Source organism: Neopelma chrysocephalum, unplaced genomic scaffold, assembly GCF_003984885.1.
Source record: "Neopelma chrysocephalum unplaced genomic scaffold, ASM398488v2 Primary Assembly neopelma1_60, whole genome shotgun sequence".
NCBI lineage: Eukaryota > Metazoa > Chordata > Aves > Passeriformes > Pipridae > Neopelma > Neopelma chrysocephalum.
The window spans coordinates 1,496,652-1,568,740 of NW_020897715.1; the positions used below are offsets into that span (position 1 = coordinate 1,496,652).

At 36.0% G+C, this 72,089-nt stretch overlaps 1 protein-coding gene across 1 annotated transcript; it reads right to left on the bottom strand.

Annotated features, from left to right (window-relative positions):
* Window positions 1-2,932: 2,932 nt before the first annotated feature.
* On the bottom strand, window positions 2,933-56,493 carry TMPRSS15 (transmembrane serine protease 15). The gene is made up of 29 exons (XM_027681485.1): window positions 56,349-56,493; window positions 54,093-54,223; window positions 53,732-53,799; window positions 52,878-52,922; window positions 50,532-50,674; window positions 50,173-50,178; window positions 48,750-48,791; window positions 46,369-46,410; window positions 45,974-46,009; window positions 43,919-44,038; window positions 36,778-36,886; window positions 34,144-34,253; window positions 33,154-33,291; window positions 31,932-32,081; window positions 29,585-29,687; window positions 28,959-29,109; window positions 27,718-27,859; window positions 23,787-23,876; window positions 22,402-22,527; window positions 21,795-21,926; window positions 19,320-19,430; window positions 16,292-16,424; window positions 11,939-12,034; window positions 8,898-8,947; window positions 8,307-8,481; window positions 6,198-6,379; window positions 5,872-5,967; window positions 4,809-4,948; window positions 2,933-3,123 (listed from the first exon to the last, which is right to left on the bottom strand). The coding sequence occupies exons 1-29, from the start codon at window positions 56,491-56,493 to the stop codon at window positions 2,968-2,970; spliced, it is 3,168 nt and encodes a 1,055-aa protein (XP_027537286.1). The 3' UTR covers window positions 2,933-2,967.
* Window positions 56,494-72,089: the final 15,596 nt, after the last annotated feature.

The following is a 72,089-nucleotide window of genomic DNA, read 5'->3' on the forward strand; positions in this document are numbered from 1 at the left end:
TGTTGGGGAGAGACCGACGGAAGCAAAACTCTTGGGTTGTCTGCACTGTGCTGGCTGATGTTAAACACACGAGTTCAGAGACAAATGTGCATCGATGTTTCCGAGTAAAGAAAAAAATATTTGAGAGTTCAATGGCACTAATACTAACTGTGCAGTTAGTTGCTGAAGCACTTTTGGAGACATCTTGAAGTTGCTGTTATGCTATGTTTTTACTTCCTCTTCAAAGAAGCCTTCTTCTGTAGTTCATGTTAGGTATTGTTATTCCTACTGAAAATATTCTGTAATTTTTCCAATCAGTCACAACTTCTTTCTCTGTTCAATCCTCAACTTCAATTTCCTTTGTAGTGAGAAAATACTTTGATCCTGTGTGATTGGAAAGACTGGAATTGATTTTTCTCCTAACTTAATTATTTCTCAATTCAGCTGAGGGCAAGAGAGACCTCTTTCTTGGCAACAGTTGCGGTAAAAGGAACTTAGTTATTTTTATGGTATTGAATGATTAACTGCCTTTAACTCAATGTAAGGATTAACTATTTCTTCATGTTTCTTGCATCTAAAGGATATGTTAAGGTGTAGCAATTGATATTATGGGTAACACAGCTGAAGTGATTTCCATGCAGCAATTAGGATAATGCAAATACCTTCAGATGTGTTTCTTATGGAGTGAAAGCAATTTCTGGGCAGTCATCAGCATGGACCACTCAAACTCTGTGTGAAGGGAGGAAAGTGGCATGCAATGTTTTTATTATAGTGTAGTCAGCTTTTATGTATGAGTAAGAAACATTGGTTATTGGGACAAAATAATTCTGTGTCATATCACCATATCCATCCTCTGTTTCAAAGCATCTTGGAACTGTGACTCAGTTGCAAACAATCCATGCTACTCAAGTGTTTCAACATAGTATTGACAGATTTTTCCACAGACAGCTGAAGCCATGGATGCTGACTGAAAGCTAGAATGGGATTGACTAAGTTTTATAGAGATATAAATTAGTTGAAATAAAATGGCTTTTAAAAATTATAATAATTTATGTAACATCTATGTTTCTATGACAGAATTTATAATAGGAAATTTTATAATGTGATGGGGTGGTTTATCAATATATACCTCAAAATATATCTATGCTTTGCATTTTTTGAAGAAAAAAAATACACAAAAATAAAAGTATATTCCTTTATTTCTGGGAAGCACATTTTTCTAGTGACTGGATCTGTTTTGAGCTGGCTTTTGTGTTTTGTTAACAGACTGAAACAAAATCTACTGTAGTGGTGTATGGTAAATAATGCAAAAATCATGTCACGTTTTAATTAAGCATTTTATTGTAATTGCCTCATCCAAGTCAACTTCTACTGATAGCAGAATGCACTTTATTTTCAGTGGTTGTTTTCAAGTGAAGGAGAGTAACAGCAGAAGTGGTCCACTGTGAAAGATAGAATTTGCAACTTTAACATTTTAATCTTAAAAACTGTGTGTTTTGTATGAGGGAATGTGTCTAATACATCTTCATAACTTCTCTCTGGCTTAATTACATTTGTGTGTGTTCCTTGTGGTCACAGGTGTCTTGATAACGATACATATTTTGTTCTGGACATAGTTCTCTAATGCTTATGAAAAGCAGTTTGGGACTTGATGTTTTTTTTAATCAGTGACCATCAGCCTGTGTTTGCAAATGAGCCTTGTATTTTTAGCACTTCATATCTGCATTTAGCATTGTAAGCACCAAATCTGTGAGCTTCTTACAAAAACCATACATCAGTATGTATATGTGAAGATACACATACGCAGTAAATGAGAGAGGAGTTTGTACTTTTGGTACTGTGGAATTAAAAACACATTAAATTTCTACGCTAGGCTGAAAACAAAGAAAGAGGTCCATCATTTTACACTAATATTAAGGAACCATAGAATTCAGGGCATTGCAAAATATTTTAATAGAAACCTATTCATAAAAGAGCTCAAGAAGATACACCCTTCCTTTTTTTTTGTTCTTCATATTCTTTCCCTTTAGAATAGTGTAATGGGATATCCTGATAGTTTTTATACCAAGCACAAAATCTGTATTAAAAAGTCATCAATACAGAAAAAAACATGTAATGTAGAAACCCTATTACTTTTTATTCACCAGGAAGTGTAGGTACTCATTATTGTAAGATGTTTTTAAAAAAACATGACTTTTTATGAGAGGAAGTTGCAGTATTGTGAGTCTGTGCTCGGGTGTGTACAAGCCCATATTGATAATTGCTTGAATTATTGCCAAAATACTTGCCTAGAAAGAAAACTAAAAAACTATATTCAATCTTTATTTAACTCTATTAATTCCAAATGAATTACACAAGAGAGAACTTTCAGCTAACATTCAGTTTATTCATTAGAAAGCAGCATGATACATGATCAGCCTTTATGCACAGTCCATAAACCTTCTTCCTGAGCTTTTTGTAATAGACAAAGCAGAGGGACTCCCATGAGCCCAGTTTAAACAAACCTTCATTTTAATATTCAGACAGATCACTGGGAAAGAGTTGACTGTGCATTAAATCAAATTGCACATTGAAAAACACAGTATAAAAACATAAAACCATTTCTTTTTACCTGATATTAATAATTTTTATTCTTTTTCACTAAAGCATTTGCAGTTTGGAAACTTTTTATATTTTTTTTTACTGCTCATGGTTTGTAAAACCCTCCACTGTGCATTTACTGCACTGGTGTTCAAAGAAACTTTTCCCACACCTTCATATAAAAAAAAAAAGTAAAATGATAAAACTATTTATTAACAAACCCCCAACATCTATTTTGAAATATTGCTCTCAACTGGAAATGGAGTTCTCAGTTACTAATATTTTCCTCCTCAAAATTTAAATATTTATTCAGTTTTTCTGTGAGACTGACATGCCAGTCTGGTTTACGTTATGCAATGGCTTACCTTCAACATTTAAATTATATCTCTATAATTAAAAAATACCCAGCTAATAGATGATATTTTTGATCCAGTCCACAAACTTGGTGACTCGAACATACACTCCTGGTCGTTCAGGAAGTGCACACTTGTAGCCGAATGATGTTACACCAACCAAAAACCACCTGTCCCCATCTTCAAATGTCAGAGGACCACCTGAATCCCCCTGCAATAAGAAATTCAAAAGTTGAAAGGGAACTGTTCATCTCTGAAGAAGAACCTGCTTATGATGTTTTGTTTTGATGCTTTAATAATAGATGTTGTATCTCTATATGACTTGGGCACCAAGAAGTGAGATCAATATGAATGTTTCCATGTGAAAAAAATTCTTGAAATGATCCATTTCCTTTTTTTCTTCGTTTTTTTAAAGAAGTGATCCTCAACTCTTACCAGTCTTTCGGTACAGGACTGGGTTTCAAGTGATTTTCTTTTTGCTTATGACATTTACCTTCAGCCCTTCATCTTTCACAAAGTCTGGGTAAATGTGTAGAATTTTTTTGTTGTTGAATATATTCAACCAAAACACAGTTCTATTTTCAGTCACCCCAGAATTTCTTCAGTTTCAAATTTAGAGAAGAAGGCGACAAGATTTCCAAAAGAGAAGGTGTTCTTTTCTCACACCTCCTTCTCAATAGTTAAGCAGATGTAGCATTGCAATAGAGATGCAATTTAATTCATCCCACAGCCTGACTGGGGGATGAGTCAGACATGAGTGCCTTGATTTGATGATAAAGAAAACAATGACTATTTTTCATTGTCTGTCCAGTTAGTTGAACCAGTATTAATTGGTTCTTCTCCTGGCCCCGTGAATAGATCTTTACTGGTGAGTTCTGCAAGGAGTTGGCCATTAAAATACTTCTGCCCATAACTCTAAGGCATCCCAGAATGTTCAAAGGCTGTGACAGCAGCCTAAAGGGGGAAGTGCTCACAGGACTCACTTGTTCATCTTTGCTTATGGCTGAATGGTCATGATCACAGCACTGGTCACTTGTCCTCTGTATCAGCCTGTGATGCTGAACTTTTTTTCTTTTTTTTTTTTTTCCCCCCCCCCCCCCCCCCCCGGTATGAGATACAGAAAGCAAAAAGGAAAGAGAAAGGCCACAGAAGGGAGGGGCATTATGCTCGCACACACTCCTCCTTCTGGACTAAGCTAACCAAAGTCACTGCACCTGGTGAAGGCTTAGAATGGGAGAGCAAGGCAGGAGCAATTATGTGAGCGTGCTCCTCATCAGGCTTGAGGAGAACCGGCCAGTCTCCAGGCCATAAACTCCATATTACTGGAAAAAAAATTATGTGACAGCCGGTTCTGAGTACATTCTTAAAGAGAAGCAGTGTGTTTATAAGTAGAGCTGGAATGGATAAAAACTAACCCTCCTAGGAAGCTACATATGAGATCAATGCAGAAAGGCAGCCTCTCTGAAATGCTGTGGCATCCACTGACAAAAGGCCTTCAAAGTCTACGGTTTCTGGGGAAAAGCAGCGTTGTTTTCTCCTTTTCCCTTCATGAAGCATTCCTGAGACTTCAATCTATTTGGTGTTTATTTCTCTGTTCCCTGCTTTCCCCTAAACCTGTCCCTCTCTCCTTCGTAGAATTACTCAGCAGTAATTATTCAAAGCTAAGTGCAGTCTTATTTAACTCCCTCCGTGTTTATGCCAAGATGACGTAAAAAAGATTTTTAGTTTTTCAACTTGTATCTTGACAAAGTATTAAATGGGCAGAATGCTGTGAGTAGAAATTACATTCATGGACAGTGATTGTCCTAGTTTTATTGACTGGACGATCAGGGAGCATTTTATTCAGTAACTAGATTTGGTATATGCTAGCAGTGGAAGTGAGTTGCTTGTATTTACCTGACAGGAATCTATTCCTCCCATGTCATATCCCGCACAGAGCATATTCTCAGTAATAGTGTATTCTGGCATCCGTTGTTGGCATTTCTCATTCGAAATGAGGGGGACCTCTGCTTCTCGCAATATGTCCGAAGTGGGACCTGGTGAAAATACAAATTACCTTTACCTGCAGCAATAAATATGTACATCCTGCTTGGAACACTGATGGTTTTGTTGTTTTTCCAGCATGCTGGGCACGCTCCCGAGCAGCAGGAATCCCTAGTTCACTGCTGTACCATTCAGGCTTATGCCCCTGTAACACAGGCACTGATTAAAAGGTGCTCGTTGACTGAGTCCTGTCTTTCATTTGTGTAATGGGACTGAATTTGGTTATAATTAAATCAAGATTACTAAAATCAATGAGTATGAACTCACTGCGGGGAGATCTAAGGGATAACTAAGGGCTTGGGAGCTTGGATTGTGGAGTGCTTCCTCACTATTCATTGTGCAACTTTGATTGAATATTTACAGTTTCTATAAAAGATTATTTTACTAATTCCTACCCAAAATTTTAAATGAAATTTTATTCTGAAATGTAGAAGGCAATGCATTCAAGCAACTGCAGAAGTGAACATGGCATGTTTATTATTTCAGAGAGACTCCAAATCTGGAGCATTTGACATACAAACAGCACATACATTTCACACTGCAGTCAGTTTGCTTGACTTCTGGGGAAAATAATTTTCACATTGTCAGAAAGACTAACCTTCCCCCTCCCCCACCCCAAATCTGGAAACAAGATGTACATATTTCATGTTGAGAAAATAGTCATCATAACTTCTAAGGGGATGTAATAAGGTTACTTCATAGTTTAATGATCTTAGATATGTATGTTTTTTCCAATAAATATGTTAACACTCTGTCACTGTGCTTTAGAGAAGGAATGGTGGAGTGGGATAGTTCCCAAATTTTCTTATGGAGCAGTAACTCTAAACTATTTGACCTTAGCAACTCCTGTGGAGTGAGAAACAAGTTTTCCCTCACAGCTGCATGCCTGTCATAATTTTCCAAGCAGATGACCCACCTTCATTCTCAATGTTACCCCAGCCAGCAATGGAGCAGTTAATTCCTGGTAAAAACTGTTGGTTTTCTTCTGGTAAGCAGATAGGTTGTATGTAATCTGTGGATGAGAAACAAGCAATGAATTTCAACCTCTTCCCCGTGTTCAGGTTTTTGTGAGGTCTCATAGGAAGATGTGCATTAATTCAAAGCCACTTTTTGGGCAAGATATCCAGGAAGCACTGGGCTGACTCCAAGATGTAAAAAATGTACAGCCACCCGACCACCCTCATGCTTAGCACAGTTTTGCATAACAGAGTAAATCTGCTTTATGAGAGAATAACAGCTCACCTGTATATTGCACTTTGTGCTGTAGGTGCATAAGAGCAATATCACTGTCTTTTGTTTGCTTCATGTAATGAGGATTCATAATTATTCGATCAATGTTTCGAACTGCTGTTGAAGGCTGAGTCAGATCTGACTGAGCATAGAGGCCAAGGACTGCTTGCCATCGAGACGGTTTTAATTGCCTCCTAGAAGTTGCAAGGAGTACTCACAATTACGAATGATTAATGAAAATTTTGAAAAAATATGTGTTAGATAAAAGGCTGATCTGTAACCTCATGGTAATTCGTAGCATTTGCACATTTTGTCAAAATAAATAGATGTGCTCACAATTTCGTGATGGTAATACTATCTTAAACATCCACACTGCAGATATATGTTGTTGATTTTTTTATGGTAAGCTTATAATGCATTATTTATAATGAATTAATCAGACAGTGGTGCAGGGGAGGAAAATACATTAACTAAATTACTATGGTTTCTTAAACACTATGAAGGATACCGCTGACTGCCCACCAGGCAATTAATATTGGTCCCAGTTAGAAAATTGGAATGGAATATCTAAAGAATAATAGGTCTAAGATGTCATTGGAAATGCTGCAGCTCAAAGACTCAGAAAATTGTTCTCTTTTTTTTTTTTAAAATCTAAATCGAAAAAGATGTGCCAAGACAAAATAATAATCTGCATTTTTTTCCCCTGAGCTACACATGTTATTTTGAGGCCGTATTTGTCAGAGAACTTAATTATTTGCTATTTTGTAATCAACCAGTTTATAGTTTCAAAAATATGTTTTCAACCTGGTTGTTGTACTGAGTTGGTTTCTGCTGATCTTTTGCTTTGACATCAAGGGCTTATTTTGTTCTAAAGTAGGAGTGCTTAAGTAAATGTTCAGAATTAAGGTGTGAAATGGCAAGCTCTGCTTTAGGAAAATTCTAGCAAAGTCAAGATGATAAAATTAAATTTAAGTGAAAATAAAAGGGTGATTCAAGTGAAAAGGAAGTATTAAGGCAGTTGTGGGTTTATTGCGTGGAAACTAAGAGGATTTGATCCTTCTCATTTCAGTGTCTTTGTGTGGGATGCAGCTCCTGCTGTGCAATGAGGCAACATTAATATTTTGGCAAGTCTCCACAGCCTTACTATTTAGCTATCTATAATGAAAACTCTACTGTAATTTTCAATATTAATATTTCTTCTTTTTTTACCATTCCAGTTCCTACACTTGTTTTTATTATAGATGTTATGAAAGCAAACCCTAGAAAATGTTTAAATATACATCACTTATTTGAATGGTACAAATAACACTATCTAGAGGATATCCAATATTGCCTAATCAATGCACATAAATCAAGATTCATTCTAGTGGTGCACAGTAAATCTTGATCAATGTATGATAGTATACACTAGGAGCAGGCAACGTTGAGTTTACCTTTATGGGGTATGATGTCATCCTTTATACCACTGGCAGAGATTCAACTAATTTATGGAGGCCCACATTAATTACGGATTAAGTACCAATGCTCAGAATTGATACCATATATTTAAAGTGAAATTCTTTATTGTGCAGAAAATGCTGCTTAGTTTCCATGATTCTCTGCATTAAAGTAAGGACTGAGGATTTACCAGAAAGTAAAGGAGCTTTTAGCTGAGCCCACAAGTGATTCAAAGCACAGTCATTAAACAGTGAGCTTGTTGTTAATTTTTTATATCAATGTCACAATTTATTCATAGTCTGATACCTCCTTAGTGAACTTGCACATGAAACAAGTGTTCCACTATCTTTAAAATAAAAATGATGTGGCATGGATGTCATATGGCCACTTCAGCTGGTTGGAAAGATGCCCTGGAGTCAGCAGAGAGAAAGAAGCACTTGTGAATTTATTCTAAAGTAAATTTTTTTTAAAGTAAATTTTCTAATTTATTCTAAAGTCAACATCTGGGAGCACTCTAAAAAGTGCTGCTTCCCAGGGATTTCAGTAGGATCTTTTGAAAGTGTGGTTTGCTCTGTACAGGACTGATAAATCTCTCAGGTCATACTTCAACAGAGCTTTAGTGGTGACTACCCACTGTTTGGGGGAGTGTCAGAATGTGTTAGCTCTGAGTGCCATGAACTTTACCCATATACACAATGTGCTGCTGTCACCAGCCACTCGTCACTGACAAGGGAAGCTCCACAAACAGGTCGTAAATTATAATGGAGTGAAACTATCCAAGGCCAAGCCTCTCTTCTGGCATCACTTCCACCTACAATCCTTGTGGCGTTGTTCTGAGTTACCAGGTGTTTTCCACAAGCTAAAATAAAGAAAAGCAAACAAACAAAAAAGATTAAGGGGATATAGTAAATTTTATTAGACTAGTCAGTATTCTTGGAAAAAATAGGCTTTGTAGAATCTGAACTGCTATTCAAAAATAGCAGAAAAAAGTTTGGTGTTTTATAGCTGAATTCAAGATGCAACTTTATAGCTTGGATTTAGATATGTTCTTTCCTCAGACCTTCTGGATTTTTTATTTATGTTTTCAGTATAGATCCATCTCTAGTGAATACTTAACACTGAAAACAAGTGAAGACTGTAAATTTTCCTGTGTTTTTATCATTATGACTATAGCTTTTATAGTCCAATCCCTAACCTTTCCATTCAAGCTATAAACATTAGGCTTTACGGTCTGAACAATTTGATCTCCCTGTGAAATATTCCTGGAGTACTTACATTGAATGTTACATTGCAGATGAACCACCAGGTTGTTCAAACAGTGTTCTCTAGAAGGAAAGTGCAATTAAATCACAAGTATCTGCACACTAGATAGCTCTAGATGACTGTCAAATATATAAACATACACACATATATAAATGTATATAATCATACAGATATGTACATTAGTCTATCAGTTTATCAGTATCCAGCTGTTAAATAAGATAATTTATCCCACATGTTTAAATTATTTTTAGTTATAAATACAAAACATTATGCAATATATAAGATTAAATTTACATATTCCCCTCCAATGAACACTTAATTGGTTTATGTTATGGAAATAAATGTAGACATCCTTGTGTTTTAGGGAAATTAGTCATCTGTCTGTGACAGACTCCCAATAAAATTGTAATTGCCTATGGCATTTTTTTCTACCTTTTGAGATGTTTTCAATACCTTACCACTAGAGATCAGTGTGACCAAAGAATTTAAGAGGATAGTTTGATACCACTGTATCATTTTACTAAGATAATAATGCACTGTAAAATACATAGCTGCATCTGCAAGGTTAGAAATTATTTAGCAGAGATATAAAGCCAGAGGCTGAGGAGCACAAGATCACAGATCAAAACTACTCACCCAGAGGTTTTAAGATTGTATTCATAGCTTGTAATGAATCTGAAACACTTGAGACAGTGTGTGTGCTAGCAATTTCTATCTGATACACACAGAAATACATCAGAGAGAGAGGAAAAAAAAAGTCTGCCAATGGTTTGTTTACAGTGTGCATTTCCACATAATTTTTAAATAGGAAAAGGGAAGGTTACTTTAAACATGATATGGTATGATGTATCCTTCACTATGTTTGCTCTAAAATCTGATGTCTCTTGAGGGGGAAATATTGCCTGACATGACATTTTCCCAATGGCATAGTGGTTCAAGGAGGAAAGCGGGAACTGTAACCACCCAGCTCCTGCTTAGTTAAACCTTCACTACAGAGGGGTAAGAACAAGATATCCCTTCACCTCTGAACAGTCTCCCGTCACCATCTTTTAAAGTTGTGACTTAAAAACTGGAAACCAAATTCTGTAATTTGTGTTCAAATCTATATTGACTTCATAAGGGCGTCCCTTTCTAGCGAGGCGAACATCAGGGAGAACAACCAGAAATGCACAAACCCACTGGAAACCAAGACCATCTTCTGCATAAATATAGCAACTAGATACTCTTGACCAAGCTCCCTCCATAGGCTTTAAAAGGGTGATCAGTGGGGCTGTATATTAGCTCCTTTATTTATCTGATCCTATGCTTTCTTATAGGTAGATGAATAAACTAACCAAATGAGTGCCCAACATGTCAGATTTGTCCCTATAATTTTATATAAAAGCAGGGAGTCACACGTACCGAGGGTCTTTGTCCCCTCACCAGTACCAACTTGTTGTTTTAGCAGAAATTACTTCATGGACCTCTGCTTTTTCTTTTTCCTGAAGCTTTCTCCCAGCAGGAAAAGCACTTCCCTGCCTGCACTTCAGCCCAACGGTCCTCAGCTGCCTCTTGGTCAGCACAGGGAGGCCAAAAGGCAGCAGAGGCATTGGCTGTGCTGAATATCCAACCTGTGTGCCTCCCTGAGTGTCAGCTACCAAACAGCACGCCAGGCAGACATCTGGAGCGGTTGGGATATCTGTGAGCATGATCCTCACTCAGAACTGGCAAAAGCAATTATCTCTGTGGAATCTGCTCACATATATCTACCAGGCAGGGTTCTGCGCTGTTACAAAGCTATCCTGCCAAAAATCACATTACCTAAGGGCATCAGAGAACACTTTTGCTGTCTCTGTCACTGCAGCTTTCAAGCCCTATTATATGTGCCCTCCTTTGTTTCAGTGGTGGATGCACTCGAGTAAAGGCCAAAGGCAATGTGAGAAACACATTTTGTAATTAGATTACCAGTTAATGAATTCAGTTGCTTGAATTATCAAGTCTATGTGATCTTTCTATCATTCATGTTATGTACAAAAATAGTGTGTCAATCTGTAATGGTGTCACCCTGTAAAATGATTCCTATCAGCTGCCCATGTGAAACACGGTAGGAGACACCTATTTCTGCAGCAGAAATACAACTAAGATAAATGAATTTATTCCATTTCCTCCTGCATTAATCACTTTTTAGTGTTTAATTGATATTAACAGAAGAAATCTTTAAATCATTACTGCTCTTCAAGATGTCTTGTGGCAATTCTGGTTTAGACATCCATGCAAGAAAAAAAGAAAAATAGCTTGCAATGACATTCCATTAGTTTAAGATACTTTCATCACCAGTGAGAATAATAAATAAATGTTTGGGAGTATAATTAGGACATAAAATGTATGTTTTATTTTTTTCCCCCGGAGATAAAATAGAGCATAGAAAAATAATATTTCTCTCCTGCTTTATTACTATGTGGTGTGTTTATAAAGGAAAACTGAAAGAACATGGACTCTTGCTGTCCTCAACACGATTTCAGCATTTGAGCAATTAGACGGTAATTTTCTGCCTCAATGCTTTTGGTAACATTCCAGAAAAATGTGCATATTAAACCCTCTTATAAGCAGAAAAACAGCAATTGAAGTCATTATATATTTTTTTTTTTAAATTGATGATGGATTATAACTATGGGCGAATGCCACTCCATCTAAATTCTACTATATTATATATTCATAATTTAGAGATTTCTAGATAAGAAATGTTTTACTAAAATAGCAGTATTTACTGTTCCCACAGTAAATGGATAAAGACTTCACTTAAGATTTTACTGAATGCTACCTAAAAATGTAGCAAGCATCTTTTTCCCTTTTAATTTACAATAGATAGAGGAGAATAGAAGGGGAAGAGTTGCCCAATGTTACCCAGAACCCATCAGTAAACAGAGAATAAACCTAGATATGTTTATAGTCCAGACCATATACAGAATCTTGTTACCTCTCAGGGAAATTTGAACTAGAAATTAGTGTATAAATGATCACCAACATACTTTCAAGTTATCACTTGTATGAGGAAGAAACCTCACTCTACCCACCTTTTTGTAAATATTAGGCTGTGGTTCACTCCTTCGGTGATGTTGACAAATGGGCCGTTTCCAGTGAATAATACAGTTGATGACATATTTGCATTCCTGGGAGGAAGAGATATGTATATTTTTAGATATTTACCCTGTTCCACTAGTAGAGTAACATTTGGGAAATGATTATACTGGTGGAATAAACAGCATGAGTTTGTTTTTTTTTTCCCCTGAAATAATGACTATTTAGCAGGAGATTCTTGAGGCTTGAAACTCATATGGATTAAAATGTGACTCACTTCCACTCTTACATCTTACTCCAAGATTTCTAATGCTACAGTAATATTGAAAGAGACAGAAATTAATTGTTTTAACAGCAGTAAATATATTTTTTTTCTTTTCTGTGCCACAATGAAGGGTTTGCAATACCAATTCTTAAATACATAGAGCTAAAACTTAGTATGCAGAACAGAGCAATAATAGCAGAGCCTTGGAGTATCACAGTCTTGCTTTTTGGGGGGAGTGTAATTACACTGATACAATACTCTCTAGAAAAGAACTGAAACTGTGTTTTATATCATGAAGAATGTAATGCAATAAATGTTACCTTCCTTAAAACTTAAGTTTCACCTTGCAGATCTGTTGATATCAAAATAACTGTGGAATACGTCAAGGGTGTTGTGTTTGCTATTGATCACGATAGTTCCTCTGAAGTGGGGTGTAGTCATAGAATCATAGAATAATTTGGGTTGGAAGGGACCTTTGAAGGTCATCTTATTGGTTTAAAGGTCACCAATTAGTCTGTTCCTCAGCCTACTTATTTTTTTGCAGCAATGGCTTTTTGAACACCAAGAATTCTGTGTAAAGATAAATTGTTTTGATGTTTCTAAACCATATCCAGATTTACTTTATAGCTCATTCTGCGTCATATAACTTGTGATACTTCATATGACCAGCTTGGAACATATACCTATGAGTCATATTTGTTTCCCTCGAGGAAATATGGGGAAAAAAGATAGCTGTGGCTAAACTACATAACTTTTGGGGGGATGACAGCCTAGTCCCATCTGACCTTTTAGCCATACATATCTCAGGATCAAGAGGAGAACCACTTGTGCAGGTTTGACACACAAGGAGCAAAGTGTGTATGAAAGAAGTATCTCTCCTCTTCAAATGCTGGGAAGCATGAAGTCTAGAATCTGCCTGCAATTCTGCTGTGTATGGAGACCAAGACTAGGTACAGGGGAAGGGAGGTGTTCAACAGCCCTGCTGTGCCACTAGGAGAGCTGTGACCCACCTGCTGGAAAAGTCACTACTGCCACATTTCTCAGCCTGGAAGTGACAAAATCCACTTAATTTTGTCTCTCTCTCTCTAAATGTGTGAAGAATGTCTGTACACTCTAGCCTAGTGTACAGAATTTTTCTAGTGTAAACATTAGTACACTAATATGTACTTCAGAGATTACCCCAGAAGAGTGACTTGACCTTTTAGACGGTCTGGGAGAATAGTAAAGTGCCAACCCAGGTAAGCCTAAAAAAAACACCTGTGTTTACATGGGGACTCATATGAAAAGCTGCTATTTTCTAACTGCTTGCATTCACACAATATTTAACATGAAAATTTGAAAACTATAAATAAAACTAACCTCTCTATACTTTCTGCATCTGAAATGAAGGTTCCTAAGCAATGGGTTTAAGCCAAGCTTCCTAATGCCTGATCCTAAATGAAGCTGTGGACCTACAAATCCCAAAAAATCATTGACATTCCTCCTATACCTTTAAGGTCAAAGAACACATTATTAGTTGTTGACAACTGACATGAAATTAAGTGTATCACCAAATTATCAGGACTGCCCTAATTCTGGTCATCAATGCTGCAAACACAGTCTAAGCACACCTGAGAAGTACATTCTCTCTTAACACTGAGCACATGACCCTTTGGTGGATGACATTTGGACATGGTGAGGATGAAAACCTCATCGACCTGGAAATCTCAGACAAGACATTGTATTCCAGTGAAATAAATTTCTGCTCAAGACTTTTGTGAGAATTTTACAATTAAGTAAAGACCCAGCTGGCTCTGGTCCCAGAGAAACAAGCATATTTCACACCAGGCCAGTGGAATGGTGAAAAGTTCAATGTATGATTTTCTTCATTCCAGGAAATAAGATGCTGATAATACTCAGAATTTAACTGTGCTGTCAGATGCATACAGCTACAAGCACAAGCTGAGCAAAGGATCATTTTCAGATGTCCCAAGAGCATCAATTTGTTCACCTTCTACCCCAGACTTACTAAGAATATTTGTAAATGATTTGCCTAAGCTGTATTTTGTAGATGAACATACAGACTTGCCTCCAGATTTGCTTCCTCTTTGGCACATATTACAAGTGCAACAGTCACATATTTGAAAAATGGAGGCAAAAGGATTCACAAGTGTGGTTTATTAGAATCTGTGTGGAACATGGCACTTTCTAGCCCAGATACATGAATAATCAGTATATGCTATCATTTCAGTCCTTTTAATAAATTAAACAGCAAATGAGATTAGCAAATTATCAATTAACAGTAAAGGAGAATTGTCCTAGATGAACCTTACCCTTCTTTCTCTAATAAAGCATGATTCTAGGTTGTAATTCAGCACAGCAGCATGAGCTATAGCCTACTCAGGACCTGTTATTACAAACATTCATTTAGCAACAAATACGGTGAGATTTATTAACAAATATGCTGCTACAGTGGGATTCAGGGAAGGCAGAAATAGTGTGTTTTATATATATATATACATATATATATATGTATTATATCTATCTATCTCAATATGTATACATATATATACACACATACCCCACATATATATATATATATATATATATACACACGTGAGAATTTTATTCTATTCTGTAGCATCAGTAAAAGCAGTAGCCCCCAGGTTACAAAAACTGTGATACAATTTATATTTAGGAATACTTTTTCTTGACAATGGGAATATTCAATAAACAGAAATGGAATTTAAAAAAATGGGTAGGAAACTTAAAAGGAAATTTTTTAGCAAGTGCTTCTGACTAGTTTATAGAGAACCTGAAACATACTGCCACAAAATGTTATGGGGGCAAAAACATAAGTAATTTTTAAAAGGTAATAGAAAGCGTCATGGAAGACAAAGTTCATTGAAGCCTATCAAATATAAAAATGTAATTTAAATCAATAGACCACAAAATTATTCCTTTCCAGAAGTTGCAGAGGGAAAAGAGGCAAGGGAGGGGGAGAAAGAATCAGAGAAGGAAGGCTACTGGCCACTCTAAAGAGGGTGGTATGTGCCTAGAAGTATATTTAAACATGGTTTGTTTGTTCTTATATCCATACTTAAGAGGTAACTACATACCTAAATTATGATCAGGATTTGTGCGTGTAACTATCAGATATTTATGTAAATGTAGTACCTACTCAAAGGGAAAAAAGTAAAGAATCCAACAAACATTCATCCAGTGATTAAAAGTATTTTTGAGATAACACTTGGATATTTTTCTAAGTCCTTCTAACTCTGTGATTTCTAAAATTAATTTATCAGAAGGGCATTTGGAGGCATCTTTTTGTGGTCAGAGACTAAAATAATGAATTGTAAGCTTAGAATTTAATTTAGTTATTACTGGGATGAGTGACATTCCCTAAAAACTTCAGCACTGCACGAAAGCTAGTTATTATTCAGTGGATGGCAGTGAAGTTTCTTGCAATGTAAGTAGAGCCAGAGTTTAGGCCATGAATTTTACCATAGATTCAAAAATGCAACACCCCTGTGCTCAACCCTCCCCGCCTTTTCCCCAAAAATTCTTCTGAAGAGTGGCTGAAGTCAAATCTATTTTTCAGTCATATACTTCCCTCCTCCCTCCCTGCTCTAAATACACCTCAAGAGAAATGCAGTTTACACTCCCAACAGCTCAGATCTAATGATAGGTATGAAATGTGTTGGGAACCCAGTAGCAGAATATCCAAGGGATTATCCAAATGAACAGCAGCAGGATAAAACCAAGGCTGCTGTTTGCTCCATCTTTACTCTTCAGTCATCCTTATAAAAGTGAAGACACAAATGATAACATAAAGTGATAAAAGACTAATACTTCCACATCATTCTCCTAATGTTCTCCAACATGTGTCCTCATGCCCAATCTACCATATTCAGTCACCAATCCTGTGGGGAATGCCATCAAAACAGAGTTTACCCCACTTACAAATACATTGGCGCACCAAGCCCCTTCACTTGACAGAAGTGCCATTTTTTTGGGTAGTAAAGACACAGTAAAATGAGGGGGAAGACGCCAATATGCACTCAACAAATCCGCAAACAAGTGACAATGAATATTTCTCACTCACCCGAACCCCAACAGCTGGCAAACGCTGTCTGAAATCTCTTCATTCCAATCATCTGCACATGCCAGGTGCCACGTCTTCCCAATCCTGGCCTGTACCAGTCCTTCGGTGATTAGGGAACCATTAAGTAATCTCACTGTAGAAAAACATGGACAGAAGCATGTTAGATAGGTGGTAAACCATGTTCCTCCCCCCTCCAAGCAGACAGAAGTATAATATAAACAGATTTATTACCGCCAACAAAGAACACAACAAAAGTTAAAATGCATTACTGAGGTAATAAACCCAGTATCTCCACGATGTTGTGTTCCCACAGGAAGGAAATGTTATTGTTATCTCCTTTTATATTTCTGCCACAGAAGAATCCTCAGTATTGTGCAAATGTCTCAGAAATAGACAATAAACAGTACATTTTCCATCAACTTTAACCAGTTTTTTTCCTTAAGCAGCATTATATAATTTCCAAATAGTGTGTGAATACATGATGCTCAGTAACACTGGTTGGAAATAAGTTTAAAATGAGAGTTGACAGAAAAAAATGAACTTTCCAGTTCCAATTGCTATGAGTTTTCACTGTTTCCATTGCAGTTTTAGTTAAAACACTCACACAAATAATAAAAGCTCACCAAAAGCCAGTCTTTCTGTCAAAACTTTTCCCAAAACAAGATATTCGGAACAAAAGTTTGTGGTGAAAAATCTCACACTATGGGCACAGTGCCAAGGCAGTTGGACAATAAGGCCACAAGGGAATCTCATATATGTATACATATGTATAAAATAAGAATTTTAATATATAACATTAAAAAAATATATATATTATAAGGAGGTTAACAGAATCACATATATGTCTTAGGAGCTACAGCTGCATTTCAGGCAGATGGTAGTTATTACCATCACGAAGTAGGGAAAAACATGCAATGTATTGAAATTTACTGGTTACCAAAATTTTTTTTTAAATCTTAATTGTGCAGAAAACCTTTTTCCACCAAAATAATTTCTCAAAGAGTACCCACTCTAGTAAATAAAAAAATTAGATATTTAGGAATGTCTCTTTGACACCCAGAATGAAAGAAGCGATATACAATTATTAATTAATGGTAAATCTTAGTGATGAGAAATTTCCGAACAGCCTTGAAAAATTTCATAATTGCACATACTGCAAGATTTCTCCAGTTTACTTCTGACACTTCTCTTCTACTTGAACTATAATTCCTTTTCCTCCCTCCTCATCTGACCCATGTTCTTCTTCAAATTGCTGGTAAGGGATAAGACAGTCATTGAGCATTCAACAACTGATTAACTCAAATATCATATATTTTACAATTCTACCTCTTCTTTGCAATCCCTGGGAAGTTTCAAAAGTTGTGGTATTTGAAAAGACAGTTTGTCTAGTTCAAATTGCCACTTCTGATAATAAATTGAAATTGGTTTCAGAAAAATGACCAAGGCTTTTAGACACCGAAAAGGCTCAATATGAGGATTTCTAATTGAATTTTCATTTTGTTTTAAGATGTAGATTGATTCAGCCAAAGTTTGAATTAAATGGATTTTTGGAAACAATTCTCCCAGTCTTTTCATGTGAGCCAATTTGTTACGAAGTAATAGACAATTGGTGGCAAAATAAATCTTTTGGAAAACGTACATCATGTTACTGTAGATGATAGTTGCCTTGTTCAGATCTATTTTAGCAGTGACTGGAAAAACCCAGTCAAGTACTCTTTGTTTAAGAAGAAACTGAAGTGAATTTTATTCCATACATTTTAAAAGAAAAATATATTTGCAATGAAATAGCTAATTGCACCAATGCAAAGAGGGAATCTGTGTCTTCAGACATCTATATATATATTCATACATATTTATATATGCCATATATACAAAAATATATATGTGTATATATATATATATACACACATGTAAAAGATGTTGAAATTAATGAAGACTGTCAGCACACATCCTAGGATGTATCTGATCTTTAAAACAAAGGAAGATGATGTTGTCCTAAGTTTAAAGATCACTTTTAATACTTCCATTAGTGCTCCATAGTAGATTGTCAGAATAGCACTTCATCAGAAACAGCAGTTTGACTTCTGTGCTAGGCCCAACATGATTTTAATGTTAATTTTACAATTGAGTTATTGTTTAGAGAATGCTGTTTCCATATTTTGTGAAATGAATGAGTATACTGTACACCTACATTTTGGAAAGAGCCACTTTACCAGAGGACTAAGGAATAGCAGCTGCCGGTCTCCTTTTTGTAGGAAAAAGCACATTCATTGTAAACCATGGATGCTGAAGCTGTGCCATCCCTTCACCCTGCAGCAATGCATCCACAAAGCAGAGTCCAGGTGGGCTGGAGGGTGCCATGTGTTGTGATTTGGCTTCACAGCCACAAAACTATTTGGGAATTTCCATCAAGAAGACTCTTATTCTCTACCCTGCACTACAGGATTTATACTGCTGTGAAACTCAAATTAATTACAGCAAAACCTGGTGGAATTTGGGAATACAAAATGGGTACAGAAGAAACAGATATGTTGAGTTTTCATCTAATTTTGAGAACATTATAAGCAACTATAATTTTCATCACAGAGCAACTTCCTACCTTTTCCAGAGATCTTCACCATATTAGATATATTATCTCAGAAAAGTGACTTTGATTTTCTTGCCCTGACAAACTGAATGAGACACTGCTGTGTAAACTGGCATGGCCCGCATGCGTCTGCAGTATTTTACATTTGCTGAGGTTTGGTATCTGTTTTCCTAGGCAATTCCTTCCGAATATGCATGGCTTATATTGGATACTAGGAAAAATTTCTTCACCAAAAGGGTTGTCAAGCACTGGAGCAGGCTGCCCAGGGAAGTGGTGGAGTCGTCATCCCTGGAGGTATTTAAAGGACATGTAGATGTGGCACTTAAGGATGTGGTTTAGTGGTGGCCTTGGCAGTGCTGGGTTAATGATTGGACTCGATGATCTCAAGGGTATTTTCCAATCTAAACAATTCTATGATTCTTTGTATGAAGGAAACCTTACTGCACTTTTCTTCGTCTGAGCCATCTTCACAATCAGGTACGTTGTCACAAAGGTTACTCAGTGATATACATTTCCCATTACCACACTGATGCTCATCAACTGTGCAAGCTCCTAAAGGAAAGAGAGGAAAATTAATCCTTAGTTATGAGGAAGGTTGATGTTCACTGGAGATATTAATGGTTCACCTGAAAGAAAAATTGAGGGCATAGCATGTAGAACCTTTGATTTCCTTTTCTTTCCATCTGCCTCTCTTTCAAAATAAAGATAATTTTTAGATACATAGATGCTAATTAAGAATAAAATCTATGGTATCATACCTTGTAGTTTCTGCTATAGTTAGCATTGCTCAGTTATTAATATTCTATTACCTGGAATAATCCTTGGAGTGAAAAGTCAAATCCTGTCAAAAGTAACTAATGAATTTAAGTTTCAAATGTTCAGCACTTTTACAAAAGTTTAGAGGTCTTAAAGTATGTCAAGGCAATCATACAAGCAAAGAGGCACTGACAACCAAGAGACTCCTTCTGAAACCTGTTTGTGAGGAAATGGAAGGGACAAAAGTAACAGAAATGAATGAGGAAAGCATGCACAAAAGTAACGTTAAGCTACTTCAGTATCAGATATACAATAAAAGCAGATGAGACAGAGAGGAAATGTAAAGTTATAATCCTTTCTACAGCCAAAGTGTACTTTTAAGGGTTCCATTCAAAATACTTATAGGAAATATGCAGTCAAATTCTATTGAAAAATTGTTTATTTTCTTTATTTTACCTTCTTGGTCCTAATGACTGGAATATTTAATTATTTAGAAGCCATATTTAAGGCAAGATAATTGCTTTGTTTCTGAATTTTTTAATATTTTTATAAAAAGATTCATTCATCAATCAGCACGGCCTCTACCAAATGGAAGCAAAAGAATATGTTTCATAAAAAGCTTAAGTCAGATTTTCACACATTCAATGTCCATAACTAATGATAGATATTGCTTAGAACTTAGTTCTCACTTATACAGATTTTTTTATTATATTGCATACTGTGAAAAACATTCTGTTCAAATTATGCTTCCTTTTCAAATCCCCAATATTTCATGGAAAAATAAAATACAAAGAAAAATCTATTTTCTTCTAGAGTTAATTTATTTGCTGACTATCCTTTTATCCTTAGGTCTCCATGCTAATGATATTACTCTCCATCCTTTGGCTGTGAAGATCATGAATAAGCATAATTCTTTTCCAAATGGAACTTTTTTAATATATTTAACAAGAACTGGCAATAGCCATTCAGAGAACTCTGCCTTGCTAAGCTTAATTTTTATTTTACAAAAAAACGTGGACAAAGCTGGCTCAGCAAAGGTGCTGAACCAGCTAAAAAAAAGTGTTGTTGGACTGAACAAATGCGATAGGGAAGGCAGAATAAGAAGCAGCAAAATGGTCCTAAGTACATATAAACCAACCTCTCAGTCTTGCACAGTGGGATGAAACTGAATTACTTTTCCAAAAGTAAATCAATAGTGAAGACTTTTAAATATTAAGAAAATTATAGAATTATTATTACTCAATCTGTAAAAGATCTGCAGCTATCTAAACATGCCGGGACACATTTACCTTTTCTGATATTTAAAGCAAGAAAAAGAATGTAGATTGTTGTTGACTTTCTGTCCATGTAAATGAACGGTACTTCACACATCCCTCAATACCTACTGCTTTTTATTTCTCTGTTTTTCTGCTGTCAGACTTCCACAAAAGTAATACAAAGCCTCTAATTAATTCTGTCAAGATTTGGCCTAGAGTTAGGGTAATTATTTTTCCTGGTAAGCATATTGCTGTTCCATATAATTTGCATTTGGCTCATTTTGCATGATTTTGGAGAGTTGATTGCTGAATTATGAGTGACAAATCTAATTTCAGTCCCCAACAAAATCAAGGGTCTTTCAGAAGGGGACTGGATGGAACCAGAAATGCTGCTGTCCAAATATTTAATAAACCAGCTCTTCCCAGAATATTCACATGCTAGAGACAATTTTTTTTAAAGACACATGGAGGACCATATTACAAATATTGATCAGAGTTACCATATAAAATTTTCTCTTCTAGTGGATATGATCAATAATAAACATTTTACAAATGCATTTAAACACATATTAATGACACCCTCAAATGAGTCACAAAGTGATACTCTTTTCTGGGGCTTGTATAGGGAATAGTTAGTATTTGCCCTTTACACTTGAATAGATTTTAGTCAAAACCCTAGCTCAGTGAGTTGCAGGTGATACAGACAATTACACTAAAGAAACAAACCTGCCACTTTTCATGCTAGAAAATATAAAGTCCAGATGAGCACCCACTAGGCTTTCTTTCTTTAACTTTTGCATATTTCTATTGAGCAGGGGTTGACAGTCACCTTCCACTCTCCACTTTTTTCAAAGATATTTGACCGGTGGTATAACCTCTTAAATACAAAGGTTCAGCTGCTTACTTAGGTTGTAGCCAGTAGTAAAGTTTGCAAGAAATCCTTTGCTTGCTCCAGACTTGTCCGTGCGGAGGATCACTGTCATCTGGTTTCTTGTGGAGAACACATCTGGCAACGGGCCTCGTTCTGTGTAGACAGCTGTTCACCAGGAGAACATGGACACGTTTCAGCTGTTTTGTTCACGTGTATTTCAGAATATTTTGGGTTTGAAAGCAAACACTGCCACCCCATTAATACAGCTAGTCCCCCAAACCTAAGCGCTATCAGACTCCAGCATTCAAAACCCAACCCCATTTCTAACTTATCAGAATAGAAAAATAAGGTTCAACTAAGAGATTATACTTTTGCTTGTCCACATATAAACAGTTTGATTTATTGAGAAGTTAATTTCATACAGATTGCGGGAAAGCTGAGTGTGTGCAAACATTTTGGAAATGTGATGTCCCATAGAGTATGCTTTCTCAAATTTTCCTCCTAATTTCCGAGACACAAAATATGGAAATAAATGTAGAATGAAACGAGAGAGCTTTAATTTCCTTTATACTTATATCCATCATATATTTGCTCCAGCTGTCTGATTAAATTCATTTTTGTACCCAGTACTGCTACTTACCCAAAAGTAAGGAATCTGGTCCTCTGCCATCTCTTATTTCAACCACATCATCAACACTGTCCAGATCAAAAACTTGAAAGTGAAGTTGAATGTTTTTCCCACTTTCGGCATTTAAGTACCACACACCTAGAAAATAGTAATGCAAAGACACAAATCACCTTTTCAGTAGTTACCTTTACAGTGTCATTTTCATGTTGAAGGGCTTTGGGGAAAAGAATTTTCTGCTAAACTATTAAGAATCACCTGAGACTTACAAGTCTAAATCTTATTTTTAAAAGTAACTTAACATTGTCAAGATCTAAAATTCAATAGACTCTCATTTTTAAAACACTTTTGTAAACTAATTTTAGGTTTCTGTGACATACACACATGTATTTTTAATCATTCATGTCAACTGTGAGTTTCCCTAAAGTTGTAAAACTCACTCTTTTCTGACTGTGACAATGTGACAATTAGTTTTGTCACTTTAGTCTTATTTGATAGTAAGATAATTTTTATAATCAGTCACAGAAGCCTGTCTTTCAAGTTAGATAGCTTTTTGCTTGTGTTTAGCATATTTAATCTAAGTGTGAATACTATGAAAATCTTGAAAAGAAAGTAGGAAGAAAAAAAGCAACCATTTTAAAACATTTTCATAGAATGAAAAGTATTTTCTCACTGGTAGTAATCTCATTTGGGAACTTGTGAAATGAATGCTGGAAATGCAAGCCATTTCTTAGCAAACAGAAACACAAAATGACAACTCTTATGATTACCATCCCAACACAATTCCCCAGTTAAAGGTGAAGTAATAAATAATTAAAATTTCATTAAGAAGCAATGACAGAATTCTCTTCCTTGCTTTATCCATCAACAGCACATAGGGGACCACCTTGAAGCTTTCACTTCTGCCAGCTGTAGATTAATCTAAACCAAGTAACATCAGTAGGACAACAATGTCTTATCACTAGTATGTTAAGAAACAATCAATAAAGAGAGGATTCCTTGCAAAATGCATGCATACATTCTTTGCCTCTAAAAGACTTTAGCTATTTAACAGAAGAACTGATATTAACCTGGCAAATACAGGGAGGTGTAAAATGGGGTCTTTCTGCACCTATTGTGTTGTTACATTGACAGAAATGCATTTGACATAATAGGCATGACGGGATTGGCCTGTCTGAATCCCTTCCATGAGGTTATGCCCATCTTCATCACTTTTTAATAAACTGGCACATGTTTCCTTAGCTTCTGCTAAGTGCCACGTAGAATTTAGTTAAAAGATCCCACTGTATGCAGCTCATATCTTTGTTTGTTTGACAGCATCTGACTTGGAAAAGCAGATTTTGTATCTCTTTTTTCATATGGTTAAACTTCTCCTGAAGATTTGGAAAAGAATGACTTACAAGTAGCTCGATTAGGGTAATTGTTTGGGAAGTTTTCAGAGCTGAATGTACTGTTTGGCTCCCAGAGTTCAACTGGCCCTCCACAGTCAGCTGAAAAACAAAACATTTCAAAAACATAGTTAGCTTATTGTGTTACTTTTTCAACCTGCTGTAACAACAATCATTTTTAAAAGTAATTTTATGCAGAGGATATTCAAGCTAACTTCATTGCTGTAAGGGTTAAGTTATGGTGCCATTGGTATAAAGCTTGAACAATGGCTTGTGAGAAGCCAACACCCTGGTAAGGACACATTGAACATTGAAGAAACAAGGTGTGTAAGGAATTCCCTGTTACAATGACTGACCACCCTTTCAGCGAAGAAATTGTTCTTACAGCATTAGCAGAAATGTTCAAGTATAAAGCTCATTTTGTCATCTAGCCAGTAAACTTATAGCAAAAACAAACCAAACCTAAAAAATCCTTATGGTGTTATTTTGCTTTCATCAAGACCCTAAAAACTTTTACAGGTAGACCTTGTGCGTGATAAAAACAGCCATTTGCTTTTTCCTTGAAACAACTGTTCTAATATGGAAGGTCTTTATTATATGCATGTATATGCACTTATATGTAAAAATTAATAAAATTTGTTTAAAAGCAAATATTGTAGATATGTTTATATACACACATACATGCACACACACATGGACATAGCTAACTGCACTTTGTATACTCAATATTCTATTTAAATATATAGTTTAAATGGTGGTTTATATCCAAAAAGTCAGCTTCATGTTCCAAAATTTTTTTATTCTCAGAAATACTATTTATTTTTATTTTAGCCATCAGAATGGCTGAATGAACCATTAGAATGAACTTTAGTGTCTTCCCACTTGTGTTGTTTGCAATTAATTTATTAAAAAATGGACAGTGCTCCTGCACTTGCTTCAGAAAATCATAGTTAAGGTAGAACAGCCCTACCTTTTTTATTTTGTTTTGCCGTTGTTTTATTCTTTGAATTAATGCTGACTTTTTTTAACTTTCAGATTTTGGCTAAACTAACTCTCTCCTCCCTACCCCTTATGGCTCAAACTTTGTATTTCTTGATGTCTGTCAGTGTGTATCATACTCTGACTCACTTGTTTGGGGACTGCATAATCTACAAGTCCTACTAAGTCTGACCACTGAATCCCACTGGGAGAAGCCTCTACTAAATACCAGAAAGCTTTGAGCTTCCTCACAGACGCCTTATAGGACTTTCTATTTCACTAAAACACTCCTAGAAAGAAGAGCCAAATTCTGTGAAAGGCAAAGGAACCCTTAACAACCACATGCCAACTAAAAAGTATATGATGTTTCAGCCTTATGGCTCACAATGAGGATTATTTTCTATAAATAGCTTGAACAACAGATACAGATTACATTGGCTTCTTTATGGGACATTACTGCATGTGCAAACAGACACACCTTGTAAAGCTGCTTGAAGAATATATGATTCTTAGCCAGTATCATATGATAATTTGAGCAGAGCAAAAATAACTTTTTTAAACCAGAACGGGGCAATTTATGATGCAATCTGATCTGGTGTTGACTACATGTAAGGCACGTTAGTAATGATCTTCTTTCTTTGCACAGAAAAATGAAAGAAGTAATTGAATTTACTGATGTCTGGAAAAATATTTTTAAAATTTCCAGTGATCTTTAAATAGAAATTCATATGGAGTTATTCATACAGCTGTTACTCATTAGGGAACCAAATAGTAATCAGTACCAACAATCTTGGTCCTTTCATTGAGCGTAACAGACAATTTTCTCAAAACCTTAGAAAATTATATATGACCTATTCATAAATTCCTCTGTGCTTTGGCCAAAAATTCAATTTATACTGACACACACATCTTAAGTGTGGAATCTACACTGTAATTTCCACACTGTTGTTGGTGTTAAAAGACAGGTCATAAATGAACATGCAGATGAAAGCAATCTTTGTTTTAGATGAAAGTGTAAGCTGACAGTCTTGTGCAAAAGACAAAAGCAAATCCAGCTTCCCTATTCCACCACCAAAAATATTTTTTCATGTTTCAATGAGCTTTTTTGGCACTTTCAGTGAAGCCAGTGACTCTTGTTGAAGCTCTACTTCTAGTAAAAGTAATTGACTCAGCGCAAATTCTTTTATCTCTTGTTTACAGACATGACATTTGTAGTGAAACCATTAGTGTTAGGAAACTTGCACCACACCCATCAAAGGAATTTCATAATTCTTTGAAGATGATTGATAACATTAATTTTTTTCATCAGATTAGAGATAGCATGTACATAGCATGTCTCAACAAAGTTATGAGAACAAGATAGTTTTTTCCCAGCAACAGCTGTTGTATCATATTGAAGGACAGTGTGGATCCTCTCTAATCTCTTTCCTAAGGAGGTATGTGCCATGTAATGACATCCTTTTTTTTGAATATTAAAATTTTATTACCATATTTTGGGGAGAGATCTATAGGTTGAACAACATTTGTTTAGTGTTTTGACAGCAGCACTCAGCTCCTATTTACCACAGAGTTGTTCTACCACTAATCGTTAGATTGATGCTAACTTGTGAGGTGTGTTTGCCTGAAAGATGGCTGGAGGTGACAGACATCAGCATCTCTCCACAGAATTACTTTAATAAAAACCGCAATTAAAATTCCAAAACTCATTTGAGTAAATTACGACTGAAATTACTACTGCTATTAAAATTTAATTTTGCTGACAGAGACATCTTGTTGAGCTTTACCTCCCTCTGTCTTATGATGGAGCTCCAAAACTGCATTTTGCTCTTATATTGAGAAGATTTTGTTTTCTTACCTGTCCTGATGCAGTAGATTTTAAGGTGACAGACTTGATATAATGACGATATTAGTACACAGTGTTTCAACATGAATACAATGCAGTCTTTTTCTATTATTTTAGCTTTAGACCCTTTTCATGTACTGTATCTTGACAAGAGAACAACTAGTTGTGCTTTGCAAGTGACAGTTGATCTAATAAGAGGCAGTCCTGGAACATTCTCACTGTTTGTTTGAATGATTTGCAGCCATCTGTGAATAGGTCTTTTGTAGAAATATCTTTTTTGGGTTTTTTTTACAAATTTTCCACTCCTTTCATAATAAATTATAAAGCCCTATCAGATATTTTAATGATTTTTTTCCACAAACTCTGTTTATAATTGTATTAGTTTTCGCTTTGAACGTGCTTGGACTTGGTTAACATCATACGCAATCTTTCTTCATTGTTTTATATACATTTTCCATTTATTTTTATTTTTTCAAAGCAAATGTTGCCTTTTCCCTTTTTAATGTAATCATATATAGTAGTACTAACAATACAACTAAATGCATATTGGAAAGAACTATTTAATTATGAGCCTTGTTTTGGATAATACCTCCATTTTGGGTATCAGACACTCACACGGTTTGAGCTCCACTCTTAAACCATTCTGGCACTATTATAAATTCATTTACTTAAATATGGGAGTTTTCAGTGTGCATGTGCTCTCAGACTTTTCATATTGAGACCTCTAGTGATACTATTACATGACTTTGCTCATTCCCTTATTCCCCTGCTACATCGCCTATAATTTCAAATATAGAGGTAATCTTCCTTCTCTTCTTCTTTCCCCTTCAGTGGTGTGCTGGAAGCTTTACTAATTAAAGCTTTTTGAGACAAATTCTAAATTTTTTAATTATCCTCCACTCTTCAAGTTTTGGAAGATACTGTAGTGATAGCTTAAGATGTGATTCTACGTGTTGCTGCCCGTGGAGTCACGGGCAGGGAACTTGATCCATAGTGTGTTATCCTGGAGGTAATTTTATGGTGCTGAAGAGAGATTTTTATAAAACTGAAGGGTGAAAATTCTGAATCACTCATACACAAATAGAGTAACAGGAAATCAACTGCAATTTAGTGTTTACTTACTAGGAACTGAAGGGGTAGTAGTAGCAGTCGGCATCGCAGTTGGCTCTACGTAATCGCTCTCATTGCACTTTCCCTTTGTCAGGCCAATGTCATCCACGGCAATGTCACTGGGGCTACGCTTTTTAAAGCCATCAAAAATAACCTGAAGTTCAGGAGGGCGAAAAAAAATGGGATTTCAAAATTTAATGAACCATTTTTTCAACTTCACGTGCTGAATTTTTCTGCCTTCTTGAATGCTCTTATTTCCACTGTAATCTACGCTGGCGCTGCACTCCATTGAGGATATCAGGGATGAGACAGAATTCCTGGCAAAACAAAATAACACTCTGCAAACCGAGGGGATCATTCTAAGGAATGCAGCAATTTCTCCATACAAATGATGAACATGATTTAAAAATATTCAGTGCCTTTGCTTTTTATATATAAATCCATGCAATATTCAAAACAAATTCTGCATCGCTCATCAGGCCAAAACTTCTTCTGAGCTAATGGCATACCTGCATGAAAAACTGAAATTCATCTAATTTACTCATTAATTTCCTTTAATATCCACATATTTAAAGTAATCCTGCAACCAAGGAATTAGTGCTGGTGAAATACAGTTAGGTATAGCAATCTTCCTGAATTCATAAATCACACGTTTGCTGGAAATCTGATGCAGCCAGGTCACAAATGCATTTACTTCCTCAGATGGTAAATGCATCTTTCTGGCAGTGTTTGTGCATCAATCAAAACTGCTATAGCATGCCAAACTATTCCAAATATGTAAAAAAAGGAACTGTTTTCAAAAGAGAGGTGCTGAAGGAATTGTCTAGAATAAATCTCCTCTTTGTGTTTACAGATAAGATAGGTTAACCATGTGGTGCCAAAAAACACTTTCATTTGCAACACACTTTCAGTATATTACTCTGTAAGTAATTAGTGAAAATACTGATTTGGAATCTGAAGTTATTTAATTCACATCTCCTCATGGCTAAGGGGCTCTAAACAGACTGGTCCAGTGGAAGATGTCCCTGCCCAAACAGGGAGGTTGGAAGTAGATGATCTTTAAGGTCCCTTCCAACCCAAAACATTCTGTATTTCTATGATTCCACATGCTAAACATCTATTTGATGACATGCATTAGTAAATAATGCTAGATAATATCTTTGCAGCTGTGGATCATTGGGTTTATTTCACAGGAACCTCCAATGTCAGTTTAGCTAAAACAAATTTTTAAAAGAACTGGCAGTGTAACAAACCTTAAAATCGGATGTTTCATTTAAAGTTACTTGTCCATAATTCCATTTGTTTCCATAGTTTCCTTCTTTCTCGAAAATGACCTTTTCCAAACCATGCTCATTACTTATGCTGACTCTCAAACGGTAGACATTAGGACTGTACATGAAATACCTGGAGAGGGAAAAGCAATTTTGTTATTATCATAAAAAAGTGAAATTGAAAAAATGTCAGTCTTTTTATTTTATAGCCAGTTTTATGGAATTAGGAGTCATTTACAGCTAGCGTGAAAATAAATTATATATTTAAATTGCACTAGGAATTTACTTGGTGCTTTGTTATATTTTCTGCAGAAGACTCGTTAAGCTTCATGACAAAAAAAATGTTTCAGGGATTCTTAGGGTCACTTTTGTATAGAAATAAATATTGGATACAGGGTGAAAAAGAAAATACATTAAAGCTGACTGCAAGAATCAGAGTTACAAAAGAGTTAAAGTTTCAGGCCTAGAGTTGAGGCTGATTGTGGAAAATCAAGCAGAAGCAGGTTTGTATTGCTGGCACACCAACTTGGATTAATATTTTATCTGAACAAAAACTCCTTAGTTATATTCTTAAACAAAGTATAGGTTTAGGAACTACATAACAGTACCAAAAGCTTAGGCAATATGTATCTGAAGAGACCAAAGGCAAACTCAGAATCCGGACTTGGTCTTCAAAGAATCCCATTCCGACGGGTGTTGAAATATAAAATCCTGTAAAGCAATGAGCACATTTTAGCCAGTACAGAATTTTCTTTTTTAGCTACTAGAGTTTTTAAATTTAAAATAATATCAGGCACAGATAGTGTTGCATGATTTGGAAGATTCCTGACACAGTAAATGTGAATGATTCTCCCAAGTCATTCATCAGTCAATGACATATTAAAGTGGGATTTTAAGCTTGTTGGATGTTCCCCAGAACCAGATAAGAAATGGGAAACTAGTCCTTTTCAAGTCAGTGGGAACTCTGCCTTATATTTAGTGAAGGCAGCAATTCTACTTGACTTATAAAATGTCTTCCTGTTTGATATTGCTTGTGATTTTGCAGGAGAATTTCCTAACATTTTCTCAAATTTTATCCACATAACAATGAGAAACATGGATTGTATTTTGAGAGGGTGAGAGAATGACTATGTGAATATTTTATAGCAAGGTGAAGCATTATAAAAAAAAAAAACAAGCAAAAGTTATTTGTGGAATTGAGTTTGTAGCTTCGTCTGAGTTAATTCGATGTAGCTGGAAATTTGGACCTCTTTTTGCCATATGAGGCCAGTCCATATAAACAGTGTGATTTGTCATGAGAAAAGCAAACCTTGGCAGTTCTAAAATAAAATTCTTGCTTAAGTTTTTAAAATCTGTCTATTTGTCTATCTAACACACATACATGCAAATATTATGTTCAAAGAATCTACAAATAAATATAATTACAATTATATAATTTAAATTATACACTATTCTGTTATTTATAATTCTAGATTACCTAGGTTTTTTTCATGTGGGAGGTTAAAATGCCTGAAAATGAAGCTGAAATCTGAACCAGACCTTTCATTTCCTGTGTTGACTTAGAAAGCACGCATTACAATATATATGGTGTCTAGCTTTAAGAAAAAGGTCTTCATATAGTCAAAGCGATAGTCCTCTGTCTTTGTTTCATCAATTCTCTTAACATTCACAATCAATTGTTGAGTGTTAAGTTCTTTACTTTTCAAAAGCAGAGACCCAAAAATAGAGTTTCTCTCAGTGTATGGAATAGCTAGATATTAATGATGAAACTCACATTTTTCCTCCAAATACAGGTCATAGAAATTTAAATATGTAATATAATAGCAGCATTACATATGGGAACATTACATGTGTCAGCTTAGATTTAGCACAGAGAAACAGAGAGCACCTAAAAGAAATTATAATTTTCAAGAGAGTTAGAAATCATTGTCAAGGGTTTTATTAAACAAACTTTACATTCTTTCATCTGATTTGTATTCTAGGAGTCAAGTGGGAAGATAAAACAGTGTTCTGAAGATTGTTTAGAAAATGTGCATTTACTCAGAGAGAGGTGAATAATTTCTATCCAATAAAATGGAGAATACTATTTTTCTTTTCCCAGGAGTAACTTCCAGAATAATTTGCTATTTTCCCAGTCATTTGTCAATGAATGAGTTTTATATAAGTCTCACATAGAATATATATAACCATTGCAAAATCAAAAGTCTGTTAGCTTTAGCTGGAGTAACAAATCAACAGAGGAAAGGGTTGGTTTTACTGTTGAAGTAGAAAAAAACCACTTTTGGAGTCTAATTCTAGGATAAGCATCCATGATAGACATTCAAAATCTGATTTCTATCAGTATTGTCTCTTTAATTAAACTCCACTTTTGATATGATCACTCTTTCAATTAAGTTATTTAACTGTAACAGTTCCTGGAGTGTTTGTGTGTTTGGCACAAGTTCTGGCAATTATTGTGATTGGTGTGAGGTAACTCGGGATACAGATGCCCCTTGTACATTGCAGGCTAACTTTATGTGAAATCAAAATTATTCTGTGACAACCATGAGGATATCAGCAGTAGATACAAATGAAATAGAAGTGATTTCCCTAAAATGTAATTATGTTTTTTTTCTGCTAAGGTAAACATGAGGATTTTTGACCTATAACACTGTTGCATAATAGAAATTTCTTTCTCAGATAAGGTTCTTTGCATAATAATAGTGTTGAAACTTTTCAGTACCTCACACTTTATTCACTTTACATATTCCTTTATTTTTTCCTCCAGTTTTGCTCTATTTCCATAAGATCCAATCAGTAACATAAAGTGTTTTGCCTGATAGCCCTGACTTATTTTTATGGCATAATAAAATGACATCCTAGTAACACCACTATGAAGAACCCATTGTACAGTGATAACATAAGCTAAATCAAGCTTTTCCTTTAATCTGCGAGCAAAATTTTTTTTGATCTTACCTGAGATGTTGCCAAATGTATGATCAAACTCAGGACCACTCATCAAGGGAAAGGTAGGACCCTGAAGTCTTTCCCAGACTGAACCATCATCTAAATCTTGTATCCAGTAACAAAAGCCATCTTCAAAAGTGCAATTGATTTTCTCATAATCTGTGAATAAGAACCTCTAGTAAATAAAAATGACAGAGGTGTTGAGTATTTTCTCAGAATTATGTAAGAAAGAGAGACGAAAAATATAAACTTTTAGTTATGATTGTAAACTGGAGCCCATAGCAACTCAATTTCCTCCTCTCTGCAATGCAACATAATTACTCAAATAAATGTGTCATTTGTACTTGTTAACAAGACATTATCACTTAAGGGTGGCCCTAAATACTCTTGCACTCACCAATCTTCATTTCTGATCCTTCACCAGTAACATGGTAGGGGAATAAGAGAGAGCCCCTTGCAAAGGTAACTCTAAAGGCCAACCCTGCTCTTCTTCTCTTTTCTTTGCCAAGTCCTGGATTGCTCCAGCTGAAAGGGTTCACCATCAGAGCTGAATGCTGTGCTCCATGCACCTAGGATGCTCCTTCTCCTCATTTTCTTCTTTGCTCACATGCATTTGCTGCAGCATCCTCATCACTTTTCTTCCCATGATATTTCCATGTCTTTCCCTTTAAGTGCAGGTCAGCAAGGGCTTCCACATGACAGGAGCTTGCTGGTACTCTGGATGCTTCCTGCAGTATATTCCTTCCCTGTCACATCCCCTATTCACATCCTGTTCAAAATTTAGCAGCTGAAAAAGCCACCATTTTTCCAATTACTGAGGAATCCCAAAGCGTGAGTCATATTGCTGCATTTTGTTGTCACTGTAGATTTACTGCACTCTGGACTTTCCCCAGTGCCTATTTGCATGATTGTTGTCAGTGATTCCACAGTGTTCATTAGTGAACAAACTGGTTGAGAGGACTCTGATGAAGGTATGGGCACAGTTTTACTTAAACAGATGAGCTTTGTAAGACATCACCCCACTGCTAGACACAAGCAAACAGGATGGTCTCATTGAAATCAATCATTTGATCTTTAAAGCAGTATGAAATTTTCCAAACAAGGTCTAGTTAGTGGACTGAGGCAAGAAAATAGTGCTTCCCTTTTACATATTGTCAGATTGAAAATATGGATACACCAAACTTCTGGGGCAACAAACACACACACACACACACACACACAGAACACTTACTGTTTAGTTCACTTGCATTAAATGTAGTGTATGTTGCATTAAAGCCACTGTAATTTTCAGCATAATCAGTTGTGAACTGTGCTGTAGCCTCATGAGAAAAAATGTAAATTGTTTCAGTATTTGTCCCTGACAGAGAAGCTGAAAACAAATAAAGAATAATATAGTCAGAGAGAAAATAATCCCATGCACATTAAAATCTCCAGTGCTGTCACAAAAATGGAGTGGATTAGTTTATTGAGTCTTAAGGAATGCTTTCCCTCTTGTACTGTGATCCTGCTGCAATAGCTTCAAACCCCTGGTGCATTTAGCTGTTTGGCTGCCATATGAATATTCTGCATAACCCATCTCTCATATTCACCAATATGGATATCAGCTAGTATTTTACTATTTCACATTCCCATACTTTACTTGCTTCCAAAAATAAGGATAAACAATAATACTTTCTTTATATATTTATATATGTTTTCCACCTCTGATGGAATTCAGCTATATAGACTGAGTCTTGTGAAAAATGGTCAAAATCCCAGTTTTCCAGAGTAGAGTATAGAGACAGAGAAAAGGTATCATCAGTATTTCAAGGTCTGAGGAAACCAATGCCGTGCTTATAATGATTTTCAGGGAGTATCATAGTACTTCTCCCAACAGTCCAGTTTAGATACTTTTATTTTATGTTATTGTGTGTGATGTTACAGGATCTTCTGACAACATATTTCCAATGAAACATGGACCCCACAAAACCATGACTCTGGTCAAGTTATCAAGATTGTTTAAATAAGAGCTTAAAAAACAGGTAGATATTTCTTAGTATATAAGGGAAGCAACTTTTAAGAGCAGATACGTACATTGAGATAATTGTCTAACAGGGTAATTTTACACAATGCCAGTCTTCCTCTCAAAAATATGCATGCAACTCTTTTCACCTCAAAATATATAATTTACCACTTAGATTTTATTAATCGAAAAGTAATATTACCTGAAAAATAAACCCACCTTTTAAAATCTTGTTTTGTCCTATACCTTCAAAAATACTCAATGTGTCTGCATATTGTTGTGTTTCGAAGGAAGTGAAGTTCAGTTTAATGGACAATCCTTGAGGAACTCTAAAGTAGCAAGAGAAAAATAAACCTCAAAACCGAAAATCTCTTTTTGACTGTCGTATATTCATTGAGTGCTTGAATGATTTTAAGTTCAGAAGCAACATGAAATTATATTAATTGATGACCTATTTGCCTAACTTCTACCTTGTAATATTACCAAAAGAATAGGCCATAAACCTTTTGTAACAGTAGAAATTCTCCTTTACTTGCTGGAGTGAAGTATATTCTAGAAACTGAATATTCTGAACTCTAGGATGTGATATTCAGTTCTATAGGGTTTTTGGTTGTTTCTGGTTGTCCTCTGCATCTCACTGAATTACAATTACCTCTTCGTACATGTTGCTATTAGATATCACCTCACTGCTCAGGAAGACTTCCAAAGGCCAGAAGAATAGTATTGTGGTATCCATATGAATAGCAAAATATCAAAATCTCTCTCCTGAAAGTCCAAAACAATGTTTCTTATGACCAAAATAGGATTTTCATGAAGATTTGATGATCTCAAACCCACTGTTTGGGAACTTGTTATACACTCTAACCACCACGCAGTAAGTTTAATAACAAAAGTCACGTAAAATAAAGTGTAAAAAATGCTTTATTTTGCTGCAGTTATGTTCTCTCAGTAATCTATATTTAACTCTCTCACTTCCTTTCTGCAAAACATATGTGGTAGTACAAATTCTAAAACACCACTATCAAGATCAGCTTAGCTTCCTTTACCACTATTTGTTGTTTTCTAGAATTGAAAGACCCAGTGAAAACAGCTTTTCAACAGCAATCTGCTGGTGTTTATCAGTAATGATGGGTAGAGAAGTGTGAAGTACACATTTAAATCTTTGCCTTTTTTTAAAAAAAATATTGTTGTATATTTCTCCAGAGGGAAAAAATATCCTTGGTCTGAAAAGAATAAAAGATATAGTTGAAAGGTAGTCTTTCAGGAAACTAAAGTTTCAGGGATATGTTGAGCATACTGCTCTTTTAAAAGGAGAGGAAATTGCATCTTCATTTGGAGTTAAATGGGGTGAAAACGTAAAAGCTTTTCCTAAAGGTAATGGGGAAATCTTTCTAAACAAAGGCAGGCAGAAGAGAAATCCAATCTCGGATGTATTAGAGGGTGACTTTTAACACATTTTTATAGGGATAATAAAAACAATAGAGAAATGTCTCTCATTGTTTACTGAAAAACCCAAAAGGTTCCCTCATAGAAACAATTCTGTTCTAAAGGAAGACAAAATTTGAGTGCCACATTGAATTTCCCAGGCCTTTACTGTCAGTGTTGCCAGATTTTTTTAAAGCAGGTAAGTGGAAGATAAATCCAGATGGTTGTTTTACCATTGATCAATCTGTAATTACACAGATCTGCAGAACCTCTACTATATTATTTGCAATTACTAATGCTTCTTTCCAAAACAAAGCTTTTATTAACCTCATACCTGGTATAGACATCTACCTAATACAATGCTTCTTGCAGCTATAGCAGCACTTGAAGCAAAATTACCAGCTTAGAAGGAAATTGTGCGCTTGAGTCACATTTATTTACTGTGCTCAAATTCTGCAACAGCACGAAATGAGTAACAAGTCAGACTTATATTTGGAAGGACAAAATCTTAAGCTTTTCCTGGGACACATCTAGATCCTGAACTCCTGTGTAGCCAGTAGTTATTGATGAATGGTACTGCTGAAGATGAGAAGGAACGAATGTCCTTAACGAAATCAAAGTCTAGGACTTTCAAAGGAGCCTTTGCAATGTGAAGACCAAAACTTTTCCAATTTTAAAGGCAATTCCTTAATCTCCTTTGAAACTCTTCTACCATATTAATATTTCTCAGAATCAAAGAACAGCCATTATTACAAAGCCATAATAAGAATTACTGCCTTTCAATTTTTTTCTCCCTGGCCTGTGAAGTGGATCTAGAGAGTCAAAGTCAAATAGATCTCTCCAAACTGTGGGTACATATCCTTGATTAAAAAATTCACTTCTTGTGCCTAGGGATGAAAAGGCATTTGGTGCTATTATATCATGCAATTTCAAAACATTACTCAATTACTTAGGAGCACGGGTACTCTCAACTCCCAGAAGAAATCTGTACCCCTAAATGACAAGGGAATTCTTGAAAATTCCATCTGTTAGTAACAGTTATATCACATAAAACCATTACCTGAAGACTAGTATTTAATGCAATACTTTGAAAAAAAAAAAACCCCTCGCAATTATTTTAAGTTATGTGATTTATTTTGAGCTTACACTTATGTTACTGTGTATGCATATAACCCACAAAATTTCTCAAAGTCATACCTGAGAATTTTTGTAAGTGGGAAAATTATTGATATAGTTATAGGATTTAGGCATGCAAGTTTTAAAAGAAAAGTTACATAAATATGAAGGAAAAAAGTAATATTACATATTTTCCATACTAGAGTATTTGGACTATAATCCAAACAAATGGCATAAGGCTGTTGTGCAGGAAACAGTATCACCTCATAATCAAAAAAATGTTAGGTACAAAATTATTGGAAAATGACTTACAGTATTATCCATTGGCAAATAATGTTTGCATTATATGGCTTTGGGTAATTCATAGAGTGAAAAAACCCAGAGGAATCAGTCAACATGAATTTTCCATCACAAACTGCAGCTGTAAAGACATAATGAAGATCATTTGTCAAAATGCCACTTGAAAAACAGAATTGGAGCCAAAATGAGGACGACCTTGGATATTGGTTTACATGGATTACCTTGGAAATGCTTTGTAAACAACAATGGGAAGACGAAGTAAAACACACTATTAACTTATTCCTATTTCTAATTCCTATGGCTTTTTGATCTCAAAGTGCTGTATAAGCAGAAAAGCAGTACAGAAGATTTATTTTTAAATTAGAGATAACCCAACTAATCCAAACTAGTCTAAACCAATCCGAATAATTAAAATCGAACACATGGATTTAACTAATCCAATTCTTCCTTTCATTTTATTTGTAAAGAAACAGGATCTTCCCTTAACAGTTCTTATCTACAGCTACTTTAAATGAAAAAACTGTGTTTGCACTACCAGAAATGATTCAATGTCATGCGAATAAATGCAAGAATGGATATGGTTGACTGTTGTTATCTCTACTTTTATGAGCTTCCTGGTTCCTTGCCACATGTATTACTGAGTACTCCAAGAGATAAGTGGATCTCCCAAGTTTCCTGTCAGCTATCGAGTTCATTCATCTGAGGTAAATGTCATCCATCATCATCTATTTTTTCAAAAATCTTTTATTAGTTTGGTTCCCTCAGTGCTGCTATTCCATTCTATGAAAGTTCTTGAGTTTAAGAAAACAGATACTAAAAAGAAATAAATGTCTTTTTAAGCCTCAGCAAGATTAGAAATGGTAATTCATGTAGAGTTATTTTATTTCAGCAGACACTGAAGTACTGTTGAAGCTTTGGCTGTATCTCTTGAACATTAATTATCCTAGGAACCTGCCTAATGATGTTTTTTTTTCAGTTGTTCAGAAAGCATCATAGAGTTTTTAAATAAGGATAAAATCAGCACCACACATGATTATCTCAATAAGTAAGGACAAGTTCACCAATTCAAGGCAGATGATCAGAAATTTGATAGAGCTTTTCATTAACATCAGAAATGAAATCATACCTATAACCACTGCCCAAATTATGAATTATCAATCATATTGAAATTTTATTGAGCATATTCTTCCTCTAGGAAATGATATATAAAATGATAAATCCAGGCTCCTAGTCTGTTCATTTTATAAATGTAAAATTATTTCTGACTACCACTGTAGCAAACACAACATGAAAATTAAGCTTTGTTTCAGTCAGGCTCAGGCATACACTTGTTAATAAAGACTGTGCAGAATGAACTTTGCCAACAAATCTAATGCATAAGCTGGAATCTTTTGCAATCTTTGAGAGGAAAACAGAACACAGAAGATTTTAAATACATAGACAGAAAAGGTTCATGATTGAGGGTTGCTGTATAACCTTTTTATCATAATAGGCTACAGCATTAGAGTTGGGAATTGGTATGCAAATACTTTTTCTGTTCACTTTAATACATGTGTTTCCTGTCCTTCCCAAGGCAAAGAATAAAATCAGTGTAAGAAGAAGGAAAGTGGCCAGCTAGTTATTAATGAAGAGGAAAAAAAAAAGGTACTGTTAACAAGCAAGAAATATTCTGATCTAAAAAGAAGTTCATACCACTGGCAGTAATAAAAAGAGATATAGACACTGTTCTAATAAAATCAATGACAAATATTTGGTCATTAATTTCTGTTAGAATCACAGAATGGGTCAGGTTGAAAGGGACCACAGTGGGTCATCTGGTCCAACCTCCCTGCTCCAGTAGGGTCATCCCAGAGCACATGACACAGGATTATTTACAGATGGTTCTGGAATATCTCCAGTGAGAGAGGGGACACTCCACACTCTCTCTGGGTGATCTGTTCCAGTGTGTGGTCACTGCACAGGGAAGAAGTTCTTCCTCATATCCAGGTGGAACTTCCTGGGCATCAGTTTCTGCCTCTTGTCCCATTGCTCAGCACCACCGAGCAGAGCCTGGTCCATGCCCTGACACCTCCCTGCAGACACTGACAGACATTGCTGAGGTCCCCTTTCAGTTGTCTCTTCTTGAGGCTGAACAGGCCCAGCTCCCTCATCCTTTCCTCATAGGAGAGATGACCCAGTCCCCTATTATTCTTATCATCTTATTTTTTCATATTGTTTGCTTTTATTTGTTTCTTCTTACATTTTAGGAGACAGTGAGAAAATTGAAATAAGACAGAACAATTCAGGAAAAGGTCCTTAGGCTGCATATCCACAGCCCAGCAAAAGTGCTTAGTGTCTCAGGAATGAGCAGGAAGAGAACAGGGACTAGTCCTGTCTCCCTGAAAAACCTCCCAGTGCTTCCTCCTTACAGGGAGGAGGCAGCTGTGGTCAAAGGTGGGCAGGGACGCAGGAGTCATTACATTTCTGCCTCCTCCTGGAGCCCTCAGAAAAGCCTCATTTGTTCCCCCCGTGAGACAGGAGTCATCTTTTGTAGGAATCACTTCCATTACTTACCCAAATGCATCTTGCTGTCCATTTCTATTTACTTAGAGCACTGAATGTACAGGGCACATTAAGAGGGCTTAGTCCTGTTACCCTAGAACTTCAGGGAGAAGCTCCCCAAACTGGTCAGATCAAGCTCACATATTTCACTTTGACAGGACCTTTCTCTGCCAAGGGCAGTTCATTACTTTCTGTCTTACATATGATTGATCTCTCTCAGCCCTGTAGTGATGCTCTGAGGTGCGTAATCACAAAATGTTAGCCCAGACATGTAACAACTGCAAAGAGAGGCCGCAGAAACACCTCCTGGGATGAGCTTCCAGTCTCCCTTTCCTTACACCTACATTCTCCACAGCTGCTTTACAGCAGTGCCAGTCATTATTAGTAGATGCTGTTCAGACTTCACATTTCCCTCGAGACCCTTTCACTGAAATTGCTAGCTGCACTTTCATGATGCCTTTTGTTACTGCACTGCATTGCAGAGCCAGAAAGAAACCTTTCAAGATAATTTTAATCAATAAAACAAACAAGAAAAAGTTGTTCAGTTGCCTGAATCTCTGCTGAGATTTTACTGAATTCTGTCTAATGCAGGAAGAGACTACTAAAATTCACTTTTTATCCTATATTTTTAAACTATTAATGTGTTCTAAAATCTGAAATACTATGGGGAATAGCAATCAAGATGAAAAAAACAAGTTATTTAAAGGACAGCAGCTCTTCTGTGTGCAAGAGCACTTGTAACACGAATTATGAATTGGCTGTAAATCTCATTGTGAAACTCAGAGGCACTTCTGAAAATCTAGACAATTTTAGCTTTTATATGACCATATTAAGTTTCTCTAGAGGTGGTGGGAAAATAAAAAATCAAAGAGGCGATTACATCAAATGTGCATCCAGCTTCTCGACACTCATTCCACTGTTTTTGCAAAGTCTGCTAAGAAACCTAAGTATACAAATTTAGAAAAGCTACGACATTTTGGGTGGAAAAGGCTGAAAATGTAACATGAGAGACATGGAGGAATATTTTGTCCTCCAGTCAGAATTGTATTTCTTTAAGGTTATGAGCTGAAACTGCTACAATAATGGTAACCGAACCAATTGCTTGGAAATACCAGGCATCAGTGAAGATGAATGAGGGAAAACCATCCAGCTCCCTGAAGTGGACTGTAACTGTAGCCAGTTTCCTTATGACATTCTGTCTATTTTTTCAGATTCCTGAAATTTTCAGCTCAGTTTTGTGCATTCATTATTGACTGTTAACATGATGAATAAAGAATAATATCCTCAGTTACAAAAGAGCAGGGAATTCACAGCTTATATTTGGAAGATATTCAGGGAGATATGTAAATAAGATCCAAAAGACATGTGCATAAGAGTCTACACATCAGCTGCAAAACTCTACTCAAGCACAATTCATAACTTAAACCACTGTTTAGCCTCCAGGGCATAGCTGACTCATTACTACACAGCTTTGATTGCAAGTATTTGAGCTTATTTTTGTCTGTATCTACCAGTGTACTAATATCAATTAAATTCTGTCCTATATAACAGGTCTGACTGTAATATCTTTAATAAAATGTGAATGAAGCTTGTACACTCAGACCTAGTAAGGACATTGACCTCTTGGAGCAAGTTTAGAGGAGGCCACCAAGTTGATTAGAGGGATGGAGCATGTCTCCTATGAGGAAAGACTGAGAGAATTGGGATTGTTCAGCCTGGAGAGGAGAAGCCTTCAGGGGAACCTGATTGTGTCCCTTCCCTAAAGGGACTCTGCAAGAAAGATGAAGAGAGACTTTTTACAAGGGCCTGGAGTGACTGGACAAGGGGGAATGGCTTCAAACTGAGAGTAGCTTTAGATTAGATATTAGGAAGAAATTCTTTACTGTGAGGGTGGTGAGGCTCTGGGACAGGTTTCTCAGAGAAGTTGCAGAGGTCACATACCAGGAAGTGTTCAAGGCCAGGCTGGATGGAGCTCTGAGTAACCTGGTAACACCTACCACCTGGTGGAAGGTATCCCTACCCATGGCACAGGGGTTGGAACTAGAGGATCTTTAAGGCCCCTTCCAAGTCAGGCCATTCTATAACAGTAAGTGAAAAGCATTCATTTTATGAGATAATACTACTTCATAACTATAAGGATGTGAACGATTCTTGTTCAGCTATACCTGAAATAAAAATAATAAAATAAAATGAACCCCCCTAAAAAATACATGTCTCAAAACAAAAATATGATGGTAGAAATGAATGACTGACTAACTCTTCGGGGTTGTGCTACCTCAATGCTTGCAGTGGAACAAAGGTCTAGCTGAAGCTCCTTTAGGATCTTCTGATTTCCTCGCCTGTAGAGGGACCTGTTCAGAGCTCACCATTGTTATGATCCAACTAGATGGATCTGTTAATTTTGCTAGATTGTAGTGGATATCCTACTGGACTATTTTGATGCATATTTCCTCCAAAATGTTCAGCTAAGTCTCCCTTCTGAGCTGACTGCACTAAGGAAAAACGCAGGTGATGGGCAGGGCTGCAATTCACCTTTTTGGTTGGTTTTTTTTGTGTTTGTTTGTTGTGAGGTTTTTGTTTGTTTGTTTGTTTTGTTTTTAAGAAAATCATACTTCTGACAGAAGGGGTCAGCATGTCACCAGCCTTCAGAGGCAAGCTTGCAGATCCTTTAAAAAGTAAATTTGTCTTTTACTTGCTTGTATGTTTCAGAGCCCAGCATTTTACATGTTTCTGAAAGCTCAGAGCAGACTTCCCCCACTGTTTTTCTCAGGAAACCTCAGAGGGCTCTTCTCACAGCAGAATGGAAAGAAGCATTCCAGATTTCTAACACCAAAGTCTACATTCAAACAACAAACAAGCAAACAAAACTCTCAGGGAGTTAATGGCTCCAGACTCTCCTAGAACATTTGCAACATTCTCCCTGCAAGAAAACTTGACAGACTTTTAACTGAGAGCTGGGGCTGTGAAGAGCAGTGCAGACAGCATTAACACACACACGTTCCCACCAAAACACTGTACAGCCCTTTGACAAACAGAAACACAGCCAAGACTCTTTCCTACAATCTACACAGATCAGCACCTGCTCTGCACAAAAAGGTGCTCGGGGAAAGTAGGCAGTCAGATGGACTTGTAGAATAGAAATATAGAATCATTTAGGTTAGAAAAGACTTCCAAGGTCATCAAGTCCGATCTTTGACTGATCCCCACCTTGTCAACTAGACCAGAGCACTGAGTGCCACTTCCAATCGTTCCCTAAACACCTCCAGAGACAGTGACTCCGCCATCTCCCTGGGTAGTCCATTCCAATGTTTAATCCTTTCTGTGAAGAAATTCCTCCTAATGTTCAACCTAAACCTCCCCTAGTGCAACTTGAGGCCATTTCCTCACATCCTGTCACTGGTTGCCTGGGAAAAAAGACTGACTCCCATCTGACTACAACCTCCTTTCAAGCAGCTGTAGGGAGCAATAAGGTCCCCACTGAGCCTCCTTTTCTCCAGGCTAAACACCCCCAGCTCTCTCAGCCTCTCTTCACAGGACTTGTGCTCCAGACCCTTTCCCAGCTCATTTGCTCTTCTCTGGAAACACTCCAGCACTTTAAGTTCTCTCTTGTAGTGAGGGGCCCGGAACTGGACACAGCACTCAAAGATAAGATAAAGGCAAACAAAATGACTGATGCTGAAGGATATAGTCTCTTGACATTAAAAACCATGGGGTTTCAGGTTTGTACGAGTTTCATAGAATCACAGAAGATTGGAGGTTTAATGGTATCATCCAGTCCAACCCCTTGCTCAACTAGGGACACCTAGAACCAGTCACCCAGATTTTCACATTTTTCACTATCGTGCCATCAACTCAAACATTTGCATCAGAGTCATACAGACACTCCCATGAAGACACTCCTGTTCCCTAGCACTCAGGGTAGTGAGATGCAGGTGGGAGGCCAACAAACAAGAGTTTGGGCTCCTGCTGGGGCTCCATCCACACTCACCTGGACTGGCTGCAAAACCCTGCCACTGCCCACCTCACACCCCCTGCCCCATCTGGAGTCTGCATGCACAGATCAATATATCTCAGGGTACACAGTAACCTGGGAAAAGCTGTTCATAGCATTTTCTATAATGGTGTTCTCAATTCTGGAATCAAAGGATAAACTTTTCTTCTGACTCCTAGAAGCCATCAAGTGGATTCTGACACGAGGTAATGTGAATTTATATCTGTGCAGGGTCATAACTTTAATTTATTTGGAAAGAACATTATTTGATTTTGCTGGTACACAACTTCATATAAAATTTCTATATTGTTTTATAATTTACATAGTGTTTACTTATACTACTAATATTTATGTAGTAAACAGCAAAGTCTATAGTTTTATGTTTATATAACTAGATTGTAATATTTCATTATTTATTACACATATTCTTTATTAATGAGGGTTTTAAAGAAAATTGTCTCCATTCACGAGATAAAGATTGTAACAATCACTCTTGTTACTATTTTTAGTAGAATTGATTTGGACTTCACTGTACAGTTTATTGCCTATAAACTATTTGCAAACTAATGACAGTTTTAAGTATGCTTAAAGAGACTGATTTGCAGGGGTTTACATTCTTACCACATCTTTTTTCAGATTCGTCTGAGCCATCCGGGCAGTTCAAGACTCCATCACAAAAGAAATCTTGGTTAATGCAGGTTATACCATCATCACAGAGTTCAGCAGGTGGCAAACACTCAGCTGGAATAACAAAAATGAGAGCAATAACAGCACAGCAGTAGTGCAGTTTTGCTACAAAGGAAAATTGACTTACCTCTGGTTGCTTTACCACAAATCTAATCAACCACTCTATTGTGTTTCACAAAACCGCATTTTTAGAAGACTGAAATAAAATATCACATACTAAAAAGATAAATTTGGCACAGAATGGAGGAAGTTCTTGAAAGTGAAATATTTTTTGAAACTAAGCTTGAAGTAAGGCTGGAAGAAAATTTCCATTAATTCCCATCTCCTTCCTCTACACAAATAAACTATTTTATGCAATACAATAAATTACATTTTCTAATTTCTTGTGTTTGAATAATGTGAGAAAACTGTATTTTGATTTAAATAATAGTGAAAAATCTCTGGGTTTAGTTAAATTCCATTTAATTTCTTCAACATATCGCAATGTTTCACTTCATCATGCTAAAGGATCTTGCTTTTTAACCATCATATCTTAAAAACAAGAGCCTTTAAGACTAGATTTTGAAATACCAGCATTATCAGAAATCCTATTCTTTTCAGATTTGCAAATTGAATTTATAAGTTAAGAGCAAATTTCTGAAAAAACCCCCACCCAACAACAAAATATGGGCAGATCCTTAAAATTGTGGATTTCACTAATAGTGTTTTCCTAGAATATAAATGTTCATGTACTTCAAACATGCTTTTTTAGTCTTTAAATAGTTTTGGTCTCAGATATCTGTAGAATTCAAGTAGGTCCTAATGTGAACAGAAATATGCAGCTAAAATAACCTTTGGACAACTACAAATTTCAGAATTATTAAAATTTTAATAAATTATATGTAAACTATTTATCTAGAACTACTCACACTGTCCCTTTCTTTAGTTCAGTAAACGCTTATGGGAAAAAGTCAAAATTTCTTATGCAAGAAGGAAAAATAGTAATTTGTAAAATTGCTTTTACAGCCTCTAACCATTATTGCTGGATTTATTTTTCTCATAAAACTGTTAGTTCTGTAATCAGAACTGTTAGTTCTGTAATCAGATTAAGTAAATGCCTGTATGATAATGTCTCGTGTGTCAGTGTAAATGACAGAGAATGAAATTGGCTTGGATGTATTGTAGCACTTCAAAACACTGGATGTTTTACAAAGACACTCTCAGTGTTAGCAATGCAAATGCTATAAAGCCAAAAATATTGCCATTTTGCATCCATTTGATAATTAAAACAAACCAAACAAGCTTCAGTAAGGTGTTGGAGGTGATACAGTGCCAATGAATGAATTTTCACGGATAAGCAGAGACAAAACTGTGCATTCTAGACCCAGAACAAAAAATTCCAACCAATAACGTAGAAATATGTTTTGCACAAGCCCAACATTCAAGTAAACATTGTTTAAATATGTCATGATCAATTCTGGGTTTATTCAACTCAGAAAACTAAACAGCAGTGCCACCTCCTGGATTGAAAGAAATCAACGTCTCCTACTAAAACATTTTGACTTCTTTTTTAATGGAATTACAATTTATTGCAATGTAATTATCATACTCAACTAAATAAGGGCAGTAAACACATAAGACTGCTTATAGATGTCATATACATTTCACCATATGGTAAGACTAGAGGACCTTTCCAAAGATTCAAATGTCTTTGGCTTTCTGTCCATTGGTGGTCATGTGAGAGTTTGCTAAGGTTTTGGGGTTTTTTTCCCCCCATCTAAAAGGTGAAGAAATAATAAGAAAGAGAAAAAAGTGCAGACAGTATGAGTGTCAATATATGCATCAACATACACAAGATACGTAGTATTTTTTAATAGAATGCAGAGCCTTAGAAGTCCCTTCTCTTTGAAGAGGCCTCCTTAATCAAAGGTAAACCTGTGTATCCTGCATTGGGAGGAACGGGATGTGAGGATTGAACAGTGTGACAAGAGGCTGTACACAGTTACTTACCAACAGTTGTTGAGGACTTGCTTGTGGTGAGTTGTCCTGAACCTGGACAAACACAGCCTGAGGTTAGAACTCTTCTTGCTCTCTGGAAACACCTCTGCAGTTTCTTGGGCAGAACTAAGCAGCAGTTAATCTGCATTTATATCTGCATTACTTGCTATATCCCAAAACCCCATCTGAGGTGATGATATAGTAATGCCTGATTGAGTGGCTTGGTCCTGAAGGTCAAGTGTCACAATAAACACAAGAAAAAATTATGTGGAACCTAAGTGTATTTTAAATCTCATTCTTTTATCTCTAGTCACGTGTTTTTCAATAACTTCAAAAGACTTTTTTTTCTCCCCCATTAAAATAAGAGCAATGCTTTCTTGCCTTCCCTGGTATGTAAAAGTTCTTACCTGAAGTTGGTGTCAAGGAACTTGTAATTGGACTTGTGGGATCTGTTGAAACAAGACAAAATATGACAACTTTAACATTATTTAAAACGTATGTGTGCATTTTCTTACAAATAACATTGATCAACAAATCAATTACGAGCCTGAAATCTACCTGTCTGCTTACATATAGGCATACATACATAATTCTGTGTGCACTTATTTACACACAAACAAAAGCCTAGGTACTAAGTAGATTTGTATTAGTGATAGTAAACTGCAAAACAGTCTGGAAAAATGGAATGCATGTTTATGATTGCTCCAACAGAACTTCAAACAGTGCTGTAAACAACAATCATTAGGATACACCTGCTATGTCCATCTCCCAAATAGTCTTATTTTCTTCTCCTCTTTGAATTGTCATGAGCTACCCTGTTTACTATTTTTACTTTCTAAATTAAGACTCAAATATGTGAGTAGGATGTCAATGCCTTCAGCTGAAAATCCCCATGTCACCACATGGACCCTGTACCTCAGTTTATAGAATGAAAGGCCAGAAGGAATAAAGTGAGAGATGTAGTAAGGCCTCCTCTGTAGATCATCATCCATCATTTTTGTGGGGAGAAGTTGTTGAGTGTTGGCCATCACAGACTTAATTTTGTTAGATATTCCTACTCTCCCAGACCTATTAGTATACAAACTTGTGTAAGGATTCCCTACCAATTTTCTATCAAAACATGCTTATTTAGCAAACTCTATTGAGCTAAGCTGGTCCATTCTGTGTTAGGTGGATTACGGAGTATTCTGTGTCAGCAAATTTGAGGACACAAATGGCAGAGAGAGAGGAGAGCAGGGAGGGTGCAGCTGGATGGACTGTTCTCACACAGGTATGTTCAGAGAAGGAAGCTTAATTCATACCTACACGGTAGTTTCCAAAGTGTTATGCACATACATATCTGCCTACACATTTACTATAGGATAATTATTTTGAAAGGAATTAAATGTTCAAAGACCTAAAACATGGATGCATGCATGAGCAAGAAGTTCTAATAAAACAATTATCAGGAATCTATGTCTTGAAGAGTGTTGAAAAAAAATTGGGGTTTGTTATTAACATTCCCAAAAATGCATTCACAAGTTGACAGCAGACACCATAAAAGAAAACACTGGACAGTGACAGAGGCTTCAGTGGTATAAGCACAAATCATAAATGATCTGTTGCTACAAAATGTCACTAAAGTAGCATGTGAGATGGATAAGAATAGTTTTAGGGTCAGCAGAGACATAATCCAAGCATCCAGCAGATGTAAATGTACCACATATGATAAAACCTGGGTATATTATGGTGTTTGGACTAAAACAGAAAGAACAAGGAAGCAGACAATAATAACAAATGGACAAAACCAAGACAAAACCAAAAGCAGACACAAGAAAAAGAGTGAAGAAATTCACACCAGGAATACTACTGCCATTCCAGCCTGGTGTGCTGACAACTCCCAACTCCCTTCCCCCTTCCACTGGCACCTTCCCCCATCTCCCAATTTCTTCTTGAGGATGATTAGCAACGTTGAACTTAGGACAGAGGGAAGCATTGAGATAGTGTACCAGAGGAAGGGACAGATAGGAAAAAATCGTCTGTTAGCAGTTTTAACTGTATCTTTGGGAATAAGCTGCAGTAATTGTACACTTTGGACTATACACGTTAGTAGTCCTCTAACTAGACTAATAATTGTTTCATTGCTATGGCTGTAATTAGACTATCAATAAATACTTGTCTCCTACATTCATAGGTGCATTTCTTCAGCTCATATACACTGCATGAAGCTCCTGGTCTGGTACCCTGCCGTGGAGAATTCCTATGTGATAATTTGTATGCAGTTTGTATGCGACACCTCTACCTGCCCCCAGTGCTACAAAGCACTTCCTGTATTATTCAGCTGTTTGGCTGACTTTGGGCAGGTTTGTGCTCACTGAATTTGTGAGACCAAGGAGTTTTGTCTACTTCATGCCTTATCATCATAAGATGTCCAGTGGTAGGGAAAGGAAAGTCTGTCAATCAACATTGCTCAGTAAATCAGTAACCACAGCATGACAGTGCCGCATACCTGCCTAAATCTGAGGAAACTTCAGCTTGTAACTCAGCTGGTTGAGGGAGACTCAGCTTTTGATTTGATCCACTAATTAAGCTCTTAGAGCTTCTGTACAGACTTCAGAGCAGTCACTGCTTTCTCAAATTGTCAGAAACAGTGAAGGCAGCTAATTAGCACCGGATGGACCCTGGCAGTCAAGCTCCAACTACATCCAAGGCAACTTTATTAAGTTATACCAACTGAACAGCAAGTCTTATGTTCCTTCATGTTGTATTGGCAACAAAAAACAGTTCCTGTTTTATAAAAGATACTGACCTGATGAAGGTAAAGGCATCACTGTGGTAACATTTTCATCAGCTATTGGAAGAAAACAAGTTCATTTTAAAATTCTTTTATAGCACATTTTCTAGTTTTATGTGACAGAAATAAAGGTAAAAAAAACCCCATCATGACTATTTCTCATTGAATCACTAGCAGTGTCCTACTTTCCTCCTTTTGCCTATCTCAACTTGTTCCCAGTCTTTGCTCAAACTCCATAACCTTCCTAAGGAGGAAATGTCCCAAAAATGAGTTGAGGTTACGAGGTTTCATGGCCACTGCAATTCCTTTGAATCCTCAATCCCTATTCATTGTATTGCATGTAGAATGTCTTCATCTGGGAAATCTTTGTCTTGAGACTTTATATTCTATAGATATTTTCAGAGCACCTGTGTCTTATAGAACAGCATTTAGAATAGATAAATGAGTTAAAATTAACCTGGGATAATTTATAAGAGAGAAAGTTGCTTTTAATCACTGTGAAAACTGTCTTCAAGCAAGCCACACCTGTGCTGTAGTTCTCTCCCTCTCTGAAATAGGAATAATATTTCTCTTGCAGAACATATTGAGATACATGATGTAAAACTGCCATATATGATTATGATTATTAATTAGTTACAATTATTTTATTGAAGCACTCCTGATGGAATGGACAGGTGACATCACATGTGAAAAGAGGCATTTTAATGATCCACAGCAGTAAAAGTTTGACTACTTCAAAGTTCATCAATGGATATAGAATCCTTTAAAAAGCTCTTCATTATTTTCTTTGGTGACATTTTTGAAGTATAATGAGCAATCACTTTCCACAGTTTTGTGCAGTTATTTAGAATAACTTCTTATATGTGGTGTAATAGTAAAGAGAATTAAAGATTCCAAGACTCTGAATTTAGCCTTTGAATAGCTGAAGCACTTAGCAAAAAATACATCTTTTAGAATAGAGACGTGGTACACCAGATTCAAACTCTTAAAACACTCAGTTGCTACTTAATAGTAACTCCAGCAGGTCTTAAAATGTCAGCTAATCAACTTCCACTTCAAAGAATTCAAATTGTTTTTTATCCTCATCCTCAGTGAAAGCCTGTTTTGAAACTTTATTGAGGTAAAAATGAAGGTTCCCATTGATCTTAATGGGCTTCCACTTAGGCTTTGATAAATTTTCTAGTACTTACATAAAATAACTATACTTGTATATGTGCAGAATTTAAAACTACCTAGTCTTTAAAGTCCTATTCTTTTTTTTTTTTTTCTCACCTGCACTTTACCTAAGCTTTACAGGAATATGAAGCAAGTTCCCTGGGTGCACTTCTCCAGAAGCCATGTTCAGTATTAGTTTGTTGTTCTTACTGACATCTTTTCAATAAATTGGTCTTCACCCTCTCTGAGTCTGAGCCCCTTTCTTATTCTTTCACAAAAAAACCTATAACTGCAGTTACTTATGAAACAACATAATCGGGGCTTAATTGCTTTAATTTGAGGGCTAAAAAAATTGCAAATATTATGCTGCATAAAAGAAATGAAATGGAGTGGTTTTCACTGGGAAATCACTGCTTTGCCCTTTACTTAGTAAATGTACACGATGCTGGCACATACATTCTAGTAGACAAGGTTGTAAACAATTCCCTGAGCTGTTCCTGAAAGATCTGTAACAGGGAAGGAGGGAACCCAAGAGCAAAAGTAACAATCCTTTTGCTGTTTGCGAGCCAAAGTATTCATTCGTGTTACTTGTAGTCCTCAAGGATTTATGGAGTTAAAAAAAAAAAAGCTTACTGGCATTACCTGTGACTTGAATGCTGTTCACATCAATTTTCAAAGTTTGGGTAGGATTAGGGTTATTTTTGTTGACACCCAAAACCAGCTCATTTTTTACTTTCTCAGCTGTTACCATCTGGGTAAAATAAAGTGTGAAGATCACAACAACACTAGCAATACAAAATAAAGAGGTTCATTAGTTATTCTAGCTAATGAAATAAATCTGCTGCATGACATCATCTAGACAATATTTAATTCTAACATTGGTTCCATTTGTAAAGTCAGATTGTCTTTAAGTATTGACTTGCACAGATGACACACAAAGAAACACCTCTTAATTATCTGGTAGGTTTGAATCTTGGAGAAACTTTGCTCTTTCTTTATCTGCACTTATTTTCAATGGGGAAAAAGACTAAAGCAATATTTATATCAATTGCTGTACCAGAGCTGAATTTGAAGAAAACTAAAGAAGTCGGTTTATTGTCATTCAACAAGTTTCCTAGTTGCAGCCCTAAAATATTGATGGTGACTTTGAAGCGTTATGAATATTGTATAATATATTCATGTCACAAAAGTGATCCCTTCCATAAGCAAAGATCATCTGTGGGTTCTGCATTTCTGAGGACCTCCTGTGCAATTGCCTGGATTCTCACAAGGAAACAGTGCTGGCTGAAAAGAGAGATATTTTGAAATCATGGTTATACAGCATTTAACTTCTAGAGGGCCTGAATTTTATCCAGAGTGTTTTCTGTTTGCTCCCTCCCGTCCATTCTGGACACTATTATGAAGTTTTATATTTGTAGCTAGAGTAAGGTAATGCCGAAGTTTGATACTTGCCAAAGTTTTTCTCCTTTTACTTAAACTTAGGTGCAAACTTTTTTATTCTTAAGCACTTATACTACCCATTTGCAAGTGACTCAGTAGTGCTCTTTGTAAGGAGTGATTAATCCTGCCATTTTGCTGAGCGTAGTTTGTAGTTTGCAACATGTGGAAAAACTCCCCTTCTTGCATATTTCTAATAACCTCTAGGCCATGCTGAGCAAACAAAAGCTTTATTGCTATCCTTGTGACTCAGCAGAGCTTCAAGGGTGAAATAACAAGCACATTGCCTAAAGGGGTAAACACTTTTTAAATGAGAAGAAAATAATTTCTGACACAAAGTACTATTCAAAGCAGAAGTGAAGGCAGATCCTTACTGATGTATTAAAAGCCAGATCCAACTTTCACTAACACCAGATTTTCTGTGACTTCTGTGATTTTTGTGTCAGGATACAGGAGTGGAATTGTTATTGCCAAATACAGATATTTACCATACAGACACCTAGATTTCCATCGATGGAAAGAAATAAGCTGTTCTTTAGCATAATTGGTCTTCCTCCTAAAAAAGGCATCTAAATTGACCAGGTGAGAAAACTAAAAACCCATCACTTACAAAGACAATCTTGAGCAATCAGCTCAGAGATGTCTTCGTCTCTGATGCCCAAACTTCGATGAGAATAACCCCTTTCTATGTGCAGAAACTAAATTGTGCTAACTGGATCTGTCTTCACAAGGACAAAAACCTGGAATTGACCTACTACTGTGTACTCCATTCCCTTAAAGCTATAAAATTCTCCGTAAAGTGATCATACTCCACCTAATTAGGATTATATCCTCACTATTCCAATCAAAAGATTGTTCTAATTAAAATCTAATTCCCATTACTTACGGGTATTCACAGTTGGTTAATATCCTAAAATCCTTTTTTTTTCCAGTGTGGTCATTCAAATAAACTATCTTCTCTACATATTTATCAACTCTATGTATTAACAGCAAACACTGATATCACAAGCACACCTGTTATCACAGAACTGCATCACCTGTTGTCATGTAATCTGCACTTTGATTTTGTGGTCTTACCTATGAGACAGCTAATTATATCGTTCATTTCTCAAGATCTTTCAGTTCTGCTTGTGTCTTAATCTTTTGTCCTTAATCAGTGTGTTATCAGACCTTTCTCTATTTAAAAGTTGAGTTAGTAGTAATACCACGAGATCTGCCCCCCAGTTAAAGAAGCATTCCACAAGCAAGCTCAGCACAAACTGATATCCTTTCCCTTACAGATAGTTTCTTATCTACTTGATTGTGACTTTTCCATTTCTCTTTCTAAATCAACAGTTCCAGGGACTATTACTTTTTTTTTTTCCCTCTAATCCTAAAGGATGTTTTTGAATGAAATATATGTCTTCAAGCTTCATTCTTTTTAGAGATCCTTATGCAGTCTGTAAAGATGGGGTTTTTTCATCTATTCACTGTCCACAGAAGAACTGTCTAAATCAATAGCATCATTGTCTCCTGCCCATATTTTAAGCAAACTTTGTCATATGCAATTACCCAGTCTCTGACTTCTTGAATCTTTTCAGGCCATCTTCAGATTTCCTGTAGAAAAAAAAAGCAACGATAAAAAAACCAAAATACAAAAGCACGTTTCCCCTTGATTTTATAATGTGGATAGGATGAAAGCATGTTCTGTAATTATTTAATAATGGAAGACAGTATTACATGTCTTTTGCTGAATCAGGACCTTATTAAGAATAGTGCAAATGGAATTAACACTGCAGACCTCACTGTAGTGAGGGACTTTTTTGTCAGTTGGCCTTCAGTAGTACAATCAACATAATAGGAGGTTGAAAATGAGATCAAACAAGCTTTACTAAATGAAGCAGGTCTCCCTGTACATATTTTATGGAATCTTTAGGACACACAGAGTGCAGCTTTGCCTGGTGCCAAATGACAGTCTCACTTGCTAACAACCTAAGGAATATGAGATACTTGGATCCATGTCCATAGGGACACATGAGTCTATTTCCATACATCTCAGCTTATGCCAGCAGATTTCTAACCTGAAATTTCTTCTGGATGACAAGGACCAGGAACCCTGCAAACCCAGCAGCTTGGGAAAAAATAATTTAGCAGTTCTTTAAAATACAGAATTTTTGTGAGTTGATCTTAGGGCTCAGCCTTACTGATTTGGTCAAGGCACAGACATACAGGGGTCTGAGAAGGAAGTTTGTCTAACAAAACACATTGCTGTCAAACTTACCAGAGTAGCACTTGGAAGATGGAAGATATGGAAAGAATAATATAGATGTCTTGAAAAGCAAGGTATTGGTAAGTTTCTCCTGAGAGAAATAGTTAAGCGAGGACCTTAGTAATTTATTTTCGAAGTTTAATTAAGCTGTACCTACTTGAACTGGGAAATTTCACATCTCTCAAATGTATTCTTCAGATCACTTTCTTGAAAGACCTTTTGTACCTATAGGAAAAGAAGAAATCTTGAACCAATACAGCATTCAAAAATACACCCAGTCAAATACTATATTTATGGTTTTAATATTAAATAATTTTTTTCTACACTACAGAAGCAAAGCTTTTTTTTTGATGATTCACTGATTTTCACAGATAAGGAATATATTGAGTTCTGACCAGGCTTAGGACCTGAAATAACTCCTCTAGGAGAGAAGAAAAAGCCATCAACATCAACTCATGCTAGGGAATTAATGTACCTACAGATACTCTTGAATTAAAATGAGACTGATAGGTTCTTACCAATTGTTCAACATCAAAGGCAAGGACTTTGAAATCAGCTGATGAACTGTTTTGCAAAGCAGGAATGAATGATGTTCCAGAGATTATTTTAAATATTCCCATGTAGCCATGAGTATTCACATCTGTTTCAGCTAGATAATGAAAAATAAAATTCAGTATTTTGAATTATATGAAAATAAATTGAAAAAATTGCATTAGATTTTATTCCAAACAGATCGTCAATACAATGACTTCTAGATTTTCATTTAACTTTGCAATCAGAGATGTTTTTCCTAGTGCTAGTTTCAAAAAAGTAAGACATTTTTCAATGTTTACAATAGTTACAACTATAAACTTATTTTTGGAAATACTATTTGCCTTTGGTTCTCATTACTTTAAATTCTGTTTCCAGTGCTGTTCTCCAGCAACACTGTGAATGGATAAAAGGGACTGGTATGTCCAGTTACATCTAACAAAAGAGATAAAGATACATGGGGAGAATAATAGTGAATTATGAGGTTTTGATGTGTTCTGAATTAAAAAATATTATGAATTACTGCCCCACACTTTCAGTATTAGCACTGTACACTTTTTATATGTGTTTTTGATGACAGCACTGGAAACACCAGTGTCAGACCAGCTAAACCATTTTTGACCCAAACTTTCTTACCAGTACATACAGGAAATTCTGGGAGGATTTATAAGGAAATTAGATAACTGGTCCTTACTGCAAATTTGATCTAGATTTTAATATGTTACAGCATATGAGGTATCCATAAAACAATTTATTATACATTAAAAATATTTCCTCCCTGTGTGAAACACTGGAAATTTTCAGAAAAGACTTGTATTAATGTGATTGACTGATAGGAAATGTCTTTTGCTTATCAGTTACAGTTCCAATGGTATTTTTAGGTTGTTTGAAGGCCTTAACACCCCAACTAAGTTTTAAGACAGAAGCAGATAAGCAATAAATTCTACAATTAACAGCTTTTGTTGGAAACACAGCTCAGTGACACCAATTTAATAGCAACTAAAACAGCAGACTGCTTTGAGCTTCTTTGAAGGTCATTTATCCTTATAACAATTGCAAATCTGTTTAGCAAATGTTTCTAAATAGTAAAGGCCCTTTCTATTATATATGTCAAATATATTTTTTTAAAAAGTGTTTTATAATTATTATTTGTACGTGAATAAATTCTGGCCTATTCATCCTCTAAAACCAAAACCATTAATTTAAAACCTGTCTCTAGATGCAATAATACACCATTTTGTACTACTGGAATTTGACAGCAGTCTGGTGGTGAGAGGGTAAGAAAGTCAGTCGAGGGAACAACTTTTAAAATCTGTAAAGAAAAACAATAGTAACTAGAGAAATGAACATGATATTCTGCAAAAGAGATGTTTTGGGTTTTTTTAATACTCATAAAAAGTTTAGTCCTCATGGGCTTCAGTATATTTTTTCATCTACAAAGGTCACTGTGATACTCTGTCCAGCAGCTCCCTATCTCTCCTGTGCTGTGGAGCCCTGAACTGGGCACAGTACTACAGGTGTGGCCTTACCAGGGCACAGTTGACATATATCCACAAGATATCTTAACCAAAATTTCAGTTCCATTTGAAAATCCTCCTACATCAACATTTTAATTCAGTTTACTTTGAGTATCAGTAACTTTATTCTATCACATTTTGAGAATTAGCTGAAGATTAAAAATGACTTTATGTTAATTATACATAAGGCTGACAGCTGATTGTCTAATGCAGGATCTCTCTTGCACCAATACATTACTTTAAAATATATATATTTTTTAAAAATAAAAATGAAACAATTTCAAGAGATAGGGAACACTTAAGGACTTCGGTGGATTATCAATGTCTTCGGATTCAAACTTCATACATGGAGAAAAAATGTAAATATTCACAGTTTTCTATATAACCTTCTCTAGTTCATAAATATGGTTGAATTACCAAAGCTTTATAGCTTGGATTGCATTTCAGGGACCTCTCCCAAAGCCCAAACCACGAAAATTATTTTCTATGGCTTCAGAACGTGATTCAAGTGCTTGTTTTTTTCCCCTATTTTGTTGACATCAATTTTCAGGGTAGGAGAGGAAGAAAACACACATAAACCCCCTAAAACATGATTTCTCCCTCAGCAGCATTAAAAGCGTAACATGAAATAAGAAATACAATTACAATGGAAACACCACTGACTTCACAGTCTGAACATCTACTGAAGAACTCCTGAAGGTAATGAGCTAAAGGTTGGTTACTCACCCCGTTCCAACTCCTGGACTGATAACCAAGAAAGTACAAGCAGTCCAACACAAGCACACAAAAAAACTGCAGTCAGGGAAGCAAACAAAATCTCATAGTTACTAACAGGAACATATTTCTTATCACTTGATTTTTTCTGCTTCATTTCTCTCTTGAAAGCTTGTGTGAATTAAGGACTGACAAAAGACACAGCCTGAAAAGGAGGGTAGTAATCCACATGAACAGATATTTATAGGGCAGGTTCATAAATTAATTACGCCATAAAACTTCGTTGACATAGGTTTTTACAACATTCCCAAGCAGTCATATTTGTGCACAAGATAAGTAAATAAGAAGAAAAAAAAATCCTTTCAGAAAGAAAGCATTGAAGATTATGTCTCAGATAAAGAACAGGCAAAACCATAGAAGAGTAAGGTTGGTCACTGGATTTGCACTATTTCTTGTCATTTCATATTTTTAAGTGACAATATAAAATATTGCTGTCAGATTTACTGCTTATACAGGTTTTTTTCTTAATTCTTCACAAGTGCAATTATGAGGACAACAGTGAAAGCCATATCTTTCCTTATTCTGGTTAAAAAGTTCCTTTAAAAGTAATTTTATTTATATAGGAAATGCTGAGAAATGAGTTGTTTAGTAATGTACCATAATTCAGTAACATGTTCAGCACTGAATGGTAATTCATCAGCACAAATTTAATCTGTGTAAGGCATGGTTCTTTGACCACTTAGCTGGAGAGCTAAACAGAGAAGACATTATGAAACACATGCTTGCTTTGTATTTTCTTACCAGGCATAAATGTGCCATGGGATGCAAGTCCTCAATAAAGTTAAACCATTGTGGATGGCCAGTGCTGCATCTTCAACAAAGCAATATTAAATTAAACAGGCAGTGTACCAACCAGTTCAAAACATTTGGTTATAAGTTTAATCTATCACAACTTTTGAGCTCCAGAAAGATAAAGTCATACTGATTTTATATGTCGTGCTCTGTGAGCTACTGATGTTGACTCCAGATCAGAGGTCTTAAGTCCAGACTTACGATGCAAATTTCCTCAGCTCTCCTTTTGGTATCTGAGAATTTGAGCAAACCAGCCATATTCCTGCCTGTCAATGGAGAGGGAAACTTGTCTGAGTCAATCTTTGGAGGAAAGAAGCTCTACCTATCTGTAAATTGACAGAAATGGAGATAATATAAATTGGGAAGAAATTGGCAAGTCTTGAAATTAAACTCTGAGATGACATAGCAGTTCTCTGCCTAGTCTTAGAGAACTGAGGTATTTGAAAGGATCTGCAACACAACTGATTGGATTTAAAGCATTCTAAATCACAATCAAGATCTTGACCTGAGAGTACGATCTTAATTTAGTTTATTATCATAACACAATTAAAGAAATATGGTAATATTTCCCATTATTAAAAATAAAAGATGACTTAAACTCAAAGTTTTTAAAACCAAATTCAGGGCAGCTAAATCATATTGCCCTGTCAGAGCAAGAGCAAACTCAGTCTGTATCCCGCAAATGGATGAGATCTTTGAGTCATCAGGTGACATAGGGTAAGAATTGCTTTTGTATATATTGTGTATGACACACACGCACACACGTATATAATATAAATGTGTGTGTGTAGATATATATGTATGTTATGAGTGGATTAAATTTGTGCACTGAGGGCTGCTGAACTGTGGCACAATAGTGTCTCTGAGTTTTCAGCAATAATTTTAATAATCTTCATTACAAGGGTGTTATGTTTCTATATTTTTCTGAATATTGACTCTACCACACAGGTTCAGGATGCCTCTAAATAGCTCAGTTGTACATGTCAGAGTTATGCAATAACAGTACCCAAGCTGGAGCAGGGGAAGAACGTGAAGACGAAGGAGTGACAAAGAAGATGTTATGGGCTGACCACAACCCCCAGTCCCCATCCCCCTGCAACACTTGGGGATGGCAATAAATTAAATTAGTTTTCCCCAAGCCAAGTATGTTTTACCTGTGATGGTAATCAGTGGGCGACCTCCCCATCTTCATCTTGATCCAGGATATTTTCTCTCCTCTCCTGCACTGTTGTGAAAGTGGCTGGGTGGGCATCTGGCAGCCAGTCAACGTTAACTCACTGCAGTTGTCTGTGTTGCATGAAATAATACCAGTTTATTCCGGTTTTATTCCTAATCAGACCTTTTTTATCACAAATCTGAAAAGTTTTGTGCAGATGGACTTTGGACTCCTCTGTCATATTTTGCTTAGTTTAACTGTTTGTATCATTGGCATGGTATGTCACCAGTAAAACATAAAAAAAATATCACCCAAAGATGACACTGCATTTTAAATTCTGAATTTATGCCCTAATGGTGAAATGATTAAATGGGGAAGTAAATCTGTGGCCATTTACAGTTCACACACATTGATTACAGTCTGGCTGAGGACATGGATACTCTCAGGCTGGAGTTGTGACTAGCTGTGACTCCTGCAAATGAACTCATTTGCTAAACAATTCTCACTGGCAATAAGGTCATGGTAGCAATAATTAATAGGCAAGCCCTGGACACTGAGCTGATAGTAAGTAAAACTGAGATCTTTCATTAATTTGTTTGTAACCCGTACTAGTGTGATATGGTTGTAAAAGAGTGTAGGAACCCATGATTTCACATTTCATTTGTAAACCTTCAAAATGAGGGGGACAGACTTCAGCAATGTGCCAATCCCAACTCGCCATCAATCAGGAGTCACAGAAGCAAGGCAGTTTATACTGGAAGGGACCTATGATGGTCATCCGGTCCAACCTCCTGCTCAAGCCAAAATCGATCAGGCTGTTCAGGACCATGTCCAGGCAAGATCTCAATACCTTCAAGGTGGAAGACCACACAAACACTATGGAAAAACTACGTGTGCCAGCACTGACTACCTACATAGTGATTCCCACCCCTGGCATCTCACTGGTGTAATTTGTGTTCATTGCCTCTTGGGCTTTCACTTTGCAATTCTGAGAAGAGTCCATCTCTGTCTTCTCTGCAATCATCCCTTAGGTATCTGAAGGCAGCAATTAGACACTCCAATCAGCACGTCAGCCCCAGCCAGTACTGGTGTATCGGGTTATTCCATCCCAGATTCTGGACTTTGCACTTCTTGAACTTGGTTGAACATTACGAAGTTTCTGCCAGGCCATTTCTATGCCTCTTAATGACAAGTACATCCTGTAACTGCAGGATGTAACTAGCCATGGACTTTGCTTGTTTCTACTTTTATTCCCCCTTTAATTACTTGTCTTCTTGTAAATTCTTCTCCTACAGGCCTATTTTTATATTTTTTTTACCTTTATCATAATTCTAAAGTTTATTTTCCACTTTAATTTCCTCTATCAGCTAATAGGACCCTTGTAAGTTGGATTTGGTTGTCTTGCTACATGTCTAAATTGATGAAAAGGTATGATCCATTCAGGAGCAGAGGGAGCATTAACCACTGTTACTACCAAATTACTACCATCTACTGCAAGTTGTGAGTATTGACAGGTCATGAACAACCTGTAGTGAAGAAATTAATCACTGTAGGAAATAATGTAAAAATCAAAATAACAAACCAGATTATTCAGTTCTATTGGAAAACAAATTGCAAATAGGAAATTAATGAAATCAGTTGCATGTTATTTCCTAAACTCTAGTTTTATGACACCATTTGTAAACTATATGATAAAACAATATAAGATAATTTTAAAATACTTTGAATGGTACAAAGGCAAATACTCTATTAATTTATTAAACACCAGAGAAATATCACAACTTACCTAATATTGATAATTGCTTTTTAAAAAAATTATTACTATAGTCATACTAGTGAAACATCAAGTTAGGTAATTTTAAAAGAAATAGGCCATTGCCATGGTAGAAATCTAACAGATTCACAATTCAGGTAATTTATATTTCATCCACATCTGCAGCTCCACAGGCTTTATAGCCTTATTGGGCTGCTTTTATTTTCTTGTTCAATCAGTCTCCAGCACAGGGTGAAAAGATTGCTGACACAGGAAGGAGGTCATGTTGTGTTCAGATAATTCCTCTAATATGCAGTCTATCACAAACACACTTTAAGCCTGACACTCTATTAATAGCTAGCTATCTGTGGGAAAATGCTTTGGTTACCCCCCCTCAGTCTTGCCCTCCTCTATCAAAATGAAATGAAAATCAGCTTTCTTATGGCAGCTGTTTTCAGATATCTAAGTGCTTTGGCCATTTTGCTTCCAGAGAGGGAGGCAGAAAACCAAAGCAAAGGATCTGCAGTGAAAATGCAGAAACAGACTAAGCCTATTTTTAATACTACATCAAAAGGAGAGGTTTCAAAAGGAGATCATTCAGAAACGCAACTTCTCGGTAATCAATGAAACACAGAATCATAGAATAGCCTGGGTTGGAAGGGATCTTAAAGATCATCCAGTTCCAACACCCCTGCTGTGGGCAGGGACACCCTCTACTACAACAGGTTGCTAGGAGCTCCATCCAACCTGGCCTTGAACATTTGCAGGGATGGGGCAACCACAGCTTCTCTGGGAAACCTGTGCCTCACCACCCTCATAGCAAAGAATTCCCTCCTAATATCTGATCTAAAGCTACTCTCTTTCAGTTTGAAGCCATTCCCCTTGTCCTGCCAGTCCAGGCCCTTGCAAAAAGTCTCTCTCCATCTCTCCTGTCGGCTCCCTTCAGGTACTGGAAGGCCACAATTAGGTCACCCTGAAGCCTTCTCTTTTCCAGGATGAACAATCCCGATTCTCTCAGCCTTTCCTTGCAGGAGAGGTGCTCCATCCCTCTAATCAACTTGGTGGCCTCCTCTGGATTCAGTCCAACAGGTCCATGTCCCTTCTGTGCTGGGGACCCCAGAGCTGGAGGCAGTAATGTCACTTTTAAAAAATAATAAAAAAAAAGAAAAATAAAAGAGGGTGAAAAAGATACGTGGTAGTGATCATCCAGCTGTCAAAGTTTATATGAAATTAGAATGTGGCTCTCATTTACTAAATATGTTGTTACAATTTTTAGTAGCTAAAAATATATGATTCCTTGTGTAATCCACTATTTAATGTTGTTTGAACTACGGGTGATGTAATATACATCACTAAAGTTCTATCCTCTCTTCAAACATATTCTCATGCATATTTGACCCAGCAGGGTGTAGTCATGGCAGCAGAGGATTACATAGTCTTTGTACACACCCTATTTTCACCTACTTTCAGGATAATCCAACTTGTAGAACTTGCTGAATCTTCCGTTTTCTAGGGTGGTATTTCTTGCCCTGAGATTCTTAGACAAAATCATAACATTTTGAAAGTACATACAGTATTAAAGGTATCAGTAACGAGTAATATTCTTTTCTTTAGACTGGAAAAGAGATGATGGGAAAACTATTATGTAGAACACAAAAATATTGAACAAATTTGGACATACCTGTGTTTTAATCAAGTGAAAAGTAGGAAGGAACATAATCTCCCTCTTCCCTCTGAAGCCATATGGTTTGAGATAATTAAAAAACCAACCAACCAACCCAAAGTGTTCAAAACCAAACTGCCTTTAGGATCATGTAACAAGTGTAAGTGCTTGGAGGTCCAGGTCATGTAGGTTTTCATTTGGCTAAGGTATGTTGAAGGTGGGAAGATAGAAAAGGGAACTGGAGTCTGCCTCCAGTTCCTAAGCAGTTGAAAACTGAGTTCATGTCTGGGAGGTCTCATCTCATTGCAAGATTTACTGAGAGTGGGAAGATCTGCTCATGGAGTCATCTGAAAAAGGTGTTTGTTCTAAGACACTACTCCAAGAGCTTTCACATGCACACCTGACAAGAAATTGGTTTCCTAGAGGTGATCTCTAAACAGATGGGACATGTAATGTGCAAATTAAGATAGTAATTGGTATGTGAATGCAATTAAGTAATGATATATTTACTTTGTATGGCAGACCATACTGAAACTCTGACAAAGGGTTCTGAGAAGTTTCAGATTCCTATCACATGAACTAACGTCTATGCTGTTTTGTGCATTCACAATTTAAATTCTGACTCCCAATAAGTCTATAACAAAAAGGAAAAACAAAAAGTATAAAACCACGACGGATTTTATGCATCCCTTGAAGAGTGTTCAGAAACAGGGATTAAATTGACCTGTTCAATGAAATGATCCAAATAGATTTCCAGGAAATAATCTGTCTTCATGTTAGCTGACCCATACCAGGAAATTAATTAAAAATGCACTGCTGTCATTAGCAATAATTCTTCAGACAGTCTTGATAAAAAATAAAAAAATTTGCATAGAAAGTAAAGGTGGAATATATTACCTTACCCACAATTTGGAGGAAGACTTCTTTTAAAACCAAACAACAACAACAAAAAGACCCTACCCCAAAAAAACAAACCCAGCACCAACAAAGTCGTAACTTTCCCTGTTTAAGTACATCCCAAAAGATCTCACAGGACATCAATGAGGTTCTTTCCCAGATTAATCAATTACTTGTCTGACTTTGGATAGTGGCAGCTTAACATTCCTTTACTTTTTCCTTCTGTTCCCAACACAGAATCGAAGAATCCTATTTTAAGTTAGAATCAGAGAGTTCTGGTTCTGAATAGATTACAATAAAAAGTGGAGCAAATTAAGAGTATCCAGAAAGGAGTTCTGTGGTAAATTCAGTTTGCTTCAGCTGAAGTGATCACAGAGCCAGCAGCCAGCACTGAAAATTGAGGAGGACTTTCACCTAACTTTAGAAAACTATTGATGGGGGTAAGAATTTTCTTCTGGAGGCAATCAATCCTTCTTCATAGACTAAAGAAACATTATAAATAAGTATTTTATCATAAATGTCTAGTTTTTAGGTAGCTAAAATTAGGTAATTTGAGTAAAAAACGATGCCTTGCATTCAGAAAATAAATTACTAGGCCATAGTGAATTAACCAGCTGAGTTTACACCACTAGATGCACATAATTCCTTATATTCCCCCTTACTATTGGGAGAAAAAGGTGTGGATCATGGGAACAAAGTGAAGATAATGACAATCAATAAGAAAAGAGAAAACAGCATGAACCATCTGAGTAATGAAAAGAGCATGCCTATGCAAAGTTCTCTGTAACAAGTAAATGGGATGAGGCAGGAACGGATACGGCACACAGGGGAAAGAATCAGAGTCTTAACTCAGCCGATAACACTGAATGGCAAAACAAGCAGGTAAAAGACAAAGGTCAGGAGGAAGTAGCAACATTATTGCTTCTCTGATTAATTACTTTAAAAGTCAGTGTGGAGCAGTTACTGAAAAGAGCAGTAAATTTTAGCGCAGTGTAATAGTTTCTATGAATAAAAGCAATTGCAGCAACACTGCCGTATATATAGATTTGTGCCTTGGAGGCTAACAAGGAGGCATTGAAAAGAAAATTAAAGTGGCAGGGGAATGGTTCTCCTCTTTCATCCTTAGCTTTTATTCAGAATGATAAAATAAATGCAAACTATTTTTTTTCTATACTAAACACCGCAGGGCTTTGTCAGTATATATTTTTTCTAAAGAAGCTTTGAAACAAAAACTTCGTATCTGTTTGCATATTAAAGGGTTGCAAGACGCAAAAAAGAAAAGAGTCTGAAGCAAAAACTTAGATATGGGCTAGCCTAGCCTCTCTCCATCTTGTGAAAACCATTTCAGGATATCTATAAGCTCTGCAAAATATGGTGAAAAATACTGGGGAAATATTTTACGATCATTTAAATGCATTTTCATCATTTTGTGTAGTCTCCAGCAACCTTTCCCAAGGTTGTCCATGCTAGTTAGCAAACTGTTATTCTTAATATATATTCAGAAATTTGTGTCTCAAAAGATATTAAAACTGGGAAATTTCATGTTGAAATATTAACTAAAGCATTATTGTCTGTATTTCGTGAGTGTTATTTCAATTGTTCAATGAACACTGTTGACTGCAGACCTTGGAAGTTGATGAGCATTACTGTCCCCTGCTCTACAGATTAGCTATCTGAACGTACTTAAAAGATAATTAAATTTTAACTATAAAAAATGTGAATAGCACCCGTTTCTCTGAAATTTAAGTGAAATTTAAAACTCCCAGGTCATTTTGTTAAATATCCGTCTTATTTAGGCAAACACACATTTAAACTGAACTCTTCTCTTACAACTCTGAAAAACCCTAACCATAGGGATCACCATAACAGGAGGAGTAAGAAAAACCTAAGGAGCAATAACTATCTCTATTTTTAACCTATATAATCAATAATACAAAGAGCAAGATCGCTTGCCCGTAAACCTTTGGAATTTGGGAAATCTTCATGTGAAATCCAATTTGGTTCCATGAAACATATGTACTCTTGTGTAGCTATATCATGGGTGTGACATTCTTAACTGACTGAGATTCTGAAGAAATCCATAAGAAATAATCCCCCAAATTTCTCCGTTATAAAGCCATTTGTTTTCACCTCATGTAGGTTACTTTTCTGTTGACCACATCAGCCAGAGCAAAGGAAAATCAGATACTCAGGTCAGAAAGAGAATACTCAAATAAAAGGAGAAGATAGGAAGAATAAATCTGAAATCCTTGCAGTTCACTCATGAAGAGCACACAAAGTGAGGTGAAAGTTGGGGCCACATAAACTGCAAAAGAGAACTGATAAGCTTTTACCTTGTGCTCAGTGTGTCAAATATAAGCATAAACTTGTTCTCTCTAAATACATATATTGCAAAGCATTTTGACAGTATGACTTTTTTTTTTTATGTCAAAAATAATCTACACGTCCTTCCAAAAACATTTGGCCTCAGCTTTGCTCCTTTCTTTTTGAAATTTGTGGTACAGCTTTCCATAAAAGCTGATCCTGACTTGTAAAACAAGGATTGCATCAGTGCAGAATCCTTTGAAATATCCCACTTTACACCTAACAGAACAGCAGGACAACAATTAATGTGTTGGTTTTGGAGCAAAGGGAAGATAAGCAAACTATTGTACTCCATCTTTCAAGATTCCCTAAAGCAGGTAACACAGATCAAAAGTTCTGGTCACCGAATGATCTGGACACTTATTTTCTTGTCCTCTATATTTCACCCTCGAAATAAGTACTGATCAAAAAATAACTTATATTCTTTGAAACATATGTGAAAAACATTCAAGTTAGAGCTCTGTGATAATCCGTTTAGCTTCTTGCACCAAATTAACTTTTCACTCTGGACATTTGACAAGATGATAAATAAACCAAATAATGTACAATGGGTTTCTTATTTTTATTTTTATCATGGTAATTATTTTAACAGTAGCTGACAGATAACACAGAAGGATGAAGAAAATGCTCCTGGATTTTGAAAATGAGGTCAACTAAGCATGTAATTACTTTCTCAAAGATTCATATAACTGGACTCATCTATTTGAACAGCAGTTCAAATCTTGGTCATTGTGTTCATACAGTTCCTCATTACCCATTGTGACTGCCACAAAGAGAACACTTTCTCTTTAAAAACTGTCTAAATGCTCCCAAAATGCTGAATGGTAAAATATCAGCGACTTCTTGTTTTTAATACCTATATAAATTGGGAAAAAAATACCTGATATCAAATGCAGCAGAACACATTAAATACTAACAATGATATTTGAAATTTTATAGGTTTTTTTTCCGTTAGGAGCTTTAGGCCTCTATTTGTCTTCATTTAAAAATCAAAACTGCCACTCAAAAACCAATGAAAACTAAACAACTGAGACACGGGACTAGTCTGCATGGAAGGGTTTACACCCAAATGTAAATCAAGATGCTTTGGAGGAAAACAACCAACCAAACAAAACCAAACAAAACGAAAAACAGAAAAACAATTGTTTTTTTAAGTCAGTCTGAAACACAGTAAAAAGTAAAACAAAAAATATTAGAACCTGACAAAATGGCAATGCTGCCAAAAATCAGGCCTTACAAAAACCCCTATATATGATTTCACAAAATATTTTTTCCCTCGTAGGAAGGGAGCAACAGGAAATAGGAAGGGGATGCTTCAGTGTAATTCTACAACAACGTATTTTAAAGCTTGCAAATATATCTGCATTTTAGCTTCTATTTATCCATCTTACACTATATAATTATGCAATAATTTCAGCATTTCCAGCTAAGAGAAATGTCAATTATTTCAATAGAAATGTCAAAACCCTGTAATCATTATACTGCCATAAATCCCCTGACTTTTTCCAAACTTTGCAGAAACAACCCATTTCAAATCAATTTACCTTTAAAAATTTGTCTTGTTAAGCACTAGCCCTGCAGATGGGTTTGAGATCTCCATTCTTTTTCATTTGCATATAGAAATGATGAAAGACTACAGAAGTGAAACCAAGCTGAAAATTCTGTTGTTAAAAAGGAATACAATTCCCTCTCTCATACCTCTGTCAATTCTTTAAACTATAAATGGAAAATTAAACTGTTTTCAATCACAAAAGAATAATATTTAACTTAAAATTAGAACATTAGACTGAGCTGCACATATACTCTAAGGCATCATTGTTAGTGTACAGCTATATTGAAAGATTTTCCTGTTACTACCAACTGAAAAAAATCCATATATATTTAGAGTTATAAGAGTTATTGTCTTGGGGACAAAAGATTTTAGCACAGTCTGCTATAAAATGGCCTCCAAGTCTCTGCTCTGGAGGAATAAGGACTCATAGGTCTAATAAGTTTTCAGAGATCTAGGTAGACAGAGCAACACAGATATAACATTCAGCATCTGTAAATGCTGAATTAGCAGAGTCCCCCTTATTTTATAACAAACATTAAGTTCCTATTTTTTCCCAGAAGTAATAAAGAATAATCATGATAGATGACTGCCTCTAAAAGAACACGACAAATAAAGCTGGTTTATTTAAATGTGTTCAACTGTTTTTTCTTATTTCTTAAATAAAATCTTTTTCTACACTGTAGCACACGTCTGTCTTTCTTCCATGAGTTTACAGTTTCATTTAGGGGCACTAATGTCCTGCATGTCCCTTTTTTTCTGCCCCCAGTAATATTTGTTCTTGCTGGTTATCTTCAAGACTTTATCTTTGAGATCAAGTTTATCCAAGAGAAAAAGGAGGTTGTAAATTATAAAGGTAAATTGTCATTATATGCATTTTTGCAGCATTTAAAAAAAAAAAAAGAAAGAAAGCAGTATTTGGAGGCTGAAAGCAGAAAAATATACGAGAAAAATGATTTTCACTGCAGTCACATGTGAACACATAAACAGTCAAACACAAAGAAAATGGGTAACATTTCAGGGTAAATCAGGCCTGTTAAATGGTGTAATAATACACTGTGCAAACAATAACATTTATACAAACTGTAAAAATTTGAGAAATTGAAGGAAAAAGGAATTATAAATTCTTGCTATCATATAATTTCAGATTTTTTTTTCTGGGAATTATGTGAAGTAAATTAAAATATTTAGAGGTATTTTTGCTTAAAAATATCTTTAAACTGTTTTTAAAATATTTTTAAACTTTCTAGAAAGACATGAAAACCATGACACTTTTGAAACAGATGAGATAATTAATAGCATTTACACCACCCTTGTAAAATCAACAAAATACATTTTATCATTCAAAAGTCATAGAGATGGAGGCAAACCATTTGTTGAATAAAGTACAAAAGCTGAATTTTCACCTCATTTCTAATAACTAACATCCTCTGAAATGATCAATCTTCAGCGAAAAAATAAAAATACCAAGAATTAAGAGATATTCTGTCCAAAGGGGGATTTAGATTTATGAAGACGAAAGTTAAAGAGGGAACATTTTGGAAGGACATGTCAGAGACCTAGAAGAAAAATAAAATCCAGGTTAAAAATACCAGATTTCTGGTACAAAATACTAAAAGAGGTAAAATTAAAAAAAAGTTAAAAAAAGTAAAAAAAAAATTAGTTAATTTTGAAAAACACCCAAATTCATAGACTAAGCTATGACATAACGTGTAAAAAAAAATAATTCTGTCAACTATGAGGAATTCAGGCATTATTAAAATTTTTCTTTTTTAAAGAACTTGTTTACAGTAATATGAAATTTTGCATGTAACAGTGAAGAAATTATTTGGTAAACACTATTTTAAAAATAATGAAAAAAAGCAGCTATGAGTATAAAGTCATGTTGTTGCAAAATCAAGGATAAAAATAAAGGATTTCTGATTTGAATGTCTATATTTTTGGATGAACAAACTCTACGTGTCATTCTGAAATTATTGGGCAAAATATTTAAGTCAGAATTTTGGAAATATAAGTGAGCTGTGAGGGTGTCAATATGCATTTTGGTAAAGGGATATGGGGGAAATATTTCAGTTCTTAAAATAATTTAACAAGATTCCACATGAAGAAGTATTAAAGAAACTAAAGACCAGAGGTCTGGTGGATGGGTCCCTTAACGGGGACACATAAAGCGGGTTTACGCAGAGAAAGTTTATTTCACACTTTTCAGGGTAGAGAAGAGTCTGTGATAAAGTCTGTCAAGGGCTGGTGCTGGGATTTTTTTTTAACCAGCTTCTTCAGCGATGACGTAAAGAAAGGAGGAATCAGGGAAATCTCCAACTTTGCTGCTGACGTTAAGCTTTGGGCAGTTGCCAGAGGCATTAATGACAAGGAACACTCAGACGATCTCTCATACCTGAGGTAATGGGTAAAGAAGGTGGAACATGACCTTTAGCATAGATAAATGCAAGACCATACACCTAGGGAAAAAAAAAATCTAAAATATTGCTACATGATGTTAACGCTGGGAGTAGCAGTTACAGCTCGGGAAAAAAAAGATCCTGGGGGAATTGTTAGCAGTTGTTTGAAATCCTCAATTCCGTGCAAGTTGGCAGCCAGGGGAGCTAAGAAAATATTGAGAGCACCATTAGGAGGGTTAATGGCAACAATAAAGAGGACATCATTAAAATTTACTTAAAGTGCTGCTTAAAACCCCTGGGGCACCCTCACCTTGAGTGCAGCTCTGCTGAATGGGCAGTTTCCATGCTCTGTATCTGAGGAACAACAGAGTATACTCAGAGAGGGTACAGAAGAAGGCGGCACCTAAAGCTAGCAGGTCTGGGTGTAAAGAGGTTTCTTTATGCCTCCTAAGTGGTATCTCCCATGGGGAGACAGAGCATCCTGCTGGGATTACCTGGATAGATGGACCATTGATCTGACAAAGTTGTTCATGCACTGAGTTTTCTAAAAGCCTACTTTACATACATATATTGTGTTGCTTTATTTTTTAAATGTAAGTCCAGCGTGATCTCAAGCTTCTGTCTTTGACAGAATTTGAATTATCTTGACTTGTTGAAGAATGAAGAACATGTTCACCTCTAAAATATTGTATGGAAAACTTGATACAGCTACTAAACATCTCAGAGCACTACATTTGTCTGCAATGCTTGAGCCTGGTTCCAGTGATTTGGTCCCTTCCTAGTTCAGGAGTGATCAGCTTATGGAAAGGTGCTCTACATTTCCTTTTTGAATGTGACTTTCTTGAAACGAATGCTGTCTCAGCAGGACAGTTGGACATGGACAAACACACTCACACCTAGTGACCCACACAGAGGTGCCACAGCTCGTGTTGACACCCCCACTTCCAAACAGTAGCAAGGAATTACAAAGGTTCAATGATATCTCGCTGTCAGGATTAGCTACAATTATTTACAGTGGTTTTTTATTGCTAAGCATGCTAAGTGGTTGTTTTATTGCATTCCATGTCACATGGCATGGCATATCCCTCTGACCTGGGTTTGTCCCAGTCTAATTTCTTGCCAGCCTTCACCCTACTCACTGGGGGAGTCAGCATGGGAAAGAGAGAAAACCTTGGCCCTGCTCATCAGCAACCAAAATATTAGTGAGTTAGAAACACTTTTTTACACACAAATACAAAACACAGAAACATACAGACCTCTATGAAGAAAATTAACTCCACCTCAGCAGCCCCAGAACAACAGATAAAAAGAATATTACTTAATCTAGTGATGTAACGTACTGAGTAAATAAATAACAACAAAGTAGATATGATAACCATTAAATTCAATTCAATGATGTAAGCATGCACATTGGTGACAGTTGATGACACTGTGTGGGTACTAAATTACAAGGAAAAATGAGGAAAAAAAAGAAAAGATAAAGGTGATTATTTTAGCACTTATTTAGGCAGTAGGAAATTTGGATCTCCTAGGGAGGAAAATCTAAACGCAGAGCTCAGTTCTGAAAAGTTTCAAGAAATATGAATCCCTGCAATAACAAATGTCGCAGTCAAGCCAATACTGTTAAAAATCACATTCTGCTTGATTTGCCACACTTTGGGAAAAATATATTTGATATCAGGAGGCAGCCACTTTGTTTATTGTTGAATCTTATTCTTTTCACATTATTCCAATGTTAAACCAGACAAATAAAATACAGTTTTCCCCTTGCATGGTTAGAAAACAAGATTTTTGCTTCTCACTGAAGAGGCTTTATACTACTGTGTGAACCACTAGGATTTCTACATTGTGCTACAGTAGTTGCGCTGACCATCTCTTCTGTTTAACCTTCACAGTGATGCTCCACTATGCTTTGAAGTCAATATTACAAATATTAAAAAGACATTTGTCTGTAGCATGTACACTGTGTGCTTACTGAATACCATTTCAGCAGTGATGGACAACAGTATATTTTCAGACACCTTAAGATATATCTTTCTAAAAGCCCTCCTTTATAAGGTGTGGTTAATATACTCATAGTTTAGGCTCCTGGTATGCCAAAGGAACTTTCCAAAGAACTCCTAAGAGTTTCTGTACATTTCTCTTCATTATAAGGTATATTATAAATTAAGAGATTTTCCCAGGAAGATGTACACCAGAAAGCTTCATTGTTTCCCTTAATGTTTTCTGCTGTAAGTTTTGCTCTCTAATTTTCTGTAAGTTCTTATTCACACACTAATTATTTCAGTCCACTTAACAGTCATATTCACTTCAGTGATATTATACTTTTGTCTTTAATATCAATTCAAAATTAGAGATGTAACAAAATGTTATCACTTTCTAATCAACATGTGTATTTTTCATAGTACTTTATATATACTGTGATTATAATTAGACATTAAAAAAACATTAGTAAGTAGAAAATATTGAAAATTATGAAGACAAAATTAAATGTTAATGATAAATTTTCCCTTATTTTATTTTGCAAATCTACTTGTCTCTAAAAAATTATCGATTGGTTTAGTCTGACTTTTCTTGTATCTTTTACAATTTTCTTGGCATAATTTTTCATTCTATAACATAACCCAAAGATAACAGAGGGACTTTTTGCAAGAGCCTGTAGTGACAGGACAAGGGGGAATGGCTTTAAACTGAAAGAAAGTCGGTTTAGATTAGATATTATGAAAAAATTCTTTACTATGAGGGTGGTGAGGCACTGGAACAGGTTTCCCAGAGAAGCTGTAGATGCCCCATCCCTGGAGGTGTTTAAGGACAGGTTGAATGGAGCTCTGAGCAACCTGGTCTAGTGGAAGGTGTCCCTGTCCGTGGCAGGGAGTTGGAACTGGATGATCTTTAAGATCCCTTCCAACAGAGGCCATTCTGTGATTCTGTGGTAATGTATAACAGAATATTAATCTGCCTTTCAATGTAGACAGGAGATAACCTGGTTTTAGTTGTACTCAGACCATGTACGACATCCTTCTATTGGTTAAGTGCAGATTCAGGTAAAACCCACATAACCTGCACCCCCAACAAATTCCTCTGAGTCACACAACCTTTTATGGTTTCTAAGTGCTTTCT

Bases quoted from the DNA above. Each gene is read 5' to 3' on its own strand.
- TMPRSS15 (XM_027681485.1), bottom strand. From the start codon at position 56,493: ATGAAGCAGAAAAAATCAAGTGATAAGAAATATGTTCCTGTTAGTAAC. The intron at 34,254-36,777 runs GTAAGTCATTTT...TTGCTACTTTAG, and splicing joins ATTTGCCAATGGATAATACT to AGTTCCTCAAGGATTGTCCA. The intron at 22,528-23,786 runs GTAAGTCATTCT...ACTATTTTCTAG, and splicing joins TTACCCTAATCGAGCTACTT to GTGTGTGGTACTTAAATGCC.